Source organism: Solanum tuberosum, unplaced genomic scaffold (genome assembly GCF_000226075.1).
Source record: "Solanum tuberosum cultivar DM 1-3 516 R44 unplaced genomic scaffold, SolTub_3.0 scf00026, whole genome shotgun sequence".
In the NCBI taxonomy this organism is placed as follows: domain Eukaryota; kingdom Viridiplantae; phylum Streptophyta; class Magnoliopsida; order Solanales; family Solanaceae; genus Solanum; species Solanum tuberosum.
The window spans coordinates 2,513,236-2,574,422 of NW_006238952.1; the positions used below are offsets into that span (position 1 = coordinate 2,513,236).

Sequence of the window (61,187 nt, forward strand, 5' to 3'; positions counted from 1 at the left end):
ACGAGCTCCTGGAATTGAACTGTCAAAGATAAACTGAAAAAATGTTGATGACGTACAGCTCAAGGATTATGGTTCTTTTTCAAGTAAAACTTAAGCATCACACCAACTGGCTCGGGACTGAGTGTGGTAGCTGTTCACAACTTAAGGATTTCGATATGCCTGCTAACAAGTAGCATTTCATGCAAAGGGCAGAAAAAGATGACACAGCCAGTACAACAACACGCCAGTATATTCCCACAAGTGGTGCTTGGGGAGTGCAGGGTGTATGCATACCTTACCCCTACCACAAGTAGATGTCACAGCCAACGACAACAACTACATACCCAGTGTAATCCCACAAGTGGGTAATAGTAATAATTAAGTAGAAAGTGTAAGTATCTTTTCAAAAAAGAGTAGTCCATGCAACAGGCATGCAATATACTGGAAACAGATGAAAGATCTTATCTCCTGCATCACAGAGTTGAGAAAGCCTAAGTGAAATTAAGAAGTTTACATTTTGAAGTCTTTCATATTCCTGCTGGCTCAGTTTAGTGATTTCTGCTTGCTCACCCAGAGCTGCTTGAAGTCTCCAAACCTATCAATCAAAAAACAATATAAAAGAAATATAGAATGAGCAGAAAGAGATAGATCCACAAAAGTGTGGTAAAAAAGTTATGTCAAGAGCTTAATGCATTATATGATTAGAAAGCAACTTATCAACCACTACCGGTATGAACACGATATCAAATTTTTGTGGCATGTATAATGAAAAGCACTATGCTAAAAATGTACAATAAGCTTACCTCCTCAGCAAGATCCTTCTTGGGCAATTTCTTGACTATTTCAGGTGGATAACCACAAAAAGTACTATACCTGCAAAACAATAAGTAGTTCAATAATGAATAAAATCTCAGAATCCACAGAAGTAATAGCAGTCTTCATTTCGGCCAAGTTCACCCCCAATTTATCAAGAATAGGTTGGTGATGATGAAAGGACGAGATACACAATCTAGCAATTGCTCATGAAAAAAATAAAGCAAGGGTTGTTACTACTACCATAAGCTCTAGATAACATTGATGAACTACAACAACTGAATGAACAGCAATTCAATGAGTAGGAGTGTTCAAGAAAAAAAAATTAAAAATCAGACAGAACGAAAAACAGATTCACAATGAATAAATAGGCAGTGTTTTATATTTGGTTGATGTGGTGTTAGATTTGAGAAACAAACAATATTTGGTTTGTTATGGTATTTAAAAGAAAAAAAATACTGAAACAAAACAGAACTAAACAATTAACGCATTTTATTTTTTCTCTTCCTGCGACAAGGCATCCATTTGCAATTATCACTGCATTCATATTTTTTCTTCCTCCTTATATAGGTCATTTGTAGCAGGACTAAAACATAGTACCTAGAGTGCAAGTTCAGTGACGTGACGTATCCAGTGATAATTACAAATGGATGTGGAAGTGAGAATCGAGCAAAACAGAGAAGAACAAAGAAAAAAATTACAAATCAGAGAAAAAACAGGCATAACAGAGAATACAAACATGAGAAGAACACAGATAAGAGAAGCGAAAATAGAGTACTCCAACCCCAGCAGTTTAGTTGAGTAGCAACAGAGAAAACATAGGAAGAGAATTTGCAGGCTTGCAGGAGACAAACTAAAAGAAAAGAAAAGTAGGGGAAGTATTTTTTTTAAAGAAAAAACTAGTCGCAGCAATTTAATTTTAAAACTTGAGCAGATGAATAAAGCTCGCTTTTCTGCACTGTCTCACTTCTCGCTTCAATCGCAAAAGTGTGCGCTTCTTCACTCATGCCTCACTTCAGGGTAGAAAAGCGCAAGGGCTGCGTCGCACCTCATTTCTCACTAAAAGCGCAGAAGTGTGTGCTTTTTAACTGGCTCAGTGCGGCATCCGTGGTAGACAAGATGAGGAAAGCGAGGTTCAGATGGTTTGGGCATGTGAAGAGGAGGTACGCGGCAGTTAGAAGGTGTGAGAGGTTGATTGCAGCAGGAGTTAGGAGAGGTAGAGGTATACCAAAAAAGAACCGGGGGAGGTGATTAGACAGGAAATGACACTTCTTCAGCTTACTGAAGACAGAACCCTAGATAGAAAGGTATGGAGGACAAAGATTAGGGTACAAGGTTAGTAGATAACCGAGTGTAGCCACCTGTTAAGTGGGAGAGACAGGGACTAACCTCATATCCTCTCCTCCTTATTACTAGTAGCATCTAGTAATCGCATAGTTTCATATTCTTCAATGTGAGTTTTTGCTATCTGTTGCTTTGATTTGCCCAGTATCTTGATATTTTGACGTCATTTGTTTCTTGCTACCCTCCCCACACTCCATTTTGTTGGACTACACTGGGAATGTTGTTATTATCTTTTCTCTTGCTACCTTTCTACGAATAACTTCTCTTTTTTAGCAAAGGGTCTATTGGAAATAGCCTCTCTACCCCCACAAAGGTTAGAGGTAAGGTGCGCATATATCTTGCCCTCCCCAGACTCCACATGTAGGATTACACTGGGTATGTTGTTGTTTATAAAGTTCATTTGTTTGTCTGCTGCCAATTTGTCGATCACCCTTCTCGATCTTTCTGTTATAACAGCTTAGCAATCTAACTAGTTGAAAGCCAGAATTCTTTAACTCATAGTTCCACTTTTTCCCCTTTTTCATGTTAATGCAAAATATGGTAGCATTGAAGCTTCTTCAAAAACCCCTAGAAAGTACAATAGAAATGATTATGGCCTTCATAAATCTCTTTTATCATTGGCCAACATTTCATATAGAAACCTATTGAACACCCATCCTGGAGCCCTATTTAGCTAATCCATGAAGCTGATTTATTCTTTCAACCCAAAGAAGACTGTTTTTTTAGAAGGAAAAAAAATTAAAATGAAGGGATAAGAGAGGAAACAAACCATAATTCATCATAAAGTATCTTTCACAAGAGTGAAGAAGGAAAACAATGAAGGGATAAGCAAACTTGATTTCTTTTTTAGCTTTAGTAGAGTTCCACTGATAAACGGAAAACCACCTGAAATGCCCGAATGTTATATTTCGTCGTTATAGAACACGGAATTCAAGGGAAGCAATGATAAATAAATAAATAGAAATAGAAAAGGAAAGGAAGGAAATACAAAATAGAAGAGCAAAGTCATACAAAGTTATATACAAATCACTACCCCATTTTTTGTATTTCCTTAATTGAATTTCGATTGATTAGGACGAAGTACCTTAAAAACCTTACCCATACGTTTTTATTCAAGGTCTCGTTCTGACTTTAGTGAGGGGAATATTTAGACTCATTGAGTACCGCTACTGGTGTACTGACGTTCTCTTTGTGGAACCTACATTGACCTATGTCAATGTAGACGCAAGTTTCATAGACGAGCAGACTACGAGCTAGGTTGCTTTATTCCAGAAGTTGATTTGGTGAGCTCCGTCCTTGACAGCGGATTTCTTCTCTTTCGGTTGGACAATTTCATTCATTTCTCCAACATTTGTTTTGGGGATTAGCCAGGAAATCTGTGTCCTGTGCATTCCTCTTAGCACTCCAGTAGAGGCTTCATAGATGTGTTTTTAGTTGGATTATGGTTGATCATGTTACTTGGGATTATTTCAAGTACATTTCACTATTTATAGATTTCAAACGTTATTTCTATGATTTTAGGAATTGTTTGTATTGAAGTTTCTAACAAAGACTTAAGTCATTTATTTTTATACACATGTGGGGTATGTGATATGAAGGTACAGGCTAGAACAGTCAAGCCAGTCCGCTCGGTGAAGTAAGGCACCGGATGCCCGTCAAGGCTTTGTTTAGAGAATGGGTCGTCAGACAAACTCTCAGAAGAAACATCTAGATTAGTTGGAACTTGTTGCATAGTTATTTGGCTTTTATTGGCGACTTTGAAAGGGAAGGACAAGACAACTTAGAACGATTTTAGTAAAATTTGGAGCACCATGAGGTTCTCATCAGCATAAATGATATGACATTATTTTATAGAGAACCATATTTCTTGTATATGTTCTACAGTTTTGTTTACCACTTGTATAGAAATTGTTCGCTACATTAATAGGTTGTTACAGTAAATAAACAAATTTATCCTTTCTTCAACAACAACAATATGCACAGTGTAAAATTCCAGAAGTGGGATCCGGGAAGGGAGATGTGTTTGCAATCTTACCCCTACCTTGTAAAGATAGAGAGGATGTACCTGATAGACCCTTGGCTCAGGTTATGATAATTTAAAAATCATCGTAGTAATCCTTAATGATGCAATTGAAAGTTAGGATTGATCTTATCGGTGTATAGCAAAAATTAGAGAATAAAAACTAAAAATTGGTTAAGCCATCAGGCGTTGCCAATCTAAGAATTTTTTTAAATTTTTTTTATGACAAGGGAAACCCGCAGCCGCTACCCTTTGGGTGCGCACAGGGTAAAACCCCCGCTCCTATGCAATAGCTCGCAAAACCACATAGGAGAGGTAACCCGCACTAGGCAAACCTCTTGCTTTAGCTGGCAAGGGGTTTCAAACTTGAGACCTCCAACATGGAAGTCCCAAGCCCAAGCCATTGGGCCACCCCGAAGGGTAATCTAAGAATTAGAATTGAAATGAATCAGGTATGAAATCATACCTTGTGTATTTTGGATGGAATATATAAAAGGCATATGTATATTTTTATGGAATAGTTTAATTATAGGTCTAAAGTGTACTTTAGGAAGCACAATATTATGTGAGTTGTAATGTATGCACTATGTGAATTAAATGTTACTCGGTATACAATTGTCGATATTACTTGAAGAAAATCTTGAAAATAACATTGAAAATGATAAAGATGATGCCACAAAAGGGAAGTAATTTGTTCAACAACTTCGATTAAGCACATGAGGATTAAAAAGTAAACATAAATGTGACTAATTAGAGGTGTAAAATCATCTTATAAAGTTTTACTGAGCTGGTAATGTAGAGATTTTTTTCTTGAATCACATTAGGACATGTAAATGAAAAATAAAACTAGCTCTTTGACATGTTTTCTTTTCATTCATACCATAGAATTAATTGTATGTTGCACAAGCATCCCACATTAGCAGGGTTCGGGGAAGGGCCACACCCCAAGGGGTACAACTTAGATAACCTACCCTAATACAAGCATTAGTGGTTGTTTCCACAGCTCAAACATGAGACTTATAAGTCACACAAAGACAGCTTAATCGGTGCTTCAAAGTTCCCCTTCCAAATTAACATTATATTAATAAAACAATTAAAAGCATTGTTATTTTAATTTGTATTTGAATTCAATTCGACTTTATTACTTTGCAATTGCAATGGAATAAATAAGAAGATAATTTTGTTGGGACTCGTGGTAATTTTGTACTAGATTCACATAATATGGAAACACTAAAAATAAACATGATAATACACGTGACAAATAAACTCATAATATGAAAACATTAAATTCAATGCATAAACATCCCGCATTAGCAAGATTTGAGGGAAGCTTGCACTCCAAGGGGTGTGATGTAGATAACCTACCCTAATGCAAGCATTAGTGGATGCTTTCATGGCTCGAACTCGAGACCTATAAGTCACATGGAAACAACTTTATCGGAGCTCCAAGGCTCCCCTTTCGAATTAATATTACATATGTAATAAATTAAAATCATTGTTATTTTTCATTTGTCTTTAGCTTGCGTTTGGACATGCGATATGAAATCATGATTTCACATCAGCATTTGGACATGCAATTTGGGATCAAATCCCAAATTCTCCCAAAAAAATGAGTTGGGATTCCAAATCATGATTTCCAAAAAATTTAAATGTAAAACTTGACCCATAAGTTCAGATTTTGTAAATATATGACCCATCATTTTAAATTTTGCAGAAAAAATTCTTGTTCGGCGTGAAGAGATTGTACATACCATATGAAAAGATTATATTAAAGAATGATTAATTACTACTATTGTTGACTAATGGATGTTTATAAGATTATGTGTATTTGGAAGTTTGTAATCACAAACAATTATTTATAAAAAGATCATGAAAATAAGTGACTTGTCAATGTGGCGCCTTAGCATAATCGGTATCTTGTTTAAGAGCTATGATTTGCACATTTGGTAAGATTGTACAAGAATTGGAAAATTTTTGATAGTTTTCACAACTTGTGGGGTTTTCATGTTTAAAAGAAAAAATTCAAATTGCATGTCCAAACAAAACTTTAATTTTAAATGATTTAATTTCAAATAATGAGTTCATATGGCATGTCCAAATGAGCCCTTAGATTCAATTCATCTTTATTACTTCGCAATTGCAGTGAAATAAATAATAAGACAATTTTTGTTGGGATTCATGGTAATCTCCTACTAGATTCACATAATATGAAAAATAAAATAAACGTGACAATACAAGTGGCAAATAGACTCACATATGAAAACATCAATTTAGCATGACAATACACATGACAAATAGACTTGCGGCATCTACTATAAACTACACAGAAGTTCCTCTCAAAATTGCTAGACTTAATAAGCTAAAACATCTTATTTTCTTCTTTAATTATTTGATTTTGTGATGGAAAAGAGGATTAGGAAGGGTAGGCAAAAGATTGAAATGAAGTTTATTTGAGTCAAAGGATGCACACACTATTACTTCCGCGAGAAGGAAAAAAAACTTGTTCAACAAATATTAATTTATAAGAGCATGCACCCCCGGCTCAGAAATACCGTTAGATAAACACAGGTTGGAGACTTGGAGTAGTAGCTGGCAATCAAGCTACAATTGGACAAAGTGACAAGAAATCTTGTTCAGGCCGAGCTACTCAAGTTTGATCTTAAATGTTTCCCAGAGCCGGAAGAGGAGAAGAGTTCTTGAACTCATAATTATCAGGGAGGTGGTAAATAGAATACTTGAACTTGGAATTATGTTGGGAGGAAATTTTACCAGCTATTGAGTCGTTTAATATGGTCACTTATTATTTTTGTTATTAAGTCAATTGTTGTTAGCTTATTATTTTTGTTATTAAGTCAATTGTTGTTAGTCCACAGTCTGCAGTCGTCATCCATTTATCAGAAGTTTTAGACCATAAAAAAGAAGGCTGTGGAGTTTTTGTATTCTTAAGTCAATTTTTTCTGTTGTTTCATATTTAATCTTTAATGATGCTTTGTGTTGTCTAGATTGATAAATCAATTGAAACCTTTTATTGAATTAGTGAACAATGTGAAAGTAATGGATCAAAGAAAACCATTGTGCACTCATCAATGTTCTTTTCATGTTTCCATCTCCAGCGAGGTTGGTGCATTTACATTTACATTTACATTATCCTTTCTTCATAGGAATGAAATACAATGCAAAGGACTCAGACAGAGGAGAAGAAAAAACCATTCTTACCCAGGAAATCCATCATGGTATAGTCGAGCTTGTTCCTCTCGACTTGATTCATCAATGGACCACCAACCAAGTAGCCTGCTTATTGAAAATACCAACACATACCAACCATCACTTAATTGCAGTTTCAAGAATCACTATTTATGTAACAGTTAAGAGTCATCGTGTTATCCCATAATTTTATGATCCTTTATTTTGTATATCATGTTTTACCGAAACTAAACCTTTAATAATTTATCTGTCTCTTGTTAGTTCCTTATGATTTTACCTGGAACCATGATGCATAAATGCAAAGCAGTCACGTACTCTTGAAGAAATCACATGGTATTGTCCCACAGCAGCTCCACTTCGCAATAAAAGAACAGTTTTCTCAACAAATCTTAATGTAGCAAACAAGACGCCAGCTCCTTGCAATAGGAATATGGGTAAGAATATAACTGGAAGAGAAATGTGTCTTGCACCAGCAGGTGTTCCCTGAAATTCAGAAGCATGAATTGTTAGAAACACATCGGAAGCATCTCCTCTGTCCAGTAGAAAGGCCATAATTATATCATAGAGTAACTTACCTCCAGACGCATGCAGAGGAGGACTTGGAAAAGTATAATTGGAATTTTCATTATGTGACCACCGAGGTCTTGCAGCCCACATATTCTACTATGGGGTTCTTCCTCTGAGGAAACCACTAAGCCACTATTCCAGTTAAGCTGTCTGATAGTAGTAGATGAAGAACTAGCTCCACGTGCATCAGAACTTCTATGAATTGTTGGATTTGACCACTTAGTACAAACAAGAAATGCAAAGCACTCAGCAATACTGACAAAACAGATGTTGATCTTTGTTAGTTCTAGCTGAAGCCACCAATCAGAAGGAGGATGACTAAGAGCATCACAAACAGGAGTTACCCAAAATTTATAAACAAATCCCACCAGCTCAGAGCGCCGACATCTCCTAGAACAAAGAAATAGTGTTAGCATAGGTATAGGTATTAGAGACAGGGACAGGTAGCAAAAGACTTGCATACTATAAATAAAACAGTCAAAATGTTGGATAACATTTAGGCTTGATATAGAACTGCCCTTGAAGGAACACGAATGATAGGGTCTTCCAGTTCCTCTATTCCATTTTCATATTTCATCAACCAATGAAATGGTCATAGACAGTGAATATCCAGAGACCTCTTTAGGGGACATTCTGTCAGACCTAAAAGTTATCGCATAAAAAGCACGCCGTTCTAAAACGCTGATCATTATTAATGCTTTGCTTTTCGTAGAGGATATTTCTGCTATTCAGTATCCAGATATCAGTAGGATACGTTCTAATTTCTAAATGATGCAAGAAATACCTGGTGGATTCAAGACCATTACTGGCCATAATTAAATGAAAATCATGAACTAAAACGAGCATCTAAAATATCAAGATATCAATCAGCAATATGTAACAGAGGGTTTCACTTCACTTAATGTTGCAGGGAGTTTGTTAAATTGCCTACTGATATATGCATCAAATCATTCAACGATCCAATCGGATCATTTGTCGAGGCAGTTTATCCATACAATGACCCAGCATATTTGAAAGAAAGAGCATACTAATGCCAAAAATGAAATGGTGCATGAGTCGAATGATACAACTATGAAAACAATACCAGGTGAAGGAAGAACATATTTTAGCTCATGCAATGTATGTAAAGCAATCGTGACACTGATGATGAAGATTTGTTGTATCCAACAGAACTCTTGGGCAACTTAAGATTCCCTGGCATCCCTAATCACGTCATACACTTAAAAGTAGGTACTCCAGTTATGCTTTTCGGAAATGTAAACCCGTGAAGGCCTAGGCAATGGAGCAAGAATGATTGACGCATCTTGGTAATTGGTCTGTCAGCGCAAATATCATTTATGGAAAGAACATTGGGTTCAATAGTAACAACTCTGAAAATTATAGTGTCTCCCTAACGATTAAAAGTGGACCTCAAATATTTACCTTACTTCAGGCTTCTCCTTAAAAAAGTGTTCAAGATGTCTTGATAATTCAGCAACTAAACATTGAGAAGACTTTGTACCATTCTGCTAAAAAATTATGGGTGCTTCATTCAGTTTCTTTTGCAACTTCACTTTCAAAGTGACCTTGGCCTGTATTTGGGTTTCTTTCAGTTTCTTCATTTACTCTATTTTTCTGATGACATTTACTTTAAAATTAAACAGAGTAAATGAGGAATTGACATGGGCTTCTAGAAAAAACTGGCAATCAACCACAAAAAATACGACTTGTTTATTTTGCAAGCCCCTGCTTTCCCTCTAAACATGACTAAAGACATGACTAAACACATAATTCATCCACTCTTTGTCAAAATGAATGGATAAAACTTCCAGGAATCCAATTGTACATCTGTATATCTTAGTCCCAATCGTCAAAGAATATATGATCTCTAGGTCAAGGAAAGAACATGAAGTGGAGATGCTTTGGGCTGTACCCTTCAAGCCAACAAAAATGAATAAATAAAATCCACAGAGAGACAGAGGTACATACCACACAACTTGAGAAGGGTGAACAATGTGGCAGCAACAAAGAAGACCATGGAGATTGCCACCCAAAAATGCTAGTAAGCATAAGATCGTCATTTAGTAAAGCCATCTTCTATATTCTCCACATTATTAAAAAACAAGAACAACGGTTTAATAGCCATAACCAAATTATTTTCCAATAGGTATCAATTTATTTTTCTTTTTGATAAGTAATACTAAGTCACTTGTTTCAAACCATAAAACTTTGCAATGACACACCATAAAATCATTCAACCACACCCAGATCAATTACAATATGCAGTCATTGATAACAGTCCTCCAACTCAGAAGGCATGACCAAATTTAACTAGCTCACAGGTAAGCTCTTTGAACAGAATTAGTTTATAGTTTGAACTACTGGAGGGAATATTTTGCTTCAAAAGAAAGAAGTCGAGTCTTTTTTGCAATGAACAGAAGAGAATAGTATGCCCACTTTTTGTGAAGGATTAACAAACTACGGTATTCAAATCTTCCGATCGCTTATTAAGTGTCGATAACTATTGAAGGCCTTATTTTTTAACTATTAACCGCCTTCTTATTTAACTTCTATAAGTTATATGATCATTATTGGATCAGAGAAACAGATCAAAGGTATGTTATTCCTGTATTTATTAAATTAAAACTCCACTATCTTAGCTTCTTCATTTCTGATCCTTGTAACTAAGTGATGAATAATGCACTCTCACAGTTGAGAGCAACCCCTAACACTTTTAGGCGTCAACAAGCAGGGAAAATAACAATGCAGTTACTGGTCAGTTATGCATTTTGTTAATCTTAGCTAGATAATTTTTTCACAAAAAACACATTCAATCTCACGAGACTTCATGTTATAAAGATCTTAGTTCTATATGCTTCAGATTGATGCTAAAGGGATTAAAACATAGGTTGGATTACTATGCCTAGGAGTACAGACACATCTCAAATGATTTTAACTATTGGTCGACCAGGATACATATCCTACACTAGAACAAATCAAATATAAGATGAATTCACAAAATCAAGAAATTGAAAATCAGAGAAGTACGAATTCAGCTATGAAAACCTAAACTATACTATTACTATATCACCAAGGACAAATAAATGAACTTACCGGAAGTGTTTCCCATATTAACTCATCATTCATGCTTTCTTCATCTCCAGGTAATAATGCCTTACACATTCTGCTCCAAATGTTAAAAGTTATTTATCCATCAGTAAGACACGGATATAGACGAAAGGTGAATGTATCATCCAAATCCCATTATTTTTTTATAAGTAAATATAAGCGAGTGTATTACTATTTCCATTCCATTATTGGTTATCCTTATTTTCATTACTTTCCATACAGTAGGTCATGCACAAAGATTTAACAGCTAATATTGCAGAAAAGGGACTAAAAGGCAAGAAATATTAGAAGTGACCAATATGTTGAACAGATGACATAGTTCTACTTGGAGGCGCAAGCAATGTTAACACTAACCCTATCAGAAGGCAAAGAGTTCACTTCTGAAGCCTTTATGGTATGATTTTCTAAAATATCTTTAGAAATGGATGCTTATCTGTACACATAAATATATCAATGAAAAGCTATAAACAAAATCTAGGTTCTAAGAGGAACGGCATTTTGGAGATTCTTTTAAGAATTCTAGCACTACAAGAACCACTAGATTGTTTTTTCATTGTAAAGCAATCAAACAAATTAGTCAAAACCACAAAAAACATGTCAGCATAGTACCTGAAATTGTCAATGAGAATAATTATTTCAAATGCTAACAAGGGAAGAAAGACAAATTTCAAATTCACAGCCGCTGAATGGTAGACTGCAGAAAAACACAAGAAAAGAAGAGTAAGTAAAGGACAATTCTGGTTAACAAACTAATAGGGACCTAGACGCACCATGAATTAGTAGCATAAAACCGAGAAACAGAAAACTTGTAGGAATCATATCACAAACGATTGTGGAGTTTTTCTTTCTTACCATATATGCTCTCGAGATATATACAGAGAAGTAGTTCAAATGCAATAAGCAAAGGTGTCGCAACAACAGCATGACATGGAGCCCACTATCCACATGGAGGCAACACCCACAATAGATGGAATATAAAAGCAGAAGTGAAATTTGATTAGTAATTTTGTTTGGACAGACTTCCTTTTTCTTATCAAAATTTAAAAAAGTTACTGCATAAAGTCATACATGGCGATCATAGGGAATTGATGGAGCAGGCAGAGAGAATCTTCCTCGGGCAACAACTGCATGAAACACCCACACAGGGAAGAATACAACCCTGCATATCCAAGTCAAAGTCTTGGTGAAACACCTCTAAATCTAAACATGGTGAAACGAAATCTGAAGGTCACTATACTAGTAGCTCCTTTGTCTATAAAACAGATCTTTCTGTCTCTAATGGAGGGTTATAAACACGCATCATTTATCTTTGTCCCCTACTCAGTAGTTTAGCTACATAAGCTCACGAGTGATCAGTTGCACACCCTTTGCCCAAAAATTATAATGTGTATGCAGGTCAAATATTACTTTTTATACATATTTATTAAACCTCAAAACACTCTTAGCAAAATTTACTGCCCCTACTCCATAGATTGCATAACCCGATTTCAAGGAACAATGAACCTTGGGGTTACACAGTGCAACAAGTTAAAATCAACCGATAAACAATGAGAAGGGTGTTCATATTGACCACTCATATAAACCAAATTCAAGCTTATTTACTACCATATACAGACCCTTGTCATTCCTAGTTTTTGTCACCCCCTAACCGACCCATAAATAAATAAGTTTCCTAGACAAGATTACTCCTTGTTTAAACAATCAACATCAGCATCCAAGGAAATAAAGGCATGAGAAACAACTACTAATGCTGACATTCAACAAAAACAACATACCCAGTATGATCCCATATGGTGACAATTACTATGATAACATCATTATTCAGAATTCATCAATTAAACTCAAAAAAAAAAATTGGGGAAAACAGAAAACTCACCACCAGGAGAAATCAGCGAAGTGATCGAGCTTGACAACAAGCAAAACGGTGAAACACAAAAGCAAAAAGTGCGCTGAAAGTGCCTGAAAAGACTTTCCGACTCTCCTCCAGCTCATTGTTGTTTTCCGTTCACACACACTACTGATTACAGCTACTGCTCTGAAATTGAAACGATTTCTAGTGAAAATCAAGCTGTATACGAACTAAAAACTTGGGAATTGAAGGATTTGGAGTGAACCTGCAAGAAGATAATTAGGTTTTTAGAGGAAGAGGTGGAATTGAGAAGTATTAGAAGCGAGAGAGAGAGAGAGAAGTGGCAGTTGCGGGAAGAGGAAGCCAAACGGAAAGGGGAAGTCTTATTTGTCGGACGCCATTAAAATAACGTCATAGCATTTGGTATTGTCGTCAGTCGAATCAAAAAAAATACTTCTTCCTCCGTTTCACAAAAAATAGCCTAGTTTAACTTGGCACGGAATTTAAAAAAAAAAAAAAAATTGAATCTTGTAGTCCTAAATTAAAGTTATGTTAAATGTACAAAATTATCATTTAATCTTGTGACCTTAAACATATCACGTGGAAAGTTAAAATTAAAATGTTACCAAAAATAGAAAAAAATCTTTCTTTTTGAAATAGATTAAAAAGAAAAGGAGTTCACTTTTTTTTAAATGGAGGGAGTAATTTATATTTTAAAGAGTTCAGTACAAGACAAAACCTTATCCTTACTGGTAATTCAGTCCAACAATCAATTATTTTCTCTTATAATCATTTATTAAAATTTCTTCTTTAAATGGTGATCATGTTTGATCGAGTTTGGGAGAAAATACTTACTTTGTCTCATATTAATTGATTATATTATTAAAAATAATTGTTTCATATTGATTATTCATCTTATTAAATCAAGAAAGTATTAGTTAGAAATTTCCTATATTACTTTTGTAATTAACTTTTTTAAAAGTATTCATATTTATTTATAAAATTCTCAAAAAAAATTAATAAGTAAATAAGTAAAATTATCTTCTTATTTATAATTTTTAATTTGTCTGTAAAAAGGAAAATGATAAAAACGGAGATAGTACTGATTCTAATAGTTGAACATATTATTTTATTGTTAGGAAGAATTAAAAATATGTGATTAACACAAGAAAAAAAATTGCAGTTGGTTTTAATTTTTTGTTTTTTTATAACAAATAATTTTATTATTATTATTCTCAATAATGCCTTCAATAGCATATGGTCAAATTTGAACATTTTCCTTTTAAATAATATTAATTGCAAAGTGAATATTGACCAAACACACATGTTTCTCTAATATCAATAAGTAATTATATAAAATAATATATTTTTCAAACATCATTTGCTTGATTTCCAATTATACTCCTTAAAAAATTATTTGAATCAAAATGCTTCTTCTCATAATAAGTAAAATTTTGGATAATGCATGATTAAATTTGACTTCTTTACCTAAACTATATTTTATTTAATATAAACTTGTAAGACCAAATATTAGAGTATGTATTTATTCCCTTTGAGGATAATTAAGTAGGCTCCGTTGTTTTTGTTTTATTTTTTTCTTCAGATGTCGAATAAGAATTTTTTAACTTTTTTTATTAAATAACAAAATAAAATAAGACAAAAAGGGAATCTTTTATTATTAACAATTCCAGCAAGGTGACGTATTTGCGCACTGTTCATAGCAACCGTATTTGGTAGTATTGAAATTTAGAACTTACTGAACAATCCAAATCACTTAAAACACCGTATCATAATTAGTCTCAAATTAAAACAGTAAAATTGTCTTTGTAATTAGGGGTGGCATGGTACGGTATTTTAAAATTTTTGATGTCACAATTTTGGTATTTTGTATCTAAAGTAATATCATTATCATATCAAATTAACTCGGTGTGATTCGGTATATTTAATTTTGATTTCGATATTTTATAATATGGTATTTGATAATCATAATTTGTTTGACTTTGACTTACATATATTTATAACTCTCCATACAATTCATTTAGCAAAGAAGTTAGCAAGTATTCTTGCAAGACCAATACGATGATCAACATGAATATGATCAATTCAAAAGTACAATTCTCAATCATATTAGATCAACAAGTACTTTTGTTAAATAATTTCACAAAAAAAAACATTTCAAAAACAATCGAATAGTCATAGATGCAATGTTTAAATAACATTATCTAAAATTATGCATAACTCTATATAATTTTATACCACAAAAATCATTCATTAATATGTAAACTTTAACTTGACATAGTGTATGTCAAGTTAGAGTCTACATGTTAGTGAATGATTAATATATATATATATATATATATATATAACTATAAGATTTTGGTATGGTATACGATATTTATTTTATAAATATCAAATATCGTATCGAATACCAAAAAATTTATAAGTCATACCAAATACCATAAATATCCAACCACAATATAAAAAAATTATGTTTCGATATGATATTCGGTATATACCTACCATGCCACTCCTATTTGTAACCTATAGATCACATATTTGGATCATTCAAATAATCTATTATAGAAGGGTATTTACTTTAGTTTGTATTAGTCTTTGTGATTTAATATATATGAAACAAATGCAAAAAAAAAGTATTTTTGAAATTCCTAGTGGCTGAGAAGTGGGGGTGGGGATCCCAAGTAATATATTAGTGTGCATGTAGTAGGATGTCTACATCCTATTTCCAAGTGTGTAAACAAAAACATATCCACCTCAAAAATAATTCTTACTACTTTCCAAGAAAAGACATTTTTCTGTCTCCACCAAGAATTTAAAATCTAGATTTTTTTGTGGGAGGAATCTGGAGAAGATGTTCAACTTGATTTGAGCCTAAATATCTCAATCCTTTGAAAAATATTAAATACTAGGGTGACACGTTTATCCTAAAAAAAAAAAAAACTCACAAAAAATCATTATGAGAAATAGTAAAAAGAAGATTATTATATTGCAGATATGCTAATTGGATATGGTTATCAGAAAAGTGATTGAGGTGGATATGTTTGGTGTAACAGAAATGTTTTCGGACGAATATTTTTTTAAAAGATATTGAAAAAATTGTTGTCTTTTTACTTACTTTAAGAGGTCATTTGATAGAGTGCATTACTAATACCTTATTTGGTACACATTTTCATGTAGATTTAAAAAAATAGATGTTTGACCAGTAATATTTATCAAGCCGAATACTAAATTTATAACATAAGCATAGATGGATGAAACAAATTAGTTATAATAATATTATGATACAACATTATTACTTTTGACCTGTAAGTATGGTTTCTGCACAATTTATTACTACTTTCTAATTTCAACTTAATTAATATTTGTATAATTTACATAAATCGCATAGCTTTAAAAATTAATTACATTATTTTTTTATTAAATAATCCCTTAAAATTTATGGATTTTGGATACATCATTGGACTTACGGATACATTATTAAACTTTCGGATACATCGCTGGACTTCCATATACATTAGTAGACATCCGAATATATAGGTAGGGATGTATTTGAGAGGGGAGGAACGTATTAGAGAGGTTTTATGACATCTAGATACATCACTGAACTTTCGAATACATCAGCAGATATCCCAGATACATAGGTGAGAGATGTATCCGAGAGGGGAGGGAGTATCAAAGATGGGAGAAGACATCCAAATACATCACTGGACTTTCGAATACATCAACAGACATCCAGATGCATAGGTGAGAAATGTATACGAGAGGAGAGGGATGTATCAGAGAGGGGAGGAGTGTATTTGAGAGGGGGATATGAATGTATCAGTGAGAGGAGAGTAATGTATCCGAGAGAAGATTTTGTATATTTTTTTTAAATGATAGGGAATTTTAGAGATTATGGTAAAATAAGATATGCATTTAGATAATTTTTCCTTAATATTTACGAACAATTCACGAAAATTTACCTCCTTATGTGAGCTCCCTGTTCTCACAAGGAAAATGAAATTGTTTCACATATTTCCATCGCTTCTCTTTTGGGCCTATTACCTATCTATTGGCCCATTACATTCAACATGGGCCGAATTAATAGACTGGACTAGCATTGCAGACCTGGCACTGATTGCTATTGTTAGACATGGAGGAAATGGATGAGCATGAATGCTTATATTTTGGGGCAATATTTAATTTTTGTTATTAAATTTGCGGTTTTTAATTATTTTTTTCCTCAAAGTAGTTTAAGTAACAAAAAAGTGGTCGAAAATATTCTTATAGCAAAAAAATAAAAATCAGTTGACATAAACTTATATTTATGTATCATAATATGACACAAGTTTATATCTTACGACTTACGAGGCATAATAAGTTGGGCCACTTAATTCCAACATAGCTCAGAGTCTGTTTAAATTGATTTAAAAGTTGATCAAATCTATTTTTGAGTCATTTTTAATTTTTGAAAATGTTTGACAATGTTAGAAATAACTTAAAATAAGTTTAAAATGACTTTAAAAAAGTTAAAAACCAAAAATAGATCTCCCCCTTTTTTTTTTTGACTTAAAAGTCATTTAAGTTTGACTTTCTACTTTTTTTTAAGCCAAATCAAATGGACTCTTATACAAACAAAGACATAAATTAAGTTCAGAAATCACAAGTTATGCCATATATACCTAATCTAACACAATTTACGTTAGATGATGTAATTCTTACCGGATTTATGTTGGACAAGGAAAGAGTTCTCTAAACTTATATCTTACAAAATTAGAATAAAAAAAACACTTTAGCCCACAAATTTTTATTAAATAATCAAACGATGGACAAATCAAATTATATTGTATATTTGTATATATATATATATATATATAGATATTAACCGTTTTTGAAAGACCAACATGGGTTGTGGTGCACTGGTGGGAGTGTTTTACCTTAACCAGAGGTCTCGAGTTCGTGCCTTGGGTATGGAGAAAATCCTGTTGGGAGCGCCACCCCCGAATGGACCCTGCAGTGCGCGATTCGGATTTAGTCGGAGCTCCAATGTGGGCTCCGGACACCGAATGAGAAACCAAAAATAAAAACGTTTTTGAAAGTAAAAGTTATCCCCCAATAAGTAATGTCGTTTTAAAAGCTCTCAAGTCATCAGAACATTATTTTTTTTGGTCAAAGCATATCGTTGCTATTTAGACGTCCAAACAAAAGCAAAAGAAGAAACAAAAAATTACTGTATAAAGGGAAAAGCTAAGGTAACAATGATTAAACTTCAGTTTGTCCATTATGCTGCAAAATTATCACAACCATAGCTGTATTTGTAATATTTTTGTGCAAAGTGGTCCTTCTTCTTCAGTTCAATCGTACCATAGCACAAGAAAACAAAAGAGAAATGTTACTTTCAAAGAAAAATATTTTTTATCAACCAATCATCTTGATAAATATTAAAATTCATGTGAGCCAATTGACTTAGATTAAATCAAATTGCTTGAGAAAACTAGCTCAACTGACGAAACCTTCACCAAAATTAACGTCGTAATTGATTTCCGAGGTGGAACATTAAATAGTGAAGAGAGGCGGCTCGGCTGGGTAGGGAGGAAATGACTTCTTTGTTGGCAGAACGAAGGGCTAGGATAGATACTACTAGTGAAAAACTCAAACCTTAATTAAAAGCAGCGACAAGAGAAATTGCTCCTTTCGGGGTCGTTTGGTTAGGAAAAAGTTATTTTAGAATTTACTATTTTGGCATAAATTATTCTGGGATAAGTTATTCCACCATGTAAAGGACTGCCTAACATATACCTCCAACCAAACGCATGATAAAATAATTCTACTTTGGAACTATTATACATTATACTTCACCCCAAACCACCCCTCAAAGCTTAAAACTTGTCTAATTGTCTATAGTACTAGTCGACTATTCATTTTTCTCTTTGTTAAAAAAAAATCTAGTTTTTAAAATTTTAACTATAAAAATTTCATAATAATTTTGTAATCTATAAGTTGAAATATTATAGCAGGAGTAAAATTTATTACTAGAAAATATCACATATTTTTTTTTATTCTTTTTTAAAAAGTCAAGAATTTTCATTTCTAACGAAAATTCAAGTATTTTTTATTAATAAACCACCATAAGATTGAATTAAATTTATAACACGATTGATTTTGAAAAGAAAACTAAATCCAAGCACAACTGTTTTGTAAAACTACTCTTCCAAGGAAATATACGAAATTGTTTTCCAGAAAACAAACCTAAAATAAATCAGATCCAAATTAAATGTCATTGTTCATTCTTAACGCAATAACATATTCAATATGATTTTATAAGTAAAATTTAGAAAAATAAAATATACTCAAATTTTACTCATCTTTTTAGAGTCGACAACTTTTTGGTCGTTAATTTTTTTGGATTTGAGATTGAAATTAAAGAGTCAAGACGACAAGATAGCATTAGCATGCGCGTGGAAAGTAACATGGACATTGGCTAGTTGTACTGTAAAAACAAGTACATACGTCTACATATATATTCTGGACAACTCTTTGATTTATTTGTACATAATTCAGAATTCTTAAAAAAAATAAAAAAATAGTTATGGTGTACTGTTCCTTAATTTGTCTTACCTCTTACAGGCTGGATACAGTGCACCTTTGCACTGTGAAACTATAGCAGATGAACCAATTTCTATTCCTAGTAAAAATCTGTAACGGGATTGGTTTTCAGGACAATGATTTCTTACTTTGTCTCCTCATATAAATTTGTTTTCAAAAATTCTTTTTTTCTTCGAAGTTATATATTATTGATCCCTCATTTTCACAAAAATTAAGTTTCTTTATTTTTATACTCCCTCCGTCCCTATTTAGTTGTCCATATTTCCTCTTTTAGTTGTCCATTTTGACAAATCAAGAAAGGACAACAATTTTTTTCCTATTATACCCTTATTTAAAGTGAAAAATTGTCATAAATAAAGTAAATAAACTTATGAACTTCCCATCATTGATTAGTTATCTTGAGTGAATTTATTTTGAAATTGTAAATTGTACTATAATGGTAAAATTGTAACTTCACTATGCTAATCATTGTTGCCTTAATCTGTGTGTCATTTCTAAAGTGGACAACTAAATAGGGACGGAGGGAGTATAAAAATAAAGAAACTTAATTTTTGTGAAAATGAGGGATCAATAATATATAACTTCGAAGAAAAAAAGAATTTTTGAAAACAAATTTATATGAGGAGACAAAGTAAGAAATCATTGTCCTGAAAACCAATCCCGTTACAGATTTTTACTAGGAATAGAAATTGGTTCATCTGCTATAGTTTCACAGTGCAAAGGTGCACTGTATCCAGCCTGTAAGAGGTAAGACAAATTAAGGAACAGTACACCATAACTATTTTTTTATTTTTTTTAAGAATTCTGAATTATGTACAAATAAATCAAAGAGTTGTCCTTCGGGATGGTTCACTTAGTTTGGAGGGTGGACTGTGATCGATCCCCCTCAATGTCTTTTGAGTCGAATCCATCGCATAGGGCTTGCCTAGTGCGGTTTACATTTTCTGTGTGGTTTGCAGGCTATTATACAATGGGGTTTACCCAACGCGCACAAAGTGCTCGCCCAAAGGACAGAAGTTGTAGCGACTGCGAGTTATCCTGAAATTCCAAAAGAAAATAAAAAAGCTACACAAGAAAATGTATGTTGCGCAGTCAGAATTTGAATTTTTATAGATTTTAAATTTTACTATAGTAATATCAAGTGTTAGTAATAAGATATTGATTTAGGTTTTGTGCATGTTTGGTGATATTATTGTTATTTTAGTAATACAAATACAGAGTTTGGACTCTTAGGTCAAACTCGTAGATGACCCACTACAAAAAAGTCATTATTTTACCATTCAAATTTCTTATTGAAAAATGTATGTCTATTTTTATAAATATTTTGATTGAATTGGTGAGAAAAAAAATAATTAGTATTTTTAGAGGAAAAAATAGAAAGTTATCCAGTATTTCAATGAGAATATATTATCAGTGAGAAATGAATGAGAAAAAAATCATATTTTATCATACAATTTTTCATTGATTCGCATAGCGAAAAATCTTTATTTCTAATAGAGATTTTCTAGCTCCGCCCTTGAATTGGGGATGGATAAAATTCATTCACTCTAAAAGATCTCGAGGTTAAGCTCATGAGAATGCAGAACCTTTGGTAGGAGTTGGAGGGGGACCCAGATTTGAAGTTTATAACTTCTTATGGTGACCTCAATTAGTTTATATATAATAATAATTGAACTTACGATCAAATATCTACAAGTACTTAATGTTTTTTTTTTTAATATTTATACAAAGCATGTGTAAAAGCTAATGTTTCACATGAATATGTTTACAAGCGTTTCTCCCTTAGCTTGAATAGACCTTATATAATGCAAATTTGAATTAATCTAGGTATCATATGGTATAAAAAGGAGTGGTAGTAGTCATTGGCGGATCTAGAATTTTAAGGTTATGGGTGCTCTGAAAGTGGCCGAGTCAAAAATATAAAAAAACATGTTAACAGTGAGATTCAAACCCGGACTCAACAACATTAAAAGAGCCTTAAACACCCACCCAAGAGCTAATGGATCAATCGGATCATTTGTTTATTAGGTGCTGGATCTATGTTAATTTTATACAAATACCTCTTAATTTCTACATAGATATATATATATATATTCCGAGACGAGGATAATGGGTGCTCGAGCACCCGACGGACTCTACGTGGGTCCGCCCCTTAGTAGATGAAAGAACAAGACCTTCTCCCCATCCCTTTTCCTTCTTTATCAAAGGAAATAATGAAAGCACTAGAAGTATAGGGAAATATAAGCTCTCATTGTCACCCAACCATAAATGGTACATTATACATCATCCCTTTTTTGTTCATAGTTATCTAGACTTGTGAAAGCAACTTCCAGGACAACCCCTTCAGGTAGACCATTTATTGTGGTTCTCCTAATAATAATAATGCCAGACAGTCTAAAATTCTTAAACAGGACAATCCACATATATATTAATATTCCCCACCCCCACTATACTTTTTAGGACTTGAAGTTGAAGGATATATATATATGCAATATAATGTGTAGGTATTTGCAAAGGCGGCGGCATGTATATATGGAAATTAAGGAAGAATTAAGTTATTAGTGGCTTGCAAAGATGAATATCCTATCAATTGTGGAAAATTGCTTAGCAATGAAGTAGTTAGATGGCTAAAAATGAAGTAAAAGTGGAAAGAAGATGGACTAGTGGACTCAATTAATGGCTAGGGTTTTAAAGGAGGTCTTGTGAACATCATAAGCAAAACACAAAGAGAAATAGAGTACTATTTAAAAAAATGTGATGACGTGATTAAATATTCCTGATTGAGTTTGAATTTTGTGAATGAAAAATGTTTTATTCTATTGTGAAATTACTCCATAAAATTGTTAAAAGTGATAGGACAAGATCAGTGCGGGACTTTTAATTTGTCATTTTTTAATTAAAAAAGTGAAATGAGTCTTGCTCTTGTATCATGTAAAATTAAGTCTCGAGCCTAACTCAAACCACAAAAATCAGCTCAACGGATATAAGAAATCCACCCATTTTATTAACCAACAATGTGCGACTTCGGTCCTTCTTTAACATTTAGAAGAGGTCTTGCGAACATCGATAACAAGTAGTACAAAGCATAATAACCAACCAAGGTACACACTGTGTGATGATTGGGAATTACTAGAGTACACCTAGTTATGCGAATGAAAAAAAATTAGTAGTACTTAATAAGAAATGCTTTACTTACTCTTTAGTTAATAAGACATCCTATATATCCAAATCAGTAAATTTTGCATTCTAAATGCTGGTAGAAAAAAGAAAAAAAACCCAACTAAAAGTAGATGGACAATAATGGCTCAATGGGTAGGGTTTATAAGGGAAGTCTTATAAACATCATGAGTAGAAAGTACAAGTAGAATTTTTCTTTTTTCTAATGAGTGTGTGCTACACTAATACTAATATGATATTTGGCTCGAATTATTCATATCCTTATCACTATCTAAACTTGGTAGAAAGTCATGCTGATGAAGAAAAAAATAGTGGGGTAATTAGAAAGAGGGGGTGATGGTGGTGTTTTTTTTTTAATTATGGAAGAGATAGGTATCTACTCTTTTGATTGAAAGTGACATTTAGTTCTGAGCATCCTGGTCAAAAGTTGCTTTTGCCTTCACAAACATTTTCTATAGACTGACTGACTACTCGTGAGGAAGAGGCCATCGTAGCTTCTGCTCACGCAACGCAACCCTTACTGTTGTAATATATTACCTCAAAAATCTGAGGTAGTAATATGTTTTGTTACTTTGAAATACTTTTACTTGTCGACTTTGAAATTGGCCATGTATAGTATAATTAACTTCATTAATACCTTTACTAGAGTGTTGAATTCGAAAGGATTTAGAAGGATGCTTTGTGAATCGAGCAAACAACTAAATACAAGAAAATAGATATAGAAAAGGTCTTTTGTGTGAGATATAAGGTGAGTTTTATTGAATAATAAGTGAATTTCTTACTTATTTTTTTAGTGTTTACTATGTGAACGGAATGGGAGAGGAGTGATGGTTCGGGGTACTGTTGGGATGGTCAAATTAAGGAGGGGGTGGTAGTGTTGGAAAGAAATAATGAACTTAGGAGTTGTTTGATTTGAATTCAAGTTATGATGAAATTAATTATGATGGGATAAGTTATGCTAAAATTATTTTTTATTGAGTGTTTGGTTTGTTGTATTTAAAATAATAAATCTTAAGAACATATAAGTTTACAAAAATACCTTTTATGGATATGAAAAGTAATGTATAAAAAGTGTTTAAAGGGACATTTTTGTCATTTAGTCATTTTATCCCAGGATTACTATACCACCCATGGGAAGGGATAACTTATCCCGATAGTAATTATTAATTCCGGGATAAGTTATCCCGGAGTTGCCAACCAAATAAAAAATTAAGTGACACTATAATTTAATCTCAGGACTATTTTAAGTTATTTTTCACACCAGACGACCCCTTACAATATTACTTTTCGAGCTTTTTTTTCTACTTTGATTAAAGAAGTCATTTTTTTAATTTAAAAAATGAAAAAAATTCTAAAACATGGAATCAACCAAAAATGAAATAATTGGAAAATATGTTTTAGAAAATAAAATGTTTTTCTTTCGTACTAAACAGGCAAACACACTCTATAGACTCCAAGTTAAAAGAGGGAAATTAAACTCTTGTGGAACAAAAAAGAGGGAAACTAAAAGGACAATAATTTTTCATCTTTTGAGTTGAGACTAAAGGCAAAAGCTAAGAAGCAAATAATTACTCTCTTGTTTATTTTATTTTTATTTTTTTTCACATTAGAGGGGAGAAGGGAGAAAAAGGAAAGGAGAAAGGGATGTTACTCTACTGATAGAGTCTGAACCCCTTCATCTCAACTGTGGGAAGCAGATAATTCACTAAAGTCGGTTAGTCCTCAACAACAACATACTCAGTAAAAAAAAATTATGAAGCGTTTAAGAAAAGTATAGAACCTACCTTGCCACATAAAAATAAAGAGGTTGTATTTGAAAAACCTCGACCTAAGTACTACATATTAACAGATAAATTACAAGTCAACTAACCCTCAACCCCAATATTTATTTCAAGTTGTTAGGGATCACTTAAGGGCTTTTTCCTTTTCTCCTTTTTGTTCTTATTTTACGGGGAAGATGAAGGTTAAAGAGATGGTGGATGATGGAGCTAGGAAAGAGGGGATTGAAGGGTATTTTTTTTTTTGTCAAAGTATGTGTCAGTGCTGTCACGTGAACTTGAAGCTAAGGGGAACATTTAGAGAGTGTTTGGATTGACTTCAAAATTGGTCAAATCTATTTTTAAGTCAATTTTTACTTTTGAAAGTGTTTGACAAATATAAAAAATAATTTAAAATAAGTAAAAAATAACTTAAAATAAGTTGAAAAGTGTTTGATAAGGTAAAAAATAACTTAAAATAAGTTTAAAATGACTTAAAATAAGTCAAAAGCCAAAAGTAGGTCTTCCCTTACTTTTTTTTTGAATTAAAAGTCATTTCAGTTTAATTTTTTATTTTTGACATAAAAACTACTTTTTTTTAAGTCAATCCAAACGGATTCTTAGAGAAGTTTTTAGCTATGATTACCATTCACTTCACTCGTATAAAAAATCATAATACATGAACATGCTATTTAACTTAAGCTTTAACTGACAGTTATATCTTTTAACTTTGATTGTGCACGAATATACACTTAAATTAATATAAAATTTAAACAAATAGACACATTTGTTCTATCTAACAATGGTGTGTCTTACATGTATTATGTCATATATAATACATATGTTTACTTATTTAATTTTATACAAATTTAAATATTTATTTATATACACTCAAAATTAAAAGGTATAAATGCCAAGCTAAAACAAACTTAAATGACACATCTATATATTATTTCAATAAAAAATCAGTTGTAACTATACAAGTAGTAGAGTGTCCCCTCCACTCTTTTTTCCCCCAAATTCCCTTTCATACTTTAAAACTCCCACATGAGAAAGCTAGAGAATGTTTTTTTAAAATTTTTATTTTTGTGGTATTTGCACCAATTTACACATATTTTGATTAATTTTATAGAATACTTGTCATCACTTACTAGCAACATAAATGGAATTACTTATTATTTTTTTTGTTTCTATTAAAATTTAAACGTGAAACCTCATGATTCCTAATTATCCACTTCAGTAACCACCAAGTCACACCAACCCTTGGTGCAAGCGAAGCCTTCTTTATCTTTATATCAGATAGGGGACCTTTGTAAAATGGAAGTACGGTTACACCTCTCTTTGTCTCTTTGCAGCTAATAACATAACATGACTGCTCTTTATCTTCATCTTTCTTTCTTTGTCAACAAGAACATACACCACCATGGCTGTCTTTCTCACTAGCTAATATATTCCAGCTAGCTAGCTTAAATACATGGTGCTCAAACTCGCACGAACACAAAAATAGCCACTAATATACCTATACCTAGCTATTATTATTATTATTATCATAATTAAGCACACACCAAGCAACATACATGTAAAACCACACATTTCACCTGTCCTTCTCAACCAAAAAGCTATGTTATCATCATTATATTAAAAAAAAATAAAAAAATCACATATCCTTCCCCACTTTCTCTATGTGCTATCTTTGTATTCAAAATTTATATATTCAAGAGAATTATGAAGAGTCTCTCTCAAAAAAAGTTTTTAAATTAATTTATAACGTTTTTTTTGTTGTTGATGAAGCTAGCTAGCTAGCTTATTAAAAGTGACAAAACTCAAGAAGGTGATGTTTGTGGTTCTTTCAAGTTGAATAGAAGTGTAGTAGGTTGTCCTTATCAAGCAGTTTTTTAAAGATGTACCCTTCGAGCCCCAATATTTCCAGCTCTTCATCTTTCTTTCACATTAATATTCCATCTCCTTCTATGCAATATGAACCGGAATTCATCCAATATTTCCATGACTTTCAATTCATCCAACCTGCAGCTTACGATCAGAATAATTTGGATACCAATATTACGGCAGAAGAAGGTGATCATAAGATGGAAGAAGATGAATTGATCATGAAAAGCTGCAAGAACAAGAAGGATGAGAGTACTAGTACCACTACTACTATTCGTAGGAAAAACAACAAGAGAACTACGAGTGGTACTGGTGTAGGACCTTCGAAGAAAGATAGACACAGCAAAATAAACACGGCACATGGCCCAAGAGACCGAAGAATGAGACTTTCACTTGAAATTGCTAGAAAATTCTTCAATTTGCAAGACTTGCTTGGGTTCGATAAGGCTAGCAAAACTGTAGAATGGCTACTCACAAAGTCAAAATCAGCTGTAAACGATCTCGTTCAGAAAATTAGCAAAGGAAAATGCAGCGCTAGTACAAATCCTAATATTGGTGTTGTATCATCTCCCTCCGAGTCATGTGAAGTCATATCTGGAGTAATCGACGAATCAGCAGCAACTAATAATACTCACAAGCAACAGAAGAAAAAAAAGTCGATTCGTAGGGCAATATTTCATCCAGTTGTTGCAAAGGAATCAAGGACAGAAGCAAGGGCAAGGGCAAGGGAAAGAACAAAAATAAAGAAAAGCCTAAATAATAATAATGGTGATCAATCCATGGCGCCTGATGAGGATTTAACAAGATCATTAGGATCTTGGAGTACTACATTTGAAGATCATCAATCAGGTATTCAAGCCTATAATAATACTAACAATATTATGAATGCTGTTGATAACTTTAATTTGGTGGATACTAGCAATTGGAGCCCATTTATGTTCAACTATCACCAAATCAATACTGAAATTTCTCAGGAGGTATGTATTAACTTAATTAGATTATTATTATTATTATTATTAATCCGATCGCCAAATATTTATTTTTATTTTTATTCTTCTGTTGCAGCATCAATTGACAAACTTCCAGTATCCTGGCAAGTTATGGGAAGCTTAATTAGGGCAAGGAAGTTCTACTTAAGCTTGTTGATTTAGTGCAACTTCAGAAGAAGGCTATTTGGTCATGTTGGTAATGTAAAATGAATTTGTCTATTTTATTATTGAGTGTATTCCATGAAAAACAACTTGTATTTTTCTTATAAATAAGCTCATCTTTTTCTTTCAAGTCATTTTCAATAACAAAAGGAAACTAGACTTATGTCCATTAATAATTAATCATTAAAGATGGGAACATTAATCCACTAATTGATAAGTAGTTCCATTCTTTGACAGTTTACCATTTAATCATCAAATTGACTTTATGTCAAAATCCAAATATTATCATAAAAAAGTGAAGACTTCTTATAAAAGTCCTAGATCACACAATATCTTTGTAGTATTTTTTGGAGGTAAGGTTCGATCCCCTCGTATAACCTATACTTTTGATGAAATACAACACCAAGACATATATGCCTAACTAAGAAAAAAGAACAAAGATATTGTTAACTAAGGTTTCTCTTATATCTTATTGATTCTAAACATCTCATATATATTCAACATATAATTAACTTAATTTCATAAAGTCAAAATTCTTCTATAGATAATGTTTGGATAACTGTCCACTCATATATATAATAATAATAATAATATATATATATATATTCTGATCATGAAGTTTCAAAAGGATTCCAAAACTATTATTTGCATGATAAGATGCCACACATATAGAACAAATTAATATATTTAGCTTGTTGCAATTGCAGTAGTAAAAATTAAGATTCGAAAATATTATACAATCCAAAATTGTAACTTCTTTATTAAATCTTAATATTAATGAGAAACAGCATGTATTAATTAGCGGAAACATAGGGAAAATGAGCTTGAGGTGAGATTAGATGGAATTTAGTTGCCAGAAGTAACCAAGAAACTACTCGACCTAGTACATCTGTAATAGTGACAATGATAATATTGAACTACGAATGATTCAGATAACTAGGCTTAATGTTCAAGGAGAATGATATAATAGATAAAAAATATGACACATAAAATCAAAATAGTAAGGATGATTGAAACAAAACAAGAGAAGTGCTACTGGTGTGTTATGTGATAGAAGTGGTATCTTACCAAAGTGATGAAAGTCAAGCTCTACATACAATAGCATTAAAATCAACAAAATTGTATATATAGGAGTTAATGCTTGGCCTCTAAAGTCAAACATATCCATAAAATTAGCATCATAGATCAATATGAATTCTGTGATGGATGTATTGTCATAGAAGATTGGACAAAATAAAAGGTGATCAAACCACATTAGATAGAAGGTGCAAGTAGCTAGCTAGTACACATAAGATAAAATGAGAAGATCGCTTGAGATGAGCCTGAAAGTGTGAGAGTGTTAAAGAGGACGAGGTAGAACTAAAATCACATTGAAGGTATTAGTCTTGAAAGACCTACAATCTCTTTGAATCCATAATAGTGAAAGAAAGATCTCTATATATAGGCGATACCAAGTAGTTGGAATTAATTAGTTCTAGTCATGTTAGTATACTAAGTCCAATATTTGCTCTATAAATATGAGTCTACTAGACTTGTTAGTTATGTATATGTTAGTAATAGTGAAGAGAACTTCTACAGCTAGTAAACTAGGTTTTATAACATTGAATTGATCAGATGAGCTTAAATGAAGCGACATACATATATAGTAAGGGTTCATATGGTATATCTCAACTTATTTGAAACTGAGGCATAACACCATACAGATTTAACAAAGTCTATAGTTTAATATTAACGTAATTCATTGAGAGTTGGCGTAGAAAATAGAGGCCTTAAAAGATCTTGTTTTCATGAAATCAATCAAATAATTCTCCATATCAACATCTGATGTATGCTAGTGCAGGAATTTTAAATCATCAGTCATATTAATCCTTCATTAGTTATTCCTTGTTTCTTGCCTTTGTATGGCAAATCAAAAGGAATAAAATGATACTGGTAACTATTATAGCACTTGTTAATTAGTTATATCATTCCATTAACTAAGTGGATGAAAAGACAAATTTATTAGGTGTATCAAAGTAGTTTGAGATGAATGGTCATAAATATGGCATCGTTTCCAGAATCATTACTATGATCCTAGCATAGCATATCCCTCTACACTGATTTGAGTGCCAAGAGATTCTCTTGTTTTAGTAATTGTGCATTAATTCTGAGTTTTCTGATAAAAGAAATCAATCTTGGACCTATTTCAACCCTAAAAGTTAGCTCGTGATTAGGGGGAGATTGTCCAAGACTGTATAAAGAGACCGCACGTCAATCCCATTTTCATCCGACATGCATGTGAATCTTCAACACCCCACTTCCCAACATCGGTAAATAAGAAGGGAGATGGGTCCTGCTTTAATACTATGAAAAAGAAATGGATCTTAAGTCTAACTCAACCTAGGTTGCCCTAGACCATATAAGGGATCCCTTTTTCATCCGATGTGAAACGGTCTTCAATACTTTCAGGGTCATTTGTTTGGGAACAAGTTATCCTAGGATTAATTATTCTGGGGTTAACTATCTTGGATAACTTATCCCACCATGTATATGTGATAACTTATACCGTTACACTATGATATAAATGATGGGATAAGTTATCTCAAACATGACATCAAAATTTTATCCCTGGACTGTTTATTTTTATCATTCACGCCAAACAACGTAACCCTTGATTGACAAAACTTTTCAATTCTACAAAATTAAGGTTTAGTCAAAAAAGTCAGAGAAGAGGATAATGTTGTAATATTGAGGGATGATTTACTAGGTTACATTCACAGTATTTGATCTTTACTAATAATAAGTCACATCTGATCTGATCAGTGACACACCAATTAATGTCCTAATAGTAACTTTTCCACTATTTCAAGACGTAATTTAAATTTCAGGTACAAGACAAATAATTAAGATAATGCCGACTACTTCAATAATTATGATTTACTAGTACCAAATGATTTACTTTCAAGAAAGAATTTCCCAACACTAGTTTTTGATTCATTAGATGCATAAAGGCTACTGATCTCCCATAAATGCGCGCAATATAAAGAGTATGATAAATAAGGGGTGTTTCATTACATAAAAAATGACCTTTAGAGATAATTAATTAACGATAATAGCTTAATTGCCGCTAAATATGTATTGTCCCTAAAGCCTATAGGGACATTGAATCCAATGACAATTAACTAATGCAGGTAAGAGTTTTAATACTCTTTGTTAATGTGCATATTTATTTTCGTTAAAAGCTGTTTTTACTTTTTATTGTAGTGTTCATTGATATAGGATGTATAGTTGTATACTATTGAATCAATTATGTCATTGACTAATCTAGGCAAAACAAGATGTTAGAGAAATATGGATATGGTAGGGGTCTTGCCAAAGCCCCCCCATCACACAGGAGGTGAACACTTCTGTGCGAATGGTTTTTTGGTATAAAAAAAAAAAGATGTTAGAGAAATTAAAGGCATCAAATTGGAATAATTTCTTCAATTTTCTTAATATCATAGTTTAAATTGATTAACATGAAAGGTTTATGTCCTCCTCCGTACATGGACTTTGGGATGGATAGGGGTCATGTCAAACCCCCACACCACCTCCGGTTAATATAGCACTCATAAAAGGTTATTAATAGATGAGGATAAACATATGGGTGGCTTTGAGAACCAAGAAATAAAGGTAGTGACTTATATATAGTACCTGAAAATGATTCCTTAATGAGCATAAAAGGTTAAAAGAAGAAAGTTACTAAGAAATAAAAGGAGAAAGGTAATGGATAGGTTAAATGAACCAAAAAAGGAGAAGCACAAAAGTGGGGAACAAGAAATTAAATAAAACATATCCTCATAGGTGACATTCCCAAATGATTTATCTTTTATTTTTTTTGTGACCAACATTTTTTTATTCCTAAGTTTCTCCTCAAATATGTAGAAAATATGCATATAATTAGACCTGAAGAGAATTAATTAGGATCTAATTAATTTGTCACATCTTCTTGTAGCTTTGTTAAAATTGCAAGGTTTCTTTAGTTTACTAATGTAATTAAGTACACTAGATATATCCCCAAAAGAGGATGTGATGCGGTGGATAAGGTTACTCCTCCATCAAATAAATGTTTCAGTTTCAAGCCCAAGATATGAAAGAATTCCAGGTAGAGAGTGCTACCCCTGAATCGACCTTACCCAGATTCGAGTTTCATTATGAGTATCGAACACGGAATGAAAAAGCAAAAAAAAAAGAAGTACTTACATAAACTAAAAATCAGGATTGATTTTAATTATATATAAACAAATAATTAATCTAACCTAATTGTAATTATACTATATATCTCTATATATAATCTATATAAAGCATGTTACAACAAATATACAAAGCATTAGCATTTGGATCTTGAGGAGTGCTTCTCTCTACCAAAATAAGTGTTATCTTAGCAAAAATCATGTTTATTAAGAACTTAATAACTATAATGTGTAGTTTATAAAACTATTCGGATTTAATAAATGTTTTTTTTTGAAAGTTGAACATTTTTAAGGATATGAAATTTAAAAATATAGTTGAAAAAAAATACTATTTTTTATCTTAAATTTTTAAGATAAAACTTATTTCGGGACAACATTATTTTATTAACGAGACACTTATTTTAAGACAGCAAGAGTATCAATTTACTTAAATGATCGTATATATATAAACCAAGTGATTTAATTTAAGTCATTGAGAGAGTTGTATATATTTCCCATCCACCTTTATTCCCTTTATAGTTAAGTTTTGATTTGCGGATGTGGAGACAAGATAAAAGTAAAATTTTCATTATTTAAAACTTGTTATTATATGTAAGACAGTAGATATTTATTTTAAATGATTATTGCATATAATTTTACATAGATTTTTTTTGATTCATGGGTTTTTATATTACAATTATCAAATTCATGTCAATCATCATATATTTTAGTTGCAACATAAGATTTGTTGAGTTAAATTTTGTTTAAAAACACACTTTTCCTTTCTTCTTTATAAGTGACTATAAATAGTCAAATATTACACCCTCGTTTTTAGTTTATTTATTTTAATTTAACTGAATACAAAAATTAAGGAAATAAAGAAGTTTTTTCAAATTTAATATTTTTAAACTAAAGATACATAATATATCAAAATGTATTTTAAACTTACTATCATAAACACATGTCACATTAAATATTGAAATTCAAAAGTTATCAAATTAATTAGTTTTTTTTTTAAATGGACTGTAAAAAAGTAAAACTGAAAGAGACATGTTTTTTATTACATTATATAATTTTCTCCAATCAAAACATATGATGAGTGTTCTACAATCCACACATGACACTTGGAAAGAATCCAGGTTGAGTCCAAGTGACCAAAGACTCAGAGTCTCAAACACAACCGTCTATTGATTAATATTATCGATGTGAAATATCACATGTAAAATTTATTTTTATAAATGATGATATATGTTACTATTGCAGGCCCCTCTCTGCTTATGCACTTCGTCTTGCTCTCCTCGTGGAAAATATAAATTTAGATCGAATGTAATAGCTTTAATTTAAATAGTATGCTTATTATGATATTTTAGTTTCATATTATTTTGAATTTTGAATTTAGAATACACTTCTACCGTTGTACTTTCCACCGACCTAAATATGGTAAAGTAAATCCTAGTAATAGCAGTAATATTTGACTTGGAAGAACTTTACAGACATGATATGGATTCTAAAATCCAATTACTTGGTTTAATTAGCTGGAGTTGGAAATTACTATTAATTTTATTTTTTTAAATCCCAATAAAATTCACCTTCTTTAAAGGAGGCATTAGTGAAGATTCCAATTTCTCAATACTTAGATTTAAAAAAATAAATAAAGTGAACATATATATGATGCTAAGAATTTTTTATTTAGAAAAAAATTGAATTAAAAGCAAGAAGCATGATAGTGTCGCATTTAGAGGCAGACCCACATGGAAGAAGCACATATACCAATTGACTTCAACAAAAAAGCATCCCTCAAGGGCACGCAATCCAAGTTGTGATTTTAAACAGACAACCTAACGTATGCAAAGTGATGCTCAAACCACGCGTCCACTAGGTGAGCTTCATCCAACTATGCCCTTCTATTTAAATTTTTATGTTAGTATACATCAGTTCTATGGGTACCTTAATAAAATCTTCATACAAGCATCTTCAACTAACGTGCATCTGCTTTTAGGTATGTCTAATTATCTTTAAATTTTGGATCCGCCTTTTTGAAACCACCCAAGTGGTAAATGACCATAGTACAGAGTACAGAGCATATTTGCAGTCAAAATTAATGAATTGTGGGAAAGAAGAGGAGTGTATGTTTCTCAGTGTACTATCCGACCCACGGCGACAAAATTTTGAACCTATGGTGGCCCGGGCATACCATATTTGGTCCCCCATCCTATAAGGTGGAATTAGCTTAGCTGCAGGCACCTACAGCACAAATTTAGGGTTTTTGACCTATCATATTGCTTCTTCCTCACTAGGGTTTCTGTATATACACGTGCTCTACCTGCACCCTCTTTGTACCATGAACTTCTCTGATATTTTCTTCTAACCCTAGAAGAAAGATAAAACTAGGGCTCAGATTCCATGGGGAAGGGTGAAAATGGAATAAATGCCTAAAGCATTTCAGATCCGTTTGACACTAACATGAGTTGTGATGGGATAATTGAGATCCAAAATTTAAAATTGAATCTATCTCGCTCCAATACAGATATTGGACAGTATTGGTGTAAAAGGTAAAGGAGGAGCATCTGAAACTGTAATTGGAGAAAAAAAGAACCCTGAAAATATATGCCTATAGAATTTAATTTGGAACTCTATTTTTCTGATGTGATGAGAAAAAAACAAGAAAGAATCAGATGCTAAACTATGCTACAGATGATAGATAAGTTCATCTAATTAATTAGAGTACCATTTTTTGGTTCTGCTAATTTGAAGCCGCCTGAAGAACCCTAACCTGAGAGAGCGCCGCGCCTGGGGAGAGGCTACATACAAAAATGACCGGCTCGGCTGCAAAACCAAACAGCTTGTCATTCCTTTTTTTACACCATTACGTGGCTAGAATTAACTGGCCACCGCCTAAGAGGCTAAGACTAGTACAAGTGAAAAAAATAATTCATTCGCTCCAACTTAAAATCTTTAATTTTAGAAAAAATCATCCAACTTAAAATCTTTAATTAAAATTGAAAAAATTCATTCATTCATCACATCGGTCACTCTCTATATAAAAATATCTAAAGCCTTTAGTTGAATGAAGTAACATTAATATTTTTGTAACAATAAATATTACCGCTAAAAGAAAAATTTATTGCTACTATCTTTTGTCATAGCATATGCAGTTGATGAGATTTGAGTGCTCTAGTTTAGTACGAATTAAGGTGTTCCACTGAAGTATAGTTTATAATAATCATATGGATCGTACCAAATACACACTTGACCTAATTGAGATAAAATCAAAGGATGACACGATTGCAGAAGCTTGTCAAGGGTCAAATTATATGTGCACACCACCAATAATAAGAAGGCTAAAGGTCACGCATGGGTCAAATTAAATGATCAATCACTTCATTACTTTTATACTCAATAGAGATGTCAAGTACATTCTTTTTTTTTCCTACTTCCCCTTCATGTGGTTTAGTGTAACGCACATTATATAGCGCCAAGCAAAATAATTGAACAAAAAGCTTGTGTCAAATGTTGTCTAATCCTAAAGGACCCCCTTATCCTTCTGCATCAGTACTAGCTACAAGACGAATACTAAAGGATATATAGGACTTTATTATAAGGAGAGATGTCAACATTCTCAAAAGCAAAAATTAACAATACAAGATTTTTTTATGTGCTTCTAGAGATACCTAACGTTGATGATGTCTTCATCACTTGTTCATTATCTCTTTCTTTCCGAGACGGAACTAGAGTTCTAGTTACGAATTCGATAAAATATCTACATGTGTTAAAGAGATTCACTTAATATGTATAAATTGATTCAAAACTGATAAATTTAAAATTTTGAGTATGATTTATCATGTTTACAAGTGTCATTTTGTATTACTTATTACTCTAGTACTATTGCAGACATTGATGTCAATATTCGGTTGGCATCTTTTAGCCTACAACATAGCCTGTCAAATGGGCAGCTTTAACATAATTCTTAGTAACATTAATATGCTAAAATTAAGTATTGTTCTAAGTCCCATCACTAATTATTGGTATCTTATGATAATCTGTTTCTCAATATTGTTCTAATAGTATAGCTATTTGAGTGGAAACTATTATTACTTTGTTAAGAATAGAAAGGAGAGGTGGAATTTAAAAATATATAGATAAAGAAATAAGGGGGGAATCCTTTCTTTTGATTCTAGCATGTGCTCGTTTATTTGTCAAACAACAATAATTTTAGCTGATAATTATTGTGAGAATATAACAACATATAATCGGTCTGAAGAGAATAGTTTGTATTCAGATCTTACACCTATGATCTTGTGAAGATAAAAGAGGTTGTTTATGATGGATTCTCAAATCAAGTAAAGAATTCCAAAACATGTATGAAAAGGGAATAGTAATAGTGAAGAAGTAATGATAAAAGTAATGGTGAAAAGAATACTGATAATGAAATTTAGACAACGTTAGACTACCTAGTAACCTTCTATCATAATCTTTGACCTACATACTCTTATCTAGGGTCACATACTTAATTAGTAAAGTTACAAGTATGTCATGTAATGCCTAATCACCTCTCCTCAATATTATTATGAAAATATACATCACTTAATCATTGTAAAACCCCAAATGTGAGAATACAAAATATGTCTCGCAATTATTGATTTAATTAGTGTAAATATCAAATACGAATAAATATCGTAATTACCTGTTTATTAATTGTTTTCATTACTTGCATTGTTCTGCATCAAAACTGCACTCCTATACAATAGAGAGTATCAAATTTCATGCTTTTAAGAATTATTTTATCTCCTACATACTTGGCAATTGGAATGAACAAAGAAAGCCAATACATGAAGAAAAAATATTGCTAAGAAATCTTGGTCAACATTTTCCATTTTTTTTTTAAAAGTAAAAAATTGGGGTAGGGGTAAGGAAAAAAGGGGAAAGAGGATCAAAATAGGACTTTCGGGAGTGAAAATTCCTAATAGCAAATCAATTGAACGACTAAGATATTCCGATTATTTCATAAACATATAAAAAAAATTTGAAACATCTAAATGGAACCCTCTCCCGGAGCAAACTCAAGCACTTGCTATTCTTCGTGGCCCAACCCAAAAGTATATATTTTTTTCCAAAAAGAAAAAAGTATCATGTGCATTGTATATTTGACTTAATTATGCGTAATTGACAAACTAATGTTAATGTCTCATGTTTGTATTGTTTCGAAAATACTTTTTTTCTATGTTGATTTTGCACAAATATCTTATACCAAAAATATTATTAAATCCTAGACGTCAAAATAATCATAATAAAGAATATTGAAATGTGTATAGAGTAGGTAGCATAGGAATTGAGTGAGAATCATGAGAATTGATATTCTTTACAAGCCATATCTACCCATGAGATATCGCCGTACTGATGGGCCTTAAGGGTCACTGTGGGCCGGATACTGCTCTATGCCTCTATGGTCATTTCACTTGGGCTATTCTAGAGGTGGCAATTGGAGTGGGTTGGGTCAAATTTGAACGGGTCATAATGGGTTAAGATAATAAATGAATCAAAGTTTGATTTTACCCAAACTTAAAGTGGTTTGGATTGATTTGGCAGGTTGAATTTGATTTTTCCACATTTCATGTGAACATTCTTCTACATTTCGCATAACGTAATCCATGTATCTTGATACCAAACACATTTTGAAATACAAATACATCGGGAAAAAGGCGAGCGAAAGAGTCATGAGATTCTCAGATACATGCAAATCACACTTAGAGAGTGTATATGAAATAAACTACACCTAATTTGATCCATATTTATCTGAGATACACGTATCATTTTTTTCAACTTTAACTACAAAATAATTTAACTTTTTTAAAACGTCAACTTCTATCCTCTTTCTTTTTTTGTTTCAACTTCAACTAAATATTGTTCAAAGGTCAAATAATATTTTATATAGCTTAAAATATAAAAGGAGTAAGGATAAAATAGTAGGAGTACGGGGAAATCCCCAAAAAGCTGGAGTGAACAATATAAATGGGCCAGGGGCCTGTTGTTCTCAGTTGGACTATTAGGTTTACTTACTTAAGGACATACTTTTACTTCATTTAGCAAACTTCTTAAAAGCCCAAATATGGGCCTGATCCCTCTTTACTTTTCTAGAATGATTACCCAATCTACATTATCATCACTACTTTTCCCTCTATTAGCAACAACAAACTTTTTTTTTGCTTGATAGAAAGTGAAGAATTTAAAATACACACAATGTCACTGTTAAAAAATTATGTCTCAATTTATATGAATTAGTTTGACTTGCGGTCAGGGATGGAGCCAGTCTTCTGTTAGGGGTTCATTCGGCGGAAAATATTACTATTTATATATGGTTTAAATTATTTTTTATGTATATATATAGTAGATGTTGAACCCCTTTCAATTAGTTCGTGTGTTTAGTTCTTCAGATTTTGAATCCCCTTAAATAAAATCCTAGCTCCACCACTGCTTGCGACATAGAATTTAAAAAAAAAAAAAAACTTTTGAATTTTGTGGTCTAAAATATGTCATAGATGTTTGTGTGGCTATAAATCATTTCATTAAAAGTAAAATAAACGTTTTAAAATTAAATTGTTACAAAATATAAAAGTGTCATTTTTTTTACAACGGACTAAAAAGAAATGTGAGTCATATAAATGGGGACAGAAAATTTATCGTAGATATTTTGATTGAATTTGTAAGAAAAGATAAAATAGTATTTTTTTCACTAGAGAAACTATTTCCTACCATACGTTTTTCGGTGAGCTGGTTCGGTGAAAAAATTATATTTTAGAACATAAATTTTCAATTGATTCATGATGAGAATAACCTTTATTTCTATTAGTATTTGTAATAGGATTATGAAATTTGTTTCACTAGTCAAATAATATATTCACATGTAAAGACAAAAAAAACTACACTGTATAAGAACCCGTTTGGATTGGCCTAAAAGTCTGTCAAACCTACTTTTAAGTCAGTTTTTAATTTCTGAAAGTGTTTGGAAAATATAAAAAATAACTTAAAATAAGTCAAAAATGACTTAAAATAAATTATGAAGTATTTGGCAAAGTAAAAAATGACTTAAAATAACTCAGAAACCAAAAGTAGGTCTCCCCCTTACTTTTTTATTTTTTGACTTAAATATCATTTCAATTTGACTTTTTTATTTTTGATTTAAAAGCTATTTTTTTAAGTCATTTCAAACGGGCTCTAAATCTAAAGGAAAGAAGACAAAAAAAATTCCGTGTCTCCTTTTTGTTGCAGAGAATGAAGCCTGGAGTTCCACACACTCCTCTTTTTAATATCGTAAAACGACAAAACAATTTAAGGAATGTCCTAATCATTGCGTCTTTTTTTTTAATCCCTAATTCAAAAAAACATATAACTAATTACTCCATATCTCTTTAACATGAGTATCGGTTTACCCACATGGGTGTCCAATCTAGTCTAGACAGTGGCGGAGCCAGAATTTCTAATTAAGAGTTTAGAATCTGAAAAAATAGACACAAAATAGTTAAAAGAGCTTCGACATCTACTATATATACTTAAAAATTATTTTAATCATGCATATATAATATAATCTTCGGTCAAAGGAGGTTCAAAAATGACCCCCGAACTATAAGGTGTCTCCGCCACTAAGTCTAAGGTAGTAATTATGATATGCTTAAAAAATATATTTTCATACAAAATATTTTTGTTTCGTACCAAATACACGCTGATAGTTGTAAAGTTACAGCTTCATTCAGGACAAAGTGTTTGATTCAAATGATATCTGCATTTCTGGATCATAATCATATTTACTCTGAGTTTTAATCTATGCATGAATATGTAAATAAAGTTTTACAATTAAACCATTTATAAAATGTTTACTAAATCTCCTGATATACATTATAAAAATAATAACAACAATAACATGGCAGAAGCACTAGGAAGCCTTGCTAAGTTTGGAGGGAAAGTTTGTAACTAAGTTTAATTTATTTATTTTGGTAGTAGATAGTTATAAATATTGGGATTCTTAAGGTGTAAATAAATGAGAAAAAAGACATATTTTGAATTGCACCTCTTTATCTAACTCTTTCATTGTTTATAAATTCAAAAATCTCTTACCTCATATTAAGGGTCTTTTTTTTTTTTTTGACTTACTGTTGCAAACACAGTTTGATAACAAGATCATGGTATGTAATATATTTTATTTTTGAGTTAATCTTATATTCTGTCTGTAGAAGACTAAAAAATCCCAGTTATTTCTACTCCTTTTAAATAAAATAAAAACTAAAATCCTTGTAATTTCTACTCTTTTTGTAACTCAATTTGAAGATATAAAAACCTAACCATTTTATTAAATTTATTTTAAAAAAAACATAAAAACAAAAACAAGAATTATTTTATCTCATATCAACTATTTTTGTTATTTTCACTTCACAATACAACACCACTCAAGGCACAACTTTATTTTCATATAAAAAAAATGCTAGTTTTAGCTAAAAAAGTAGAAAATAAATAGTTCTAGAAGAAGAATGAGAAGTGATTGAAACTGACCTTAAATCATGCCCTAATAATATTCCATCTTCATTTCTTTCATATTTTGTACAATTTCTAGCTGATAAAAAAAAAAAAAGTCATTAACAAGTACTTACCACTTATTACATATTATATATGATGATTTTGAGAGGAAAAAAAATGAAAACATTTAATTAGCATAATGAGATTCCATATTCTTATTCTTTCAAATTCAAAAACCTCTACCTTATAGCTTTGCTTGAGCCGTTAGCCATCGAGAATCGAGTAGATAGGCCATAATACCTTAGGGTTCGAACAAAATCACTCATTCTTCTATTATAAATAGATGCACGACACCTTCAAACCAGGGCCGATTTTAAAGAGTAGAGAAATCGACACGTGTCTAATGTCCCAAAATTTAAAGAGGACCATTAAAAAAAATACTCATATATTTAGGTGGTACCAATGAAATACAGTTAAAGTAAGAAACTTCTTATAAAGGCTAAGAACTATAAAAAAAAAAAAAAAAAAGTGTTTACTGTAGCATTAATGAAAGTCGATAACGGCACGTAATATGACGGGTCTATTTTTCCAACAAATCCCTAAAAGAAAGATTGCATAAATCAATCACCCTATAACTGCTATTAATTTTTAGGTTGTACCTCTAGGGGATAAGATTGATATACAGTCCTTCTACCCTTATTTAATTTTTCTGAAATTCAAGTTTTCAATCAATGAATATGAATTAATTTATTGTGATTAATTAATTTAACCAATGAACATTAATCATTTACTTAGCTTTTCTAAGTTGATTAAATATATATTTTCAAGGCTAATAACTCACAAGGGTAAAAAAGGAACAATATGATAATTTATGCATTGATTTTATGAAATGACAAGTATTATGGACCAACTATTTATAGAAAATGATGACATATAAAATGGGACAGAGGGAGTATTACTATTACAACTTTATAACAAAATGTAAGGGGACGTTTTTGTTGCACGGGATTGGACAGATAAGGATATTATATTTCGTGAAATTAATTGTCGTGTTTTATACATATATGATATAACTAATCTCATCATTTTTAATATATAATAGAATAAAATAATCTCAGAACTAATTATTTAAAAAAAAATAGTCGTCGTGTTCTATAAAATCATATTGTTTTTATCTTTATCTTGAGTATTTGTTATTCTTATACCACCGATCAAACGATCCATAATTTGAAACGACGGTAGAGTTGTCTTTCACGCATGGCCGACCATGTTCCAGATCATAATGTATTATGCAACACGACACTCTGAGATATGTTGAATTTAAATAGGAATTTGGCTTATAGAAGTTAAGAACGCAGTTTCAAGTTTTTTTTTGGAATTTTCAAATTCCAATATATCATTATTATTTTTTTTAAAAGCAGGTTTTCAAATTCTAAATCATGGCTCAAAATTCGAAATGAACACATGGAAAGACTATATTAAAGAATAACTAATTATTATTATTTAATAAAAAAATTTAACTAGTGAATCTTTGTAAAATTATGTATATGTGAATTTATAATGATACTTGATCGCAAACATTTATATATATAAAAGATTATGCACATATGATTATTAACATTTAATACAATACCTTCGATATTTCGATATCTTATTTATGAACTATAATTTGATAAGATTGTATTAAAATTTGAGAGTTTTGATAGTTCACAAATTGTGGGTCATTATGTTTATTTTTAAAAAAAGTCAAATTACATAATAGAATAAAATTTCATTTTAAAATCAATCTGACTTCAAATCATATCCGGCCGATCAACCTAACCTTAAAATAGAAAACCTTGATGTAGCCTCGTTATGAGCTAAGTTGGCACATAAGTACTCCCTCTGTCCCTAATTACTTGTCCACTTTTGAATTGACACATCTATTAAGAAAATAATTAATGACATAGTGGGTTTACCATTTTACCCCTATTAATTATCAAGTGGATGAAAAGTTCTACATTTTTCAAAATAATTAGTCTGTTAATTGAGGGTATAATAGGTAAAAAGAATTTGTCTTTTCCTGATTTGTCAAACTGAACAAGTAATTAGGGACAAGTAACTAGGGACAGAGGGAGTATAAAATTAAAATGGCGTGCCAATAAGAGAAACAAATCCTCATCGTTTGACAGTCCATAGTTATTAGCAAGAAAAGAAAAGGAGAAAAAGTAGATTCAGTTAATACTCCCAAGTCCCAGCAATCAATCCTCTTTATGAAATTGTAGGCTGCTTTAATTTGTACTGTAAATGCTGAGATCTTGACCAAAACATTACTGTTTTTTATTCAAATATAAAATTAATCATAGTTAAAAAGTTGAATTGTACAATCTATATGTACATCACAGGTTCTAATTATTATTTTATCCCTCCTACTGATCTTTATCAGTAATCACTTCATATGTGATAAAAATGACAATGCAAGATACACAACCCCAACAGCCTTGACACTAGAGACAAAAAAAAATGCACACCTTTTTATTAGTACATGTAATTAATTAAGACTCCGTACAAGTAAATTTCTTGCACGATACAAAAGCTACACATGAATAGAACATATAGAAAACAAATTACCAATGGAAATTTATTTACTACACAAATCATGATTTACCAAGCGTTCGGTTTTTAATCCTGATTTTGAACTTATGTGAAGAAGTAGGTGGCGCAGCATTTACACTCGCATCGCCTCTATCTACGTTTAACTTCACCCCATTAGATCCCTCAGGTTTCAATTGCATGCTTGCTCCTTTAGCCCCGATATCCTCGTTTCTACCAGACAAGCCCGAAGAGGTTGCCTTTGCTTCTGCACCATTCACCACTTGTCTGGGTTCAGCTTCATCTTTTCTACTTCCTTGCTCTACTAAAATTGTCTTATGATCATTCCTGATTGTCTCTGCTTTGGTGCCTCGCTGCTCATTCTTCCTCTGACTCTCCAAGGACGTTGAAGCCTTTGCCTCGTCTTTCAAAATCTTTGTTAACTCCTTCTCCTTCCTTTTCTTCTCCTTCTTTAACCTTTTCCGCTCCAAGTACTCTGGGTCATCTTTGCGGCCCTCCTGCTTTCGTTTCTTTCCTCTGTCTTTCTTCTTTTCCTTCACTTTGCCGTGAACTGGAAGGTTAGGCATAGTCAGCGAATGCAAACTTGCATATTTATGTGGTTCAGCCTCAGGGTCATCAACTCTCGTGATACCCGCTAATAAGTGATCATCAAGTTGTGGCACCAAAGAAACTTTGCTCGACTCAGCAGTGCATTGCAACTCCTTTGTTAGCTCTTCAACTTCAACTGCAACTTTGGCACTTCCAATGCTGGCAGTAACATGAGATCCAACATCATGACAAGAGTTAACATCCTCAGGGAACTGGTTTCCGCCACTGCTCAATAATTCAACAACATTTCTTTGAGGTGCATCAACAGAAACAGAGCTACTTGCCCCACGGTCAACATCACGAAAATCATCTTGAGATTTGTCCATCGTTACATTTTCATTATCCTCAGCTCGAGAAGATGTGACAGTTTTTCTCACTTTAATCTTGAAAACAGGCTTCTTTCTTTCAAAACTTGCAGAAACAGTATCAGGTTCTCTGATAGGTTCAGAAATTCCTGGATTATCTCGTCCAAGATTGATTACTGGTTGCCCTTGATCACGGCTTCCAAGGTTATCGGTTGTTGGCGGGCCCATGGACATACCTCCAGTCTCATGCAACAGGCTGACCATTGGCTTTGTTTGCTCATTGTCAGATAAGACAGGTTCTTCTCTACAAGGATCCGCAGAGCTAGCCAGTGGGAGGTCACCCACCGGATGCATTACTCCATGCCTATAATTCAGCAAATCTGTCTCATTCTGGACCTCTGTAACAACCAAACTATCAGGTATAGCACCAGTAGCAGTGTTTACAATTTCATTACTCAATAGAGCATCCTCCGTGTCTTTCTGGACCTCTGATACAAATAAACTATCAGGTACTGAGATAGTAGCACCTTTTGCATTTTCATTGCCCGGAAGAGCATCTGCAATGGCTGAATCATCAAGTATATCTTCAAGGTTCTCCAGAGGACATTCAGGAGGTTTAGATTGTTTGACAAGATCAGCGAAAATATTCTTAAGATTGCTGCAAAATGCAGCATGCCCCATCCTCAAAGTTTCATCTTTTGGCACTCCATACAGTGTTGGCGCTCTGAAAGAAGATAAATAGATAAATTTTTAACCATAAACCATAAAAATCTTACCTAACTGCATACCAGAAAAGTTACTGTTACAATAGAACAGACTGATGGAAAAACTTCAAAGTGCAATAGGTCTGAAAAAGTAAACATAACAATGCTCTAATGTGTTTGTAAATCACACTGGCAAAATGTGTGTGATAATGTGTCGTTATATGCAAATCTTACCTATCATGCAAAAGGTAAATCACACTGGCAAAATAATTTCATACACTAAGCAATTATTTGAAGGAACATAAGACACTTCAATTAGAATTCTATAAAACCAAAGGGAGCAAGTAAACATGTTTACTTGCCATCTCCAGCAGAGAGCAGAACAGATTGAAGTAGCAGAAATCCATCAAATTAACAGGTAATGAAGGAATAAGCACCTTCGAGCGAGGACTTGTAAGATGCAGAACAAGTAATGACGAAGAATAACATTGTTAAACGAGATTGAGCTCTCCAGCAGGCGCAATAAAGAAACAAGAATTTCACCCTTCACATCACTGTCAAAATCAGATTCATTTCTAATCTGACATAAACGCATGGCATGCACGCCTAACTTCACTTGACCTGTGATCAGGAACAGAAATTATTTACTTGCTGCACCTCTATCCAACAAATAAACAGAAATCAACGTGGTAAATCTGAACTACTAGGCTGTATTTCCTCAACAAAAATAAAATGATTTGGCCGACAAAGTTATTAACTGCGCAGAACCTCTTAAAGTTGGCTCTTCATCCAAATATCTAATAAACAATGCCAATGCAGCATCAATCCCATTGCGCTGGAATTCAAGATCAAGAAGTGATCTGCTTGCTTCAACCCGAACTTTCCAGAGTGTCTTCGAAGTTCGGAATGGATTAATGAGCTCAATGACACGATCCTGTAACCACCAATAATGATAATCTACATATGCCAGTTTCTAGAGGGGATATCAGATGAAAGGGAAACTACTTACAAGAGGAACAAACTCTGACAGCTTTAGTGCAATTTGGGTCAAAGACCGGATGCAGCTAATTGTCAAAATACCATTGTAACTTGGCATCAACCTGTAACATCATTCTCAAATCATTTAGTTTACTATTTTTATTAGTCGGTGATAAACGCTAGTTGACTTAGTCTACCCTATCCAATAATTCAGAAAATAATGCACCTGTCAAATTGCAAGAGCCGATCAACTCGCTTGAGAAGGGATGATAAATACACAATGCTCTGCAACATGCCAACAGGTTGACAATAATCAAAAAGGTGATCTCTGTTTAAGTAATAAGAAAGCTAACTTGGGAAGGAAACATCCCTGAAACCCAATGTAACTGGCATCCAGGAAACATAGTCAAATGTGGTAGAAGTGAATGAACAGAAGAAAAACAAAAACGCTCCTACCAAATTTATGCTCAACTCCTTCATTAAAAACCTCAGAGAAAAGGATAAGAGAAAGAAAAAATTTGAATAGAAGAGAAAAATGCAGGCAATTCATCAGGCAGATTGGGTGACAAATATACCTGCTGTCCAAATTCAAGCTCACCAATGGACTGAACTAACGCAGCAAGCCAAAAGACATCAGAGTAGGGGTTTCCACTGTTGTCATTGTACTGCATGAAGCCAAAACAACAGATATGTAAAATGCATATATAAGCACTAGCATATGCCGGTAGAATCACTATGATGACCACCTTCAGAAGTTGTAGAACAAATTCAACAGCTTCCCTAGGGCTTTTCTGGTCAGCTGCTCGAACCATAGCTATAGCATGTGGAATAGCCTGAATTAAAAACAAACATCACAAAGAGTAGTTAAAGTTGAAAGAGTTCATATAAAAGCATAAAAAGCCATTTTAGAGAGAGTTGAATGATCATCAATATGAGCATCTTCCATGGACGGCAATGAATTAAGCAAGCCTGGAGATTCAAGAATAGATTGCAAGCAAGTCTTCGTAAATGTCATTAAATGGTGGAGACTTCGGTGACACCTAAATCAATTATGTCTGGTAAATCAACTTCAAAACACAAGTTGACACCCAGTGAGTTGTCTAAGACCTTATGCTTGTGAACAAATTGTGCTGAAAAGGCTGGGATCTCATGGAGACTCTTATTGGAAAGGAAATCACATTAAGATGAAAAAATAAAAGATAAATTCACATCAACCCAAACTCTAGCACAGTGAAGTTGGTCAATCTTCCCTAAACAAGCTAGAAAAGGAGAAGGCATCTAATCAAGATTGAGGGAGTAATTCAAATAACATAGCATTTCTATAAATTATTAATTAAAATTCCAGGCCATACATAGCTAGGACACTTAAAATTGTCACCAATTGCAGTCTGACACCTTACTCTCCAAGTGACCATTTTGATACTTCTACTTGGCAGAAACGTCCCTTAGATATTTGTAACCCTGAAGTGTTTCCAGAGCAAGTAAAAAAATGTGAACGACTAAGTGCACTGCTTAAGTTGAGATTGTGCATCAGATATTTGTAACCCTGAACATTTTGTAATGTGATGGACACGTAGTAATAATGTGATGAACAGTTTGGAATGAGAAGGATGAGATATAGAGCCTGGAAGTAACGCTGCAACTTATGTAAGAACTTTGAAAGGAAATGAATATGAGAGGTTTTGAAGTGATTGAATACAACTTTGTACAGATTACAGTATTTCTATTGGCTATATAACTTTTATTGCACTCACAAGGATATCATTATCAAATACAGTTAAGTGTCTCCCGTAGAGTGAAACCATATTTCTGTGTAGTTCTCTACTTTCTGGTATACTGTACAGAGTTTTTGTTTTGATCCAGTAAAGTACACAGTTTCCCCTTTCGGTATCAATAAAACTATTAAGATACCCAAAGAAAGGGAAAAAATGGTATTTGTCAAATCTAATAAATTTGCGGTAGCTCAATTGTACATAATGTGTTTGGAAGGAAGAGGGAATCAAGAAATGAACAGGAATTCTGATTGATAGGAAGAAAAAGAATTCAACCTCAGGTCATTTGGTGGACTCTCTTGGCTTGAAAGAAGCAACATAATTTTTCAAGGAAGAGAACCATACAGAGCCTTGATGTTTTTTTTAGCTTTTTGGTGCAATCTGGTTACTGCACATGATATACAGACGGAATTACACACAATAGAGGGATTGCAAAAATAGATTTATAAAATCTTTGTACTTATAGAAAAACAAAAGATGGCAATAGTGCAGCACCAAAAATGACCAAATGGACCCAAAAATAGCTTTTTCAAAAGTTAGACCACAGAGGTCCTTTTTTGTGGACATGAATGATCTAAGTTATACACGATATTTCCAAGGTACAATGAGAATAGCTATCTCAAGGGTATAAACACCTTAAGTGCACATTAAGCATGAGTGTATGACAGCACCATGTGTGTGATATAGTGATAGAAATTAAAGAACAAGGACATGAAGAGAGACATCTCAAGTATGCAGAGTGAAGGAATGTAGACAAAGATAAAACCGTTCCAAACCTCCAGCTTCCAGCTATCAAAAGATCGAAAACCAATTAATAATGTCTAATTTAAGATTAACCAGAACACTAATTCACAACTATATGCATACAATTCACATCCTACCTCATTGCATTACCTCAAGTACAAAGTACTCCTGGAAATCACGGAAGTCATTTGGCCTAAAAAGGAAAAGGGAAAAAACATGTGAATTCCAAATTACCAAAAATTGGTGAAGATGATAGCAAAAAGATATGCAAAGCTCACTTGGGAAGTCCAATATTGGCATCAAATCTTCGAGTTTTATAAAATGCAACAAGATGAGTCAAGCCTGCCCAATCAGTTTCCTGACCATGAAATTAAAATACTGTTTAACGTGAAGCAGGCACACCAATATAATCTTGATAGGTTAAGAAAAGAAACCCACAAATCAAGGAAGTACAAAATGAACATTGTTCCTTAGAACCATCTGACCTTGTCAAAGAATATGAGAATCACTAACACAATCGAAGAAAAGAGAATCCACACCTCATGCATTAAGGTGAGCAATTCATTAATCAATCTCTGATGACGACATACTCGAGGGAAATAACTTTTACTTTTACATCTTTATCCAGGAGACTTCAAATAGCTTTAAATGTGCCAGTGAGACGTCCAATTCACAAAATGGAAACTAATTCTAAGTCAATTTAACACCGATTATTCAGCGTCAATTGACATCCTTCTCTATGGTTGACATCTAAATTGAAACTATTGAGCATGAATATAGATGTCAAACAACGCCAGAACATGAGGAATACCATCACAAAGACTTTGGGTTTGGTTCATAGATGAGTTGCAAGTTCTTTAATCACAATGAATGGATGAAAAAAAGGGGATAACTGAGTGTTAAGAACTGCCCACCTTCAACCAAAAAGTTAAGGGATTCAAATCACCAAGGGAGCAAAAGCGAGAACGTGCCACTGTCAGACATCAGTGTATGGGAGAGTTTTGAGGGCTGGGTTTACCATATGAAAAGAAATATCATGAAGAAAGGATGTAGTGTTTACTGTTTACTTCCCCTTCTTCATTTAGATATCTATATCAAGGTCAACTAATGTACCAGAATTCAAAGTCATGTAAATGAAGTCTCAAGTCAGTTAGATCACACTAATATTATGATTCAGAATACATACATTTCACATTTCATAACAAATGGAGCAATCGTGGTTTGCAGGTAGAGAGAACAGAGAGATCTTATAATCCAAATATCCAATAGCAACACAAAATCAGAAGCATCAATGAACACAGTGCTTAGAAGGGTACTGGAAAAAAAAAAGACAACATGGTAGCCGAAACGACTGAAACTGCTCTTGTTGAAAAGTAAACTACTAGTCTCAATAAATAAGAGAAAAGACCTTTACCTCTGATGCTGTACCGGCCAAAGCAAACGCCGCCTCTATTCGATTCCTCCAAAAGGCCTGAGCCATCCCCAAGTATTAGAAAACAAAATAGAAGGTAAATAATGATTTTACCAGGCTTAGCATAAAAGCATGGGGAAACAAGGCCGGGGGAGAGATGTTAGGTTTTCAGTAGTGGTTAATGATGAAAGCACACCTTAGAGTCACCAAGGAAGTTGTTGAGAGCATTAACAACTGAAAAAGAAAGATGTGGCAATGCTTCTAATGTTGCTATAGCCTGCACCTGAGCGACTACATCTCTGTCCTTCTCCAACTGATTTATCTTTGGAATAATCGAAAAGTTGTCATAAGGATTAACTTTTTTAAAACATATAAAATGAAAATTTAAGCTGGGAACATTAAAATACAAACAGCACTTCATGAAAAAGACAGGTTTATACTTACCCACATCTGGACCGGTTGATTTAAATGAATTTCAGCAAGATACTCCAATTCAGGATCTGCCCGGAGCCACAGCAATGGGGAATCAGAGCTGTAAATAAACAGAAGAATAAATTTCCAGATACACTAAATGCTGAAGAAACAAAAAAATGTTCACAATTAAAGAGAAGAGAATGTAAGACATAAATAATCAAACATACGTTGCACGCATATCTACATTAGCCACAGCGTCACCATTATCATCTGAACCATCCGGTTTAGAACTCTTTTTGGTTTTTTGAAACCGTTTTGCTGCAAGTCTAGAATGACACTGAAATTCAAGCAGCTGCCAGGGTTCTCCAGTCATAGGCAGAATTGGATGGTCATACATGCCATCAAGCTCATGCACCCGTATGCTCATCATGCCAGGCCATCCATCACCTTCTTGCTTTTCCGAATCAGGCTTACCATTACTCATAGTATCACTTGAGTCGAATCTAGCTGTGGATTCCCTCAATATTGCTAACTCGACCATATTCTTTCTTTTGTTATAGGAGAATCCCATCCTTGTTCAGGCACCAAAGACAAAAGACCAAACAGATGTCAGTTAAACAATTCAATGCCTAACTCAAAGTATGCACAAAAGCATGCAGGAGAAATCGTACTTCAGCACCGGACAGCCACATGATCCGACCCAACGTGGAAAGAATTCTTTAAGAAATGGGCGCTCAAGATTACCAACCTTGTTGGCAAGGTGCCGGAACTGCAATTGTAGTGCAAAATCAGATAAGAAAAGTCACACTAATGTCAAAAGGTGATGAAGATGCAAATGTGGTCCACTTAATTAGCATTACTAGCACTAAAAAATAATGAACATGACATCAACGGTTAGGCTAAGTTAGCACAATCACTGAATTGGTCCTGAATGCATTTTGGCAGATAACTGCTTTAAGGCGCATGCTTCATGTGAAATTCAGGAAACTGTATCTAATAGCTGATTTCTTACTTTGTTAGATAGAGAGAAACTATTCAAAAATGGTTTCAAGAACCGAATTAGAGAAAGAAAAACCTCTTTTGTGCTAAGGGTTCTCAACAATCGATTTACATCTTGAGCCCGGGAAACAATTTGCTGAAGAATCTGCAAAAATCAAGGATAAGAAAGTAGAATCATTAAATACTACTACTATAAACATACAAAAGACCCTACTGACACCTTGGGTTTTGTTAATACCTATCCTTAGCATAGGCTTTAAGGTATGGAGTTACAGATTCACTTTTGTACTTGGTGTCTTTTGTAATTGCTCTGAACTATTTGCATCTTATGATGCCCATTAATGATGATGTTTATTCCATAAAAGAAATTATACAAAGACGGTCCATGACAAATTTTCTGTAATTTAAACAGCAACGTACTATGTCAGTAGTATTATCCTATTCTTCAGTTAAGGTTCTCTCTTACCAATAAATACATACGGAACAACCTTGAAAATATTTGCATCCCTAGCATGTCCTTTTCTACCAAACAGGAGCGCAAGTGCCCGGGAAAGACCATAATACCACCGAACAAAGCTTTGAACATCACATTCCCCAACACAACAGAAAAACAAAATACTGTGTCCCCCTTAACATGATTGATTCGGGAAGTTACTATGCATCATTGCAACTGCATCAACGAATCTTATGCAATAACTCCAATAAAATTGAAGCTGCAACAAGGGATGCATAGCGACTGGAGATAGAACTGATTCCAAACAACGAAAAGGAGTGAGACCATGGACGAGATACAAGAGAGCAAGAATGCAGGTGGTGTTGTAGCTCTATAGTCATTACTTTTCTTCTATCCATATGCATATTCAGACCGGTAGAAAGGAATGGGCAAACGAAATGTCAGCTACGTAACCAGCATTTTTTAGAAAGATGGGGATTACAATAGGCAACCCAATGAAGCAATTATCAAAAAAGTCAAAATCATTTTTCTAGTAATTGAAAACCGCAGAACCACCGAAGTTCATATACTATCCATCCTACTTCAAGTGACATCATTTTACCAGGTACAGATTTTACAAAGTTAATTTGACTTGTGTATCACAATTCACTTTATAATATTTAGTTCTAAAAAATTCAAATAGCATTTTGTTTGTCGTCACAAGCATATGTACTTCATAAATTATAGCAGACCCAGCTAATAATTTGAGTACTTAAGATCTGTTCTTCCATACCCCAAACATCTCCTTTTCTAATACAACTTCTAGTACACTGGAAATATTTTATTTTTTATTAAGACACAAGAAACTTCACTGTCATAGATGAATCAATGGAAAACCTGGTACTGATCAAATGGGGGGTCTCATACTCTTTTCTAACGCAAATATTATTGAATAGCTGAGGAGTTGATGAACTGTAAAAATTTTTTGATCAGATTGACGAGCTGATGAGCTATAATTTGGTTGGTATACTTTTCATCTATACGTGGAAGGAACCTGAGATTTAGGATTGTATCAGCCAGAAAGGATATACAAATGTGTATGTCTTTTACTAAAATATTGTTCATACAGTATTCACCTAAGCACTAAGCTAATTTATCAGAAATAAAATAGAGAAGCCATAAGATAAGATGTATTTTCCGAGAATAAAAGTGGTAAGTTGCTATGAGGCCCATACCTTGCGAAATGACTCAGGTCCCATCTGTTTTTCTAACATTTGGAGAATCGCAACCTATTAAGACAAATACAGACTTCCAAGATCAGACTGATTGGTACACTATATTTTTTAACTACAATGAAGGGAAACATATCACTTACAGACTTCCAAGATCTTATTTTTCCAAATAAACCAATGCACTGGGTGCCATACAAATTCTTTGAAGCAGCAACAGCACTTAAGGCAGTTGCACCACTATCATCTGCTCTGCAAACAGCAATATTAGCCTGCAAATCATGGGGGAAGTAAGATCAAGAAAGAAGAACACACTTGCACACAGAGATACTTATATATACACACACACACACATATGTGCGAAACTGGCCCGGACACCATGGCTATCGAAAAAAAATAATAATACAACTGATGAACCTAAAAGCTTCATTCTTACTTCTATCATGTACCTATTCTGCCTTGACACATGAATAGGCATTGTGACATAATGAGCCTAAAAGAGCTGCAAGCTTCCATCTATAGATAGCTGATGGAACAATAAATAAAATGCAAAAATAGACTTGTTGCTTGCACAGGCAGACCCATAAAATAGAAGAGTGTGGTCTAGTGATCAATGAAATGGGAGGATTAACCATGATATCTCAAGTTCAAAGCCTGGCTTTTAAGACAAAAATATAGGTGATTTCTTCTCATCTACCTAAGCATAGATGGCAGAGTTACTCAGTACCAGTGTTCATAGGAGGATAATCGAGGTGCGCGCAAGCTAGCTTGAACACCACCATCATTTAGAAAAGGAAAAAAAAAAGTAAGACCATAAAGCAGAAGCAAACCTTGTATCTCCTATAGCGTGCTTCATTATTGCCAAGGAATCTCTTGATGAACATATCAGTCAAGAAACCAGCAAGACCATCCAACAACCAATCTGAGATCATCAATGACGCATAGTTAAGATACACAAGTTATATATTATCAAATGTTAACTTGTCCAACATTTAGAGTTGATCGTATTCCATATCAAGCCATTGAGCTTACCATCATTTGGCGCTTCTGGGGTGATATACACTCCAAACCATTGTCTTGCAAGGGCATAAGCAAGTTTAATCCTTGTATCTATGGTCTGTTAAATAAATCTGAACCAATCAAAATAAATAACAAGGAAGGAAAAATGACCAAGATATTCTCTTGACAACCAATTGTTAATGCAAGACACTAATCACCTACATCCTTTTGGGGACCAGAACACCAAAGGGCAACAGAATAATAGGTAAGCCTGAATGGGAGCAAAAGAGATAGCAAAATTTGAAGCAGAGAAAAGCACAAGAAACTGCTGTATATTTTCTTTTGACTGTTTGCTTGCTTTTCTCCATTTTTGAAGGTCAAAATCCAAAATTTACAGTATATTACTTTCCCAATTCATTATACAAGCATACCTTATTAATGACCTTCCCATCGAATAGGAATTGAGAGCTGAAGATGCTCAAGGAGGCTCCTATACTCGCTGAGGATATTGCTATCTCAGGAGGAATAAAAACTTGTGTGTATGACCCAAATGGAAATGATGCAGAAAGGTAGTCCTCATAGTAGCTGTTCAAAACCAATGAAGAGATTTACATTGAGGTCCACAGATTGAATATGAGTAACAATGGGGGTTGGGCAGGGAGGACAAACGGAAAGAAGCCTAATTAATGATGATTCCATGAGGAGTCGTTACATACCTAAAAGCACTGTGAAAAAATCCTACAGTGTGCCGCAGCTTTGTTAAGTCAGCAGGTAGACAAATATGTGAGAGATGAGTAATATTGGAGTCGGGAAGAATTTCAAATGGTGCGACTGCCAAGGATATCCATCTAGCATTAACAGGAGTACTTAGTCTGTAGACAAAAGTTTTACGTGCAGGAACATCCTTGGTCCAGATCTGACAGGGGAAAAGAAAGAAAAGGAAAACGGAGTTAGATGTCAGCTCCCTAAATTTGATCCTGCATCTCTGGAGTCTGGACAACTCATTGGGAAAAAGAAAAGCAAACAAAGACAAAAATGAATTCAAGGTTACTCTAGAAGGAATTTTAAACTGCACAATGTTAAAAAAAAAAACAATCATGTCTCGCTCTTTTTCACATTTCTCTCTTTACCATCATTGAACAAAAATCTAGTTGATTCATAGATTCATGATCCATCCAAAAAACATCCCTTCACACAAAGGGGGAGATTATAAAAGGGGTGAAAGAGTTGCTCTTACGCCATGACCAGCTCAGCAGAAAACCTCAGACAAAGAAAGACCTAGCAGTTTGACAACATTAGCTCACCGAGGAATTTCTTATGGCATTCAGGCAAGAAGAAAATCACAACCAGCACAATAATAAGGCATGAAAACTACATCTTCTTTTCCCAAAACTTTTCCTGAAGACATATATTGTATCAGGCCAAGAACTTACTTTAATTTTAAGCACCGTTTTTACCGTGGAGCTGTCCCTTCGTTCCAAATTGAAGCAGACATCACATTATATAGTAATTGACCTGTTATATACAACCTCACTAGCTAACAAACTATAGTTTTACTAAAAGATAACTAGTAATGAAACAACTATTGAGAGGCACCATCTTTTACCTTTTAGTCCAACTCTTGGTTCTCACTCCTCACAAAGGAACTGGAAACTAAAGCAACTGTTCTATGCAGGGAAAGTTTCCAGAAACAGCTAGAAGAAGCCTTTAGAAGTTGAGATTTTGCAACAAAATTAGATTAGAAATTTGTAACCAAGGATGCAGGAATTACCATTTTACTAAATAGTTATCAAGAATATATTTATCAAGAAAAAACAGATACTTAAAAATCATCAATATAGCTGTCATCAAATAACCAACTGATACTCATTCTTGTCATCATAGAGGTAACGTCTAATGGACTTATAAGGATCAAAAGCTCACTGATTTTAATGTTAGTATACTCTACAATCCATGAAAACCTCTATAAGAACCCCTCATTTCCTCACCATGATTTTCACCTCACTAGATAGCTCAGCAGAAGAGAAGTAACTTATCCACCAACCTGATAAAGTAAGCTTCCAGTACTAACAGCCACAAGATTACTGGCCACTGTAAATTCCAAATCATAGCTGCAGAAGGAGCAACAAAAATGAAAATAGTAAACTTGAATTCAAACAGCAACCAAAGTTCAACAAGTCTTGCTCTTACCAGCAACATTGTAGATTGTCATCCATGCAGGGAAACCAACATCGCGCACGCCGAATTTGGCTGTCAGTATGTAAAACATCACCATCAAAGTGGATTCCAGTTTCAGCTTTCTCTACCCAATAATCAATACGGACCTTCTTAACATTCTGCATCCAACATAACCTACATAAGTCACAGAAGTGTAAACCTCATTACTTAAATATCCTAAATGAAATCTGATCAAAGTTATAAGACAGAAAAATCTCTACATAGATTACAGAGCCATATGCAATTTTTCTTCAACTATATAGCACTTTTAATCTGACCAGGACCCTTTAATTTTGAGAGAAAATTTCCTTTCAAGTATAATATTGTCAAGACGTGCCAAATTAGCAAAGTTCGACTTGATAATGGTTCTTAAATTTTAGAGAAATAACTTTTTTTGCACAGTAAGGCAACGAATCAGTTTTGCTGGAAGAAAGTTAAATTCATGTGTGGACAAAGATTTTACATTTCAAGCCAACTCATTTGAAAATTATGTGACTAATGATATTGTGGATGAGCCGAAAGTTCTGGAATAATATTTTCGGGTTCATTTGCTCTCATGTGAAATAGGTGCATTCATAGATGGGAAGAGAAGATGCATACTTCAATCAACATTTACACACTATAACCAACTTTTAAATCATCACCAAACTGTTATCCTTATAAACTATACTACTTCTAGTATTTATCATATTTCACCTACTTTATACCCGACAAAACACTAGAAATGACCTCACAAGGTAAAATATTTTCCATGGAAAACATTTCACAATACCAGACAAACCTGTCTAAATAATGAATGAAGCAAGTGATATGAAATAGGGTTTACTTGGTATAATGGAAAATGTTATGCTCAAGGAGACCTGAAAAATGTTTTCCACCAAAATGACGACATCTTTATCCTTCACAAATATTTCAATTCTTATTTGATCTCACTTGCACTAGTTAACATTTAAACACTTGGTATTGTTATCAACCTTTAATACCCAATAGTATCAATAGAACACTATGCTCAGACCCATCCTATCCTATATGCCTTGTAGGATTACTATATCTCACCTATGTTTATACCCAACCAAACACTGAACAATGACTGATATCATTTTCCACACAAAATGATGAAACTATATTCTCACCTACTTCTCTAGAGAAACAATTTCCTCCAGACCCAAACATTTTATGTAGAGATTCTTCTAAAGACAATTGATCTCAGCCCATAATTGATGTAACTCATTTTCACCATGTGATGGAAAATTCTTCCTCAGAAGAAAAGTTTTTCAAAACAGAAAAATGACTTCCATTCGTCAGTGACAAAACTCATTTTCACCTTTTGCTTGAAAATATATCCATGGAGAAAACATTTCCCAAATTCCAGGTTAACTAAATACAGGAAAATGTTCTCTTCCCAATAAGTCATTTTCCATCACAAACATGCAACCGCGTGCAATACCATTCACAACACCTATGAATAAAGATATAGCCAGCAGCACTAAAGCAATACTCAAAAAAACCTGATTGTTTTCAGCTGAAGAGTTCACTCCATTCTCTAAATGCATTTCCTGTCTTTCAATATCATGCTCCGCGGGTTTTTTGCACATGATCAGCAAATTTGATAGCAATTCTCTATCTAGATGTGACAAGTAAACTGAACCAGCAGCATCTGCAGCTGAAGTAACTGATGATACAGAGCACCATCTATCCCCATTTTCCAATGCTAAATAGTGCGGGAAAACTTCAAATTCTGTAGGCTCCCCATCAACTGTAACACTGTCTATCACCAAATTATCCGCGTGCAAGCCCAAAATTCCATTTTCTGGTACAACTACATCAAGCTCTGTGTAACTGAAAAGCCAAAAATCTAACACCCGCGTTAGTATTGATATCCAGAGTGCTAAGAACAATCCTGATACCGAAAATGACACGGTAATTAAGAAAAACTATAAATAAAAACAGAATTTCACTTCAGGTTTGAAGCCCTAACTTTGATTTTCCAAGAAAACCAAGTGAGTCTCTAGCATGAATCAGCTGGGGTAAATAATCACAATCTAATCCTTGTATCTTTCTAAAATTCATAATTTCTTGAAATTTTACATTGGGTGGGAAACAGTTGGAACATAGTAGGTTTCAACAAGAGTGGATATTTTTTCAAGAAATTTACTGGAATGGGTATTTTTCAAGAAATTTCAAACATCTTTAAAATCTTTGATGTTTTCTTGAAATTTACCCGTAAATTCGACGCTTGTCCATGTCAATTGAGAGACATAGTTTCTGATGACGAACGACTGCTTCAGAATTATCCCCTTTCTGTTCTTCGCTCTTCCCTTTGCGAGCCTTCGCCATTCTTCAGCACACATAAACCTACTGCTTTCTTCACTTAATTGGGCGTAAGCGAACAACACAGAGACTTGACAAGGGACGATTTATAGAGCTGAAATCGGAGAAGAGAAGCTCTCTCTGTTTGGTTGGATCCGTGCCCTAGATTCTAATTTTTAATCTTGACCGTCCGCGTTATATTGCCTTCATCTATTTACCGTTAGATTCCATCTTTACCTTGAAAAAGTAAGAAAATCTATGATTGCGAGAGAGCATTGACTCACAAGGATTTTAGTTTTTAGTTTTAACTACATAATTTTAATATTTTTTTCGGTAAATATAGAGGTACAAGGTAAAATATTTTTTTTGGTATGAAAAGGAGAAAAAAATAACTAATTTATAAAATAAAAAAAATGCGTCATACTCTAGTATATAAGTGTGGTAACGAGAACAAGTACAATTCACTTTACTCATTCTAAGCGATGAAACTTTCTTTTTTCTTATTTCACATTTTGAAGGATTTTAGTTTTAATTATATAATTTTAGAATTTTTTTTTCCAGTAAATATAGAGGTACAGGGTAAAACATTCTTTCCAATATTTTCAGGAGAAAAAAGTAACTATTTTTTTTTTTTAAAACGCGTCAAGCTCTAGTATAGAAGTGTTGTAACGAGAACAAGTACAATTCATTTTGCTCATTCTAAGCGAAGTAGCTTTCTTTCTTCTTATTTCACGTTTTGAAGGATTTTAGTTTTAACTATATAGTTTTAGAAGAAAAAAATCAGTAAATATAGAGGTACAAGCTAAAACATTATTTCATGTATGAAAAAGAGGAAAAAATAACTAATTTCTAAAATAATGGGCGTCAAACTCTAGTATATAAGTGTGGTAACGAGAACAAGTACAATTCACTTTGCTCATTCTAAGCGAAGTAACTTTCTTTCTTCTTATTTCACGTTTTGAAGGATTTTAATTTTAACTATATAGTTTTAGAAAAAAAAATCCAGTAAATATAGAGGTACAAGCTAAAACATTCTTTCCTGTATGAAAAAAGAGGAAAAAATAACTAATTTCTTAAAAAATAGGCGTCAAACTCTAGTACTAAGCAAAGTAACTTTCTTTCTTCTTATTTCACATTTTGTAGGATTTTAGTTTTAACTATATAGTTTTAGAATTTTTCTATAAAAAAAAAAACGTCAAACTCTAGTATATAAGTGTGGTAACGAGAACAAGTACAGTTCACTTTGCTCATTCTAAGCGAAGTAATTTTCTTTCTTCTTATTTCATGTTTTGAATTTTTACTTATACACCAAAATTATGTCTATATTTTTCAACTCTTTTTTTTTCTTGTTATTCGAGTTTGTAATTTATAACATACTTGTATTTTCTTAAATTTTGTCAACTATGAATAGAGTTGTATGAATTGAGTGTCTTGTGTTGAAAACTTTATTGTATGACTGGAAATTAATACCAATGTACGAGGCATATTATGAGTTGTTTTTTTGCTAGATTAATTATAATATGTAATATAATTTTATTGTTTTTTTGTGATTATGCATATTAAGTATATACAATATATATTTTAAACCAAATATAAAATCAACACTTTCTTTTATTTACTTTTATTTATAATTTATATATATTAGACTTTGCACACTTCTTACCGTCCGTAGCAGCATAGCCTCATTAAAAAGAGACATACAAAATCAAATCACTTTTACTAATAATGATTGTGGTGAAATGGTAAGTACTTTTTCATCTTTAACTAGATGTCTTTGGTTCAAATCTTCTTGCCATTTGTTAAGAAGGGTTTTACCACAATATAGAATTTTTCAGCGTGAATTCAAATTTAATCGGACTTTAATTGGGGGCGGGGCGACATGAAGCTCATGTTCGAACCCCCTTTGTCGAAAAATTACATTGTATATATAAGATTGATTTATTGATTTATGTGTATATGTTTAACAATGACCCTCCTCAACATAAGTTAAAGGCTTGGTTCAGTGATAAAGTGGGATCAAGATTCTGCCAAATCTTTTCGACTTTGCGAGTTCGAGTTCGGGTATTTTTTTTTTTTTAAATCACATTTTAATTTGTTGTTATTTCCTATGTTTTATCACATTTTAGCTTGCTGCTGCTATTACTACTTTTCATGTTTATTTTAGCTTGTTGCTGTTACTTCCAAAAATTAAAATCAATACTCTTTTATTTTTATTTTATATATATTAGACCTTGCACATTTCTTATCATAGCGAGAAGTCTAATTAGAAAGAGAGACATACAAAAGGATTCTAGTTTTGAATATATATATATGTTGATATTTTTAGAATTATTTCTTTAAAATTAAGCATATGTGAAGGTAGAAGTAGAAGGCGAAACATTTCTTATAATTCTTTCCTATAAGAAAAAGGAGAAAACAATTACTACTAATTTTTGAAAAAACGCGTTAAATTATAGTATATAAGTATGATAAGAGAACAAGTACAATTCATTTTGATCGTTCTAAGCCAACTAACTTATTTTCTTTTTTAAAATTTTGAATTTCTACTTGTACACTCAAATTATGTCTATATTTTTTTATTTTTTTCTTGTTATTGTAATTTATAGTATACTTATATTTTCTTGAATTTTGTCATCTAGAAATAGAGTTGTGAGAATTTGAGTGTCTTGTGTTGAAAACTTCGTATACTAATACACAAGGCATATTATGAATCATTTTCTCTTGCTAGATTAATTATGAATATTTTTGTAATTATGCATATTAATTATATATAATATAATTTTTTAACCAAAAACAAAATCAATACTCTCTTTTATTATAGTACTAGATTTTGTTGCCCGTGCTATGCACGGGCCCAATAACATAAATGATATGTTTTGGGGCTAATAACGAAATTTTTGAAGCGATTGTTTGCGTGGATAAAGGAATAAGTTTTTTTATCACAAACCTGTACTTTCTTTGACGCTATTCAAGGCACAATAAGACTACCCACATACAACATTTTTGAACAATTTTATGTTGTCAATTATCACGATTTAATTTTAAGAATCAATCAAATTTTTTTTATGTTTTTTTAATAAATATTTTAAGTTGTCAATTATCACGATTTATTGTATTTTATACATAATTTTTAACGATAGATTAATTTCAAGAATCAATCGAATTTTTTTAAATGTATTTATTTTTGAAATATTTTATGTTGTCAATTATCATGATTTATAGTATTTTTACGCAATTTTTAAATATAAAAAATTTAAAAAAATAAGACAAATAAATTAAAAATGGACCCAATATATGTTATTTTTGTTGTCTCAATTTATGTGACACAAATGAAATTT

General features: G+C 32.8%; 3 protein-coding genes and 1 long non-coding RNA gene across 10 annotated transcripts in view; 1 reads left to right on the forward strand and 3 right to left on the reverse strand.

Moving 5' to 3' along the window:
* Window positions 1–13,302, reverse strand: part of LOC102605582 (uncharacterized) — a 14,089-nt gene extending 787 nt beyond the window's left edge. The window contains exons 1-13 of one of the 2 annotated variants that reach the window (XM_015306240.1): window positions 13,150–13,302; window positions 12,912–13,070; window positions 12,104–12,194; window positions 11,888–11,972; window positions 11,645–11,729; window positions 11,021–11,090; window positions 9,896–9,965; window positions 8,272–8,317; window positions 7,936–8,182; window positions 7,638–7,843; window positions 7,373–7,447; window positions 783–852; window positions 494–574 (exon numbers count right to left, since the gene is read on the reverse strand). In XM_015306240.1, the coding sequence (XP_015161726.1) occupies window positions 494–574; window positions 783–852; window positions 7,373–7,447; window positions 7,638–7,843; window positions 7,936–8,182; window positions 8,272–8,317; window positions 9,896–9,965; window positions 11,021–11,090; window positions 11,645–11,729; window positions 11,888–11,972; window positions 12,104–12,194; window positions 12,912–13,027 (1,242 nt within the window). In that variant the 5' untranslated portion in view covers window positions 13,028–13,070; window positions 13,150–13,302. Of the gene's footprint in view, window positions 1–493; window positions 575–782; window positions 853–7,372; window positions 7,448–7,637; window positions 7,844–7,935; window positions 8,183–8,271; window positions 8,318–9,895; window positions 9,966–11,020; window positions 11,091–11,644; window positions 11,730–11,887; window positions 11,973–12,103; window positions 12,195–12,911 lie in introns of both variants that reach the window. The other variant, XM_006341580.2, reaches the window with a different exon arrangement.
* A 6,833-nt stretch (window positions 13,303–20,135) lies between these two features.
* On the reverse strand, window positions 20,136–40,601 carry LOC102606372 (uncharacterized). Of its 3 annotated transcripts, none has more exons than XR_001472757.1 (5): window positions 40,398–40,601; window positions 40,191–40,251; window positions 36,334–36,386; window positions 34,378–34,475; window positions 20,136–20,525 (listed from the first exon to the last, which is right to left on the reverse strand). It is a non-coding gene; the product is annotated as an uncharacterized lncRNA (long non-coding RNA). The 3 variants fall into 3 exon arrangements; XR_366868.2 differs by lacking the exon at window positions 20,136–20,525 and adding an exon at window positions 26,818–26,902; XR_001472756.1 differs by lacking the exon at window positions 20,136–20,525 and having other exon boundaries at window positions 34,266–34,475.
* Window positions 25,297–27,618, forward strand: BRC1A (transcription factor BRC1a). 2 transcript variants are annotated; one of them, NM_001288104.1, is made up of 3 exons: window positions 26,323–27,157; window positions 27,228–27,285; window positions 27,374–27,618. In NM_001288104.1, exons 1-3 carry the CDS (start codon window positions 26,323–26,325, stop codon window positions 27,381–27,383), a joined length of 903 nt encoding a protein of 300 aa, NP_001275033.1. In that variant the 3' UTR covers window positions 27,384–27,618. The 2 variants fall into 2 exon arrangements, with proteins under 2 accessions (XP_006341644.1, NP_001275033.1); XM_006341582.2 differs by having other exon boundaries at window positions 25,297–27,285; window positions 27,374–27,587.
* A 2,040-nt stretch (window positions 40,602–42,641) lies between the features above and the next one.
* On the reverse strand, window positions 42,642–57,986 carry LOC102578835 (transcription initiation factor TFIID subunit 2). 3 transcript variants are annotated; one of them, XM_006341585.2, is made up of 26 exons: window positions 57,761–57,986; window positions 57,048–57,378; window positions 55,513–55,658; window positions 55,367–55,433; window positions 54,039–54,238; window positions 53,754–53,907; window positions 53,356–53,440; window positions 53,154–53,245; window positions 52,470–52,595; window positions 52,330–52,383; window positions 50,738–50,806; window positions 50,334–50,431; window positions 49,890–50,234; window positions 49,693–49,780; window positions 49,445–49,570; window positions 49,252–49,308; window positions 48,116–48,195; window positions 47,988–48,030; window positions 46,068–46,154; window positions 45,897–45,986; window positions 45,548–45,606; window positions 45,353–45,443; window positions 45,112–45,277; window positions 44,781–44,964; window positions 44,167–44,363; window positions 42,642–44,037 (listed from the first exon to the last, which is right to left on the reverse strand). In XM_006341585.2, exons 1-26 carry the CDS (start codon window positions 57,874–57,876, stop codon window positions 42,791–42,793), a joined length of 4,398 nt encoding a protein of 1,465 aa, XP_006341647.1. In that variant the 5' UTR covers window positions 57,877–57,986; the 3' UTR covers window positions 42,642–42,790. The 3 variants fall into 3 exon arrangements, with proteins under 3 accessions (XP_006341647.1, XP_006341646.1, XP_006341648.1); XM_006341584.2 differs by having other exon boundaries at window positions 42,642–44,363; XM_006341586.2 differs by lacking the exon at window positions 57,761–57,986 and having other exon boundaries at window positions 42,642–44,363; window positions 55,513–55,674; window positions 57,048–57,133.
* Window positions 57,987–61,187: the final 3,201 nt, after the last annotated feature.

Excerpts from the sequence above, each read along its gene's own strand:
- LOC102578835 (XM_006341584.2), bottom strand. The coding sequence starts at position 57,876 with ATGGCGAAGGCTCGCAAAGGGAAGAGCGAAGAACAGAAAGGGGATAAT. Across the intron at positions 52,596-53,153 it reads CACGCTATAGGAGATACAAG|GCTAATATTGCTGTTTGCAG; the intron begins GTTTGCTTCTGC and ends CATGATTTGCAG. Across the intron at positions 50,235-50,333 it reads TGTGGCTGTCCGGTGCTGAA|GATGGGATTCTCCTATAACA; the intron begins GTACGATTTCTC and ends TGCCTGAACAAG.
- BRC1A (XM_006341582.2), top strand. The coding sequence starts at position 26,323 with ATGTACCCTTCGAGCCCCAATATTTCCAGCTCTTCATCTTTCTTTCAC. Across the intron at positions 27,286-27,373 it reads ATACTGAAATTTCTCAGGAG|CATCAATTGACAAACTTCCA; the intron begins GTATGTATTAAC and ends CTTCTGTTGCAG.